Below are 72089 nucleotides of genomic sequence, written 5' to 3' on the forward strand. Positions count from 1 at the left end.
CACTCACAATTTCTCACTTAAATTTGAATGCGGATGCTAAAGCGTAAAGACTAACAAGTGAATTTTTCCCAACAGTGTTTTAAATGAAAACGCATTTGTGTGTTTTCATGTCAGAACATTTTTGAAAACTGTTTATTTACAACAAAAATGGCAGAAATGCTCAAAGCAATGTAGTTAGCAGACAAGACCACTCGTGGTTGCTGTTCTTTGTTTTCATAAAGAAACAGGCTTCGAGGCGAGTTCGATAACAACAATGTAGCAACAATGATATCTCAGCTCAACTGTCAGTGTTGTGTTATACCCACTACACTTAAGAAATTTGTTTTCATTTTTTTTTTTCTTTGAAATTTTTACAACGTGGCGGCCGGATTGGAGCATCTTGCAAGCTGCTTTTGGCCCACGGGCCTTATGTTTGACATCGACACTCTAAACGCTGAACTTTTCACACAGCAGGCTGTATTTTTAAATCAATTCTGAATACTGAATCATTTCTGAACTCCATGGGATGGTTATTTTCTATTACCTATAGTTTTTAATGTGTCCTTGTTGCACACGATGTATTACTTTTGGCTAAATACTAAACATATTTTCTGTGATCTCCTTTTAAAAATGGCACAAAAGCAAGATGTATCTTTTAATCAATTTCTTTTTTTCTTTGCAGCATTTAATCACCTCTCTTCCAGAAATGAAAAACACCTCAAATAAATGTTTCTTCACCTGTAGTCCTCTTTTTGCTCTGGGAGTTATTATTTTTTGTTTGTTTCTTAAATGATAAGCACCATTCTTTAAACGCTGAACGACCGTAATCTTGGTGGAAACAAATGCATTGTGTGTTGTTTGGCCTGTGTTATTTCAAAAGAAAAATAAATAAATAAATCACACTGAGCTGCAATCAAAAGTTGGCAGCCCTGGCGTAAGTGCTAACTTGTGCCATCAGCTGTGTAAAATACAAGCTTTTATGTTAAATAGCTACAGATTACACTTTGGCAAACTGGATACAAGAAATAGACTTTCATTCAATGTGGACACACTTTCTGTATTCCATTCCAAAGGTTCTGGGTTTGATCACCCAACTCAATCTGTTTGCAGGAGTAGACTGTACATTTTTTTCCAAAATATATCTCCCCAGTGGTAATTCTGTCTAATGTGTTAATATGGCTTGTGTATGTACACAGCTGCAATTGGGTGGTAGTTTGAATCATGAAGTATGAATCATTACCTGCTATCGGCTTCATATAAATGACTGATGTTGTCACTGTTTGCTTTTTTATGAAGTGAGTCATTGAGCCTTTACGTGCCTGTTCTTAACCACAGCAGATTAGGTCCTCTGTATGTTTACTCACAACTTTTTTATTATTTTACAACAAATACTATATGGATCAAACTCTTGGCATATCCACACTGAAATACATTTGAGATGATGAAAAGGCAACGGTGGGAGAGTCCTCTCCTAGTGTGTCCCACTGAATCGCAGAGCAAAAGAAACATGTTTTGAGATGTTGTCCGAGTTAAAAACAGCAGATCAAGCTTCAATTCTGGGTTGCATCTCTATCCCATCCAGTGTTTACCTAATCCCCCCAATCTGAAAGTCAAAGTATTTGTTCCCCAGCATTTGTTTATGAAGGCAGTAAAGTCTCTTCAGAGGTTTTTGTGCAGAAACGTGCGTGGAAAAAGGCATCGTGGTTCTTCTACAGATGAAAGAAAGGCGAATCGCTATGTGTCAAAAGTCTGTCGCTTTGAATGAGAGTTAAATCCATCAAGTCAAAGTGGAAGCGCTCATGCACTCTTTTGCCCCCCCCCCCTTTTTTTTTCTCTCTGTCTTTCACCCTCTCCCTCTCTTTCACTCCCTCTTTGATCTGATTGTTTCTCTCTCGCTGGACCAAATCAATCCGCCACCCACAGATCGTGTCATCACGGAAACGAGACAAGGACACGTGTGTTTGAGCCGTCCTGCATGAACACTGTGGGTTTCTTTCAGTCGCACATGTCCGTCTGTGTATGCGTGCGTAGTGTCCCACCACAAGCACGACAGCAGTCTTCCTGCCACGCTTATGAATAAAGATGATATTAATCCTTAAAACATGGAGGAGGGGATTACTGTGTTTACTACAGTGGCATGTCTGTGGAAATGGAGTGCTCTCACCCAGCGACGGTGGCATGTTTGGCTATCCAAGAAGCTTTATGAAACGGCATGAAACAGGAAAAGAAGAGGAAAGAAAAGGAGAAGAGTTACATATCTCTGTGAGTGGGTGCATGAATGCCATATGTTCTCGAGGTAATTTATGGAAAATAACAGACATATTGAATATTACGGCTCTATTTTTAGCCCAGACCACCGCAAATCATTGCGAGCGCTTCCATGTGTTTAAATCTGCCCCAGCGACTTGCCAATATTTCCTCTGTCTTCTCAAAATCCCCATCACGATAAGGGAGAATGTGGGAGAGAGAAAGAAGAAAAAAAAAAATAAGAGGAGAGGAATTCAGAGAAGCCAAGCAACCAATCTCCCAAAATAGGTCAGTTTGAAAGCATGATGAATTTTCATACAGCCTTTTAAAAGGGGCTTTTTAGGACTGAGGATTGTGGAGGAGAAGATGCTGCTGAGGAGATCACACACACACACACACACACACACACACACATACACACACACACACACACACACACACACACACACACACACACACACACACACACACACACACACACACACACACACACGGGTCGAGGTTCATTGCAGGGCCTTGAAGCCTACTACTGCCCCCTGGTGTTTTCCACTGGAACATGTGTATTTTCTTTTTTTCCCCACTCAGAGGGCCACAAAGGCACAAAACGTGTGGGTTCAGGCTCCTCAAACAGGCATCATGAGCTGAAGTGGAGGAGTGGTTTGTCGGAGATTGAAATAGATGTCCGTTCACACCATCCTCCCCCTCCCCCACACATCTTCACATTCTCTTGGTTTTGTTGTTGCAGAGCCTACATCATCCTTAAAAAAAAAAAAAAAAGAAAGAAAGGGAAAAAAGGAGGGAGAAATCAATGAAGATGTGCCGGATTTGGCTCCCCCTTATCCAGAAAAATCATCGCTCTCGTAAGGCTTGCCACCTCACGTTCAGCCCGGGGTTGTGTAAGAATAGGAGGGGGGGGGCGCGGTGGGTCATCTCTGACTCATCATCCTGAAATAAAACAGGCAATTATTCACATCCTGTTTGGAGAGGGATCAAATAAGTTATTACTGCTGACGCGGTTCTTCGCTGCCCTCCTTCTTAGTGCTTTTCTTTTGAGTTTCACTCAGTGTATTTACTGTACGCTCTGCGTCGACTACATCTACTCACAATGAGCTGCTGGACGTAATTTGGAATGCACTCTGTTAAATTAGCTACGTTCACTCAAGAAGCCGATTTAATTTGTCCATCTCTTCATTGTGTTCTTCAGAGAATTGCTCAATTTAATTGTATTTACCCAAGCAATCCATTTTTAATCTTCAACACGTCTGTCTAATTAAGTCTTAAGTATGCTTCACCCATGAAGAGGGAATGCAAGAAAATGAGAGGTAAAAAAGTTTTTTCCTCACTTCTGAGTATATTTTGGTTTTTTTTTTATTTTATGAACAAAGTTTAAATGGAGATCAGAGTGTAGAACTCCAAGCTTTTTCTTTTTTGGAGCTGACCAAATTATACCCATAAAAATCTGAGGATCTTTCATTGATCTGTGATTTGCCAAAACATTGCAGTGAAGGCAAACAACTCAATGTCTTCGTCAATAATAAATGGCATTTATTAAAAGAAAAAAAACCAAAAAGTCCCACCGACAAGAATGTGGACCAATTTTTATGCAGCATCAATAACCCTCAACACATCTGGTTTCCCTCATTTAAACCAGCCTTGAAATTAAAGCATGCACTGTCATGGACTTGGTTTGGTGACATTTGTTGACATTTCACCGCCAGGGAAACTCCCGAACTTTCCCGCAGTATTGTGAAGACAAGATCCCGTTTGCACACTTGAGCTCGTGAGATCTTGATTTGCACTATAAAAACTATTGATCAGTTTCATATCGTTTAAGACTATTCTTCGATTATTCGATAGACCATAGTGAGCCTCTGGTTCATATCATCACACAGCCACTGAAAATAAGAAATATTGGTCTTCCCTTCATGACGTATTTGGAAGCAGACCTCCAGATGAATAAAAAGCCCTGTGGTGGACTGATGACGTGTCCAAAATGTAATCTGCCATTCTCCATAGTCAAATGGGAGTAGTTCCAGCACCCTGTGACCTTAAGTTGGAAAAAAACTGTGTAAAAGACGGATTTCAAAAGGTCTAAAAGAGTGGCACTAAATTACACCAACATAAGATAAGAAAACAAAAAAGTATATGTTTTTATAGAATAGATAAATCAAGATTTCTCATATTTGTCTGCAGATGCATGAAGCCATTTGTCACCAGTGAAAAGGCTCAAATCTGGATATAGCGAGATGGAACCTGATCCAATTTCTACATTTCAAAATGAATTACCTAGAAAACTATATTTCTTTCAAACCCTACCAATAGAAATAAGACAACACCAATTTAATGAATGGGGAAAGAAAATATCCACCTATATATGGCAAAGTAAAAGAATCCAAGAATCTTATTTAAAAGTACAGTTGGACAAAGAAAACGTGAATGGTGCTTTCCCTCTCCTATAGACTAAGACAGACTTAGAATTAAGAAATGGCTGATACGTTACACAGCTGATATCCACTTAATTCAGTACTATTGTTAGTGTCAGTCCCTGAGATACATTCTACCTTCTACTTCGTTGTACTGGTAAGCCATAATGATTCAGCTATTACAAGCAGAGATAATACACAAAATACATAGACTACTTCTCCATTGCCTTTGTAGAAGTAAAGGTTTTGTGCAGTAATTCCGACTTCCCTCAAACCAGAACGGTCACATTGTAAATGTCATTGCCTTCCTGACTATGTACATAGTTCTCCCCATAATTACTTGAACTGACAAAGGTCAGCCTGAATCTTATCTTTTAGCCGCTGTATCTTCCTCTATCTTGGCCATTGGGTGGACATTTGGTCATTCAACACCATTTAAATTGTACATGGAAGATAAAATCCACAGCTGCCACACATTGCTGGAAAGTGTTCAGTTGCCTTTTGGATCTCCAACAGGATACAAGGGTCTGTTGTTGTTAAACTGCACATTTTTCTGATATAAAAACAGATTGCCCTTCTGGCCTAATGATGTGAATGCAGGACTCCAGGATAAAAACTCGTATCACTCTCTCTGGCAACCCTGACGCATGGATCAGAGAAATGTTGCTGAGCTTCACTTGTCCAGACAATATCTTTGATGTTTTCCCCATTCTTTTTTTTTTTTTCTTTCCTTTTCAGAGCGAATACAAAGTGTCAAAACCTGACTTGTAGCTGATCATTAGGAATCATCGCACATTTATTCCCAAAAAGCTGAAAATTCGAGATACACAGAAAACTGAAAATATTTTAGGAGGGACAAATTTGACAGAAATTCTAAATGATTGTTGGGGGAACATATGGGAGTTTATGTGATCGGCTACACTTTTTGAAGACTTATCCGGATTCATTCACACGTGTTGTGTCTACCCGGCCAGGCTTGATATTTGAATATAAACTCTCTAAAGAAATTAAAAAAAAGATGTCAATTTTCCCAACTGGTCAGACCTGTAAGGTTCCCTTTAACATGCTCTACTTTGGTTTAGCTCTGCAGCCTTCACAAAATCACCCCCCTATTACCTCCAACAAATCCAAACACCAGTCGATCGCTGTTTGTCTGCTCACTGCGGAGCTGCAGGGAAACCAGCCATGCTGATTCTCTCTCTCTTTCTCTCTCTCTCACAACTCCGCATCACCGGCTGCGTAAATGTTCTTCCTACTGTTCTGGCATGACAATTGGATCCCTAAATCGAGGCGAACCATGCTGCGTTTGCCTGGTTACATGCTGCTCTCTAAAGGCACACATACACACACACATATCTATTCATAAATGTACAAAAGCACAATGGGGGCACATGTGAGATAAATATCAAATATGCACATGTGGGGCCACACTATATTCGTGGAGTCCAACCAAATGAATCCGTAATTTATGTTGAAGCAATGTGGTCCAGGGTCATTTATAGCTTACAAGATTATTGTGTATATAATAATTAGAACCCATCAACTTTGTTGTTGTTGTTAAGGTCATTGATAAACGGCACCTTTGGATTTGTGAGAGGTTCTAAATTTGCAAACAAACAGACAGGTATTCATTAAGAAAACCAAATTAAAAGGTAATAAAACGGATTATTTTACTCATATTGAGGTGCCACTTATAGTTCAGAACTTACAGTAATAATGCTTCTGTAGAAGACCACTGATAACTGTACTGTATAACTAGTAGCGTGCAGTGGTGTTTCAGCCAGGGCCAGCAGCCCCAACGCCTTGCGGCCGCACATTATATCCAACAATAAATACACAATCCGAATCCAATGTAAGGCCAACCACTATGCATCAGTACTTAATCCACACCAACATGACAGCTGTTCAACAACCACAACACATCAAGACGCCACTGTGCAACTTTGTCATCAGATGATTTTCCAGTGTTTCCAACAGGTTTGCATAAAGGGGAGGGGGGGGGGGGGGGTGCAAGTCTCGCGCACTCCTGTCATGCACGCGTGCTTGTCTGTCTGTGTGCACGTGGGCAACACCACTTTACAATTAAAAAAAAAAAAAAAAAAAGCACCAAATGCCAAAGCAGCGCCAATCTAATCCAAAGAAAGTAAAAAATAAATAAAAAATAGCACTCACCCGACACGAAGATCAAATCCGTCCTGCTGTAAAATGCTGCACAAAGCCTTTGTTGGTCTGAGTTAGCTCGTCCATTTCCGATGTCGGTCACAACTGAAAAAAAGTCCCCGAAGCAGGTCCGCTACAGCGTCATCCGATCTTGCTGTTAAATTAGCCGCCATCACTCCAGAGAAGCAGGTAATAACAGTGCGTGACCACGCGCCTGGCCGTGGGCCAATCAGTCAAGCTCTTTTCAATGACGACAGCAAGACCAACGCTCGAAACTTTACTGGCCCTCAGGCGCTCCGTCAGTAACACATCAAAATTTGATTGGCTGATGACACTGTCACTCAACATTTTAACCCAATAGCAGCGTCCAGCTTCCATCAGAGAGTAGCAATGAAGTTACTGCTGGCCCCCAGCAGAGGAAAAGAAGTTGTGATGCGTTTCGAGGACATAGGAGATTTGACATCCACAAAATATAACCAGTCGCCATCTGGATAAAGTTGCTAAAGTCACTAATTGATTCCAGACACAGATTTCAGAATCACTTTCTAATTATTAAAAAAATAAATAAAAAATCATTTTTGATACGGCTAACAGTTGCTAGCCCTGCTGCCTCTGACTCATTATGTGCAATTACAGTAACATTCATCATGACGTTACAATAGAACAGTAAATTATAAAACGTAATATTAGAAATCACAGTAAAAGTGTAAAGGGGGAGGCGTATGTAAAAATGACAGTAATATTCCTTGATTAACAATATAGTACTGTAGAAACTAATACTAGGAATACTGCAGTAACAGTAACGTAGAAAATCAGTGAGGACCGCAATACTATATACCAATGACCCCCCCCCCCCCCAAAAAAAAACAACCTCACATTGAATTCAAGAGCATTCTGAAAATATCATGGTAATATTGCTGTGGAAAAAAACAAGATAATCAATAGTGTTGAAATATCACTATGAGACTTGCTACTGTCAAAAACAAGAAATTTCATGCTACTGCAATGATCATCTTGCAGTAAACAATAAATTACAACCCAATTAAATTGATAAGTGAGTGCCATGCGTGTATCATGTCTATCACAGCTGTTGTGGGTGTTACAAATCTTCACAACTATATTCAGATGCATGTAAGCAAAAATAAACAAGGTGCATGGTGTTTTTTCTCATTTTTCCCCTCTTCTCCATCTCCTTTTTCCTGTTTTGTTTTCCTGTCCCCAGGCATCAGGTCCAATCCATCCTGTGATTGAGATTTGTTCTTTTTCTTATTAAAGAACAGGTGGCCATGAGATAGCAGTCTCATTTTTCACTGCTGCTGCACTCCATGAGTCCAAACTAATGATCAAAACATTGAGCCGCTCCAAATCATCTCTCAACCCACACTGATAGATATGGGAACTGATGGGAGGAGGAGTGTATTTGTCTGTGAGCAACTGCAGGTGTGTGTGTGTGTGTGTGTGTGTGTGTGTGTGTGTGTGTGTGTGTGTGTGTGTGTGTGTGTGTGTGTGTGTGTGTGTGTGTGTGTGTGTGTGTGTGTGTGTGTGTGTGTGTGTGTGTGTGTGTGTGTGTGTCAGAGCATAATTGTGACACTGTGTATGCATACTAAGCTCCACATCTATGTGTTTTCAGTGTATTTGTATACACACATCAGTCCACATTGGTGTTTGCATATGTATGTTGCATGCAATGGTTTAGAGATCTTAACCTTTATCTTTGTTTGTGCACAATTGTGGTACATTTTTTTTAACATATTCGAAGAGAAAAACAGCATCCAAAAAAGAGAGATAGGATCAAAGTGGTGTAATGAATCTATAATATATGGGTGTCATTCTTTTCCAGAAAATAAAATAAATAAGTTGAAGGTGTTACAGAAGAAACGGTACACAGAGAAATCAAGCCATCCCTGTTAAATGGGACTCGGTTAATTGGCTGCTGTCAGGGTTTTTGTGTTCTTAATTGTTCCTGAGCAGCTTCATTCACTAATTAATATGATCAGTGAAAACACAAACCAACAAGTAATGACAAACTCACTGAAGTTGAAACAATAGCTCAATGAATGGGATGGATAGGGCTGGAATGAGGAGTCAGGAGAGGCTCCGATCATCATGAATAATAATTTCAAAAAGATTTATATATGAGTGAATCAGAACTCAAACCCTTTATAGTGTCATCTGGGGTTCAGCCAATCCCAATCTAGATAGGCTCTCCCGTTGACCCTCCCACAATTAGGCAGCTCTGCTCTGGCACATATATATCTTACATTGCAGACTTATTTTAAACTTCAGTCACTTCCACATAGGCATTAAAGGTACTTCACCAGCAGACCACACAAAGCACATCTAATAAATGCGCTTGAATGGAAATTGAGTTCAACACTCTTCAAATGTAAAAATACATTTGAAGACCGATTGTTTAACATTTGTGACATTTATCAATCAGTTCTGAAAATACAGAATCTGATGGAAAGTGTACAACTGCCTGTTTTTCATAATCCTGAATTAGTATGAAATTCTCACTGGAAATTTTTCAAAAGCCTTTCATAATGCTGCCATCTCATCCCAATCTCTACAAATATTACTCTGCAAAATGTGTGTTTTCATCAAGCTATGCGTTCTTAACTGAACCAGTAAATTTCTTCTAGCAACACAAACTTCTGTCATTTATCACTTTTTTTGACCAGACTGTGAAAGCATGTTTTCTTTAAAAATACAATTTACATGGTTTCACCCTTTATCTATACAGTGGGTTTTGTTCTGATTCACATTTTTTTTTTAAATATATATTTAAACCCCGCTTCGGCAGGAATCACCCTCCCTTCTGCATTAATGAGAAATCATAGCCTTGTTATAATTTAGGTTTTTTTTTTTTTACTTTCCCCAGCCCTCCTTGTCACAAACACTGAGATATGCCAACACTCTGTCATGCAAATCCACTCCAGAGACTGTGCAGATGATTTCTGCGCGTTCTGTCTGATAGTGCACCGATGACACAGACACAGGATGTGATGCTTTGGTGTGTGAAATAAAAGCACTTTCTGTTGTGCAAACTTGACAGGACAGAAAAGTTTCCCTCTCTCTCTGCCCTCTTTCCTGCTCTTGTGATCATTCGTGTTACGTGCTGCCGCTCTGTACAGCCCAATGAGATTAGTCATTGCAGGTCCCATCTGTTGCCTTCACGACTCATTTGTTTACTCTCCGGTTCACATCAGAGCTCACCCCTGCTAATAACCCCCCCCCCCCCCCCCCCCCCGGGGGGGGGGGGGGGGGGGGGGGGGGTTCCTTCGGCGTTGGGTTGGGTCTGGACTGGTCAATTTAGCTCAATGATTCCTCACACGTCTAACTAATCACACAGATTACTTTCATTTCTGAATGTAATAAATGACGGAGGAGGACCATCAGAGCCAAATGGATTAAAAAGACATTATTGAACATTTAAGATTCAACAGTTTGGTCACGTCAACAAACTAACACCGCTGCGTCTGTGTTTTAAGGCGACGTAAACAAGTGTGCCTTTACAACAGTTTGACACGCCGGATTGTTTGCTGTCTGCAGGGAAATAGCTGCTAACACGAGCACGACTTGACAGGACAGGTGGTGATGTGAAGCAAGCCCGCTATAGTTTCACATTATGCAGATGACACAGCTGGAGACATTCATAGACAAATAAAACTCCTCGGAAACCAAAAGCTGTCCACCATGATGCTTAAATGTACACCAGATTGGAAATTAGCGATTTGAATGAGTGGATTTTTACAGTCTAATACTTCCACATCCATCCCCCACTAACTTTTATACTTAGTCGTGCTAATTCTGGATCACAGGAGAATTATGATGTTCACATATTTTATTATATAACTTAGTCATGAACTTCTTTTACTACTGTTGTTGGTAAAGAAGAGCTGAACTCCGAATTCAGATTCTTTAAATGTGTAAGAGTCAAGCTCACCCTGCTTCAGGCTGCAGTTGCTAATTTAGTCCTTGGCCTCTTCCACATGACTGAGCGTAACCAACACATGAATATATTATGGTATGGAAATGTATAAACAGCCCTGTGAGATGTACAGCAAGTGAACTATTGTGGTTATGTGCAATTTTGGGTTAGGCTACGGTGATCACATTCAACATTTGCCCGAACCTTGATGATGACCTTGTTGATGTAAAATAAAAATCTCAAAGTAAAAGGCTTTGTGAAGATTGATTCTGACAATAAGCTGTTAGTTTCACTTTTTATGAAGAATAGAGACTGAAAATATTTCATCTTCAATGTTTGTATTGACTTCTTGGCTCGGTTAACAAGGAGTTACTTTCCAATTCTTCTTCATATTTATTATCGAGCACGTTTTCCAAATCACCTCTGAAACTCTCTCTAACTGCCTGCGTGCGGTAGAACATGGACTTTTTAGTATTTCCAATTATCCAGCGACTGTTTGTGGGATATTCATTAATTAGTCGTGGCCAGCAAAGTTTCTGGTTTGTTATTTAGCCGCTCTTCTGTAATTACTCCAGCTTCTCTGTGCACCTTCTTGTTAAGCATTGCCAATTATTTTACAGGAAAATGTCAGTGTCTTGCAGAAAGCTAACAACCCGTACTCCTTGTTAGATTTTTGAGCCAAGCTAGCCTCAGACGCTGTTATAAAATATTGACAAGATGTCATGCAGCATTTTCGCTTCTGCTGACTTGTACCGTGCTTGTCATTCTGACCGGCCATGTAGAAATGATCTTGTGATTATGGTGCAATGTCAGGAAACACAGTACTGACTATTCTTGGAGGTCTCCTTTCTGTATTTTTTCCCCCACTGCATCCCCTCTGTATTAAGCTATCGTTGCGGTGAGGTCAGAAAGTGTCTGAAGCATCTCGGGCAACTCGTTGAATCATCCTTGTGGCTGCGAAAGCAGAAAACTAGTTTTTCTGCGTTGCTGTTAAAGTGAAATGGCAGCCAAAGGTCAGTCGGCAGGCAGGTAACGAGGGAGTACTGCGGCCATTACTGCCATCGTACATAGGTGGCCACTGATGGCCCCTCTGATTATTTGTGCTTCTGCCTGAAATGTTGGTGCACAGAGAGGATTAATGCTTCGATCTACTTATCTTGGAAGTCAAAGTGGGGTCACTTCCTTCAGAAAAGCCTGGTTGCATCGTTTGGTTGCTTGCAACAGTGAAAGTTAGAAAACAACATGAGCAAGACGATCATATTAACTCTTTCTGACTATGAATTTAAATAGTGTTTCATTTAAAAAACACTATTCATACTTACATCGAAAAATGCACAATGTCAATACCATATTTCCTGGACTATAGCACCTAATAGTCTCATCTTCAATAAAATGAAGAGCAAAAACTATTTTTAAAAATAGCAATGGTGTGTGAGTGTTTACTTTTCCAGAATTTATTATACACAAAACTAACTTGCAAATAACCTTTTTAAATAATCTGTTTAGACTATTCACTTGCCTGGATTAAGGAAGAGTATTAGGGCCACTGAAAAAAAAATTAATTCGGAAGCTAAAAAAAACCCCTCATGCCCTTCAAAAAAAGGTAAAAAATCAATGTTGAGATAATTTTTTTCCAGTCTGTCCACCCCTCATCATTTGCCCGTAGATGTGAAATCACATTAAATCACTTAATTCTGACTATATAGGGTTGCTTACTGCTTGTGGACATGTGATTTTACACAGCATGTTCTTGATTAATAACAACACATTTTATAAGCACCCTGGATCTGTGCCTTTGTCCTTCGTACTTGATGAACATCAGCAACAGAACAAAACTGCAGGCTGCAATGTGTCTGCAAAGTCCTTATACTGACAATTGCACTGTGTTTATGAGCTACAGCCTGTTCTGAAGCATCTTTTCACCACTTCCTTAAACCGCCTGCAATGCATGCATTTTGGAGCAGTCACACACTGGCATGTGGATGGATGCACTTTGTTTAAAATTTTTAGCCTTCAAATGTTTTTTTTCTTCAGTGGCCCTAATACTCTTCCGTACTTCCATCAGTGCCTCTGTGAAAAGTGAGGATTTAAAAAAAAAGAGCTACAAAACATTGGGTGGCATGGCTAGGTTTGCAGAGCAGTCATCTCCCAATCGAAAGGTTGCAGGTTTGATTCCCATATCTTCATGTCAGCGTGTCCTTAGGCTCCCATTGGAGTAACAGTGCCTTGCATTGCTGCAGCCTCCAATGGTGCCTGAATATGATGAGCTATGTAAAGTGCTTTGGGGCTGCTCACATAACTGAAATGTGCTATATAAGTGAAGTCCATTTACCATTTGCATTCCATTTGTAACAAACTGTGAGAATGCTGAATATAAAGTGATTTCCCAATCTGAAATAAAGCTCAGCTTCAGCTGCCTCAACATGTGATTAAAAATGATTGGATTTATAACCCATAACAGAATGCATGTATCATTTGACCTATATTTTAACAGGCGGTTGTTTGAGATCAAATAATCTCTATAGCAAGCAAGGCCTGGCCAAATATTATAGTATTATATTCAAATATTCAAATATGACTATTCATTTGCTCATTATTTACAAAATGGATCACCATTACTGTTATGACAAAACGGTTATGACAAAACGGCCAGGGAGAGGGCCTGTTTGTTTACTCTGCCTCTGGCCTGGCCTCGACTTGTTCTGCCTGTTATTCCGCTCCTGACGTGGCTTGTGATCTGAAATTCACAGAACATCTGAAACACACAGTACCTTCACACAAATGCAACATTGTGCTGACTAATGAGACTTCACTTGAGCGTGATGAGTCATTCTCTTCCTGCATTTGCTGAAATTCACTCACCTTTCTTCAATTCTTCTGGATTCAACAACATTAACACTCGTGCCACCATTGAGGGTATAATTACAGCCTATCCATTGGAAGTGCTCAGACCCAGTTTCATATTCCGTGTGCTGTGTGCCAGTAATCCCTCAGTTTGCAGTCAAAAGATAAAAAATACATAATACTCCTGGGCGGCTGAAAGCCAACAAACGCCTCCCTGTCAGTTCATCTATTGGCACACAAACCCTGATTAGAGCTTAAGTGGCGGCTGGAATGCAGCGGCAAGCATATCCATCCATTGTGCTGCAGAAAATACCAAAATCTTTTCAAAAGTTTTATTCCTGAAAAATAAGGCTGTACATTTATTCAAGTCCAGGCCTGTCACAGAGTGATGTGTGACCGTGCTGCACGGTTGTGCCGTTGCATTTGGAAATGGCTCAGCCATGGGCAGGGAAGGGCAACCAGAGAATGTAAAATCATGACGAGAGACGCCCAGTAACTGGTTGCATATGCTCCGCTTCTCATCTGGCATTACACAATGCCAACATTCATTATGGGAAGCACATTACCTTGTGATAACTTTATTACAATCCTGTGTGCTTTCAAGAGGGAGAAGAGTTATGAGATAATGTGCTGGGTTCATTCTGCTTTTGAAAAAAATAAAATAAAAAATGTATCTCAGAAATCAACTGAATCTCACCAGGAAAAGTTAGAAAAAAGAAGCTCCACTATGTAAGAAGGGATTTGTTGGCAAATGTATACCCAAAGGCATCAGAAGTGGGCTTGATCCTTAATTAAACGGATAGAATACAGCGGTGGTGACAGCTCTGTGGCGCTTTGCCTCTGTGGAGAAAGCTCAACAGCAGCTAAAGTTTCTTCTGAGCAATGATTTATGCATCCAATTTTCTGTGATCTATATTGAGCGTAGCATCATGGGTAATTAAATGATGGTTCTGTGGAGTTCCAGCTCTCGTAAAATGACAGGGCCATAATTATCATGAAGCTTGGTTACCCTCTGACTCAAATACTAATTGTCTATCAATAACCAAACAGAATATGTCGCCAAATTAAACTCCCCCTGAAGCAAACCGCTCAGAGCTACACAGTAGTGTTAGTGTGGTCGCCGGCCTTGGACTTGAAAAAGGACACGACTTGCACAGTTTGTGTTGATTTATTAAGCAACTCACAGATTTGACACATTTACATGACCAGATATCAGAATTGCACAATAACACACACACACACACACAACAAAATCTCTAGCTTATTTATTATTCCCAATAAAAAAATAAAATAAAACCTACCAAGGTTTCAAGCCCTTGCATTTAAAGTGAGATTCGCTCCCTGAGTAGATAATACAATTTTGTTTCCCCTTGCAACACCTCGATGACCAAGAATATGGCCTCTTCTGGTAAATATAATAACAAAGGCACTCTGAGAACAAGAGGGATTTGCTGTGTGAACTCCATCACTCGCCCATTACACACACAGATTTAAATCCAGCAGTACACAACTCCACAGCCCAAAAAAAACCTGTTTAAAAAAAACATATAGCATAGCTAAATATGGAGTGTTGTTCTTTGCTAAAATTTGAATCCATCCTGTTATTTTTTGCATTTTTTCTGCCTCTTATTCATGACAAATCGGACAGTAAGGAAAAGGATGCCAACAAAGGTTTTGTTGACATTTCAGGGAGTCCTTTTGGGGCAGTAAAGATGTCCAATTGATGGATCCCAGGCACTCTATAGAAAACGGGAAGACAGAAATGAGGAATGCTTATGGATCCAGAGGCGGATAAGGGAAGATATAGAGAGAACACGAGGTTGTACACAGATACAGACAAAGCGGAGGGAAAAGGGAGGAGGAACCTCAGTGACAATGGAGAATAACAACAGCGGTGAGACAGGAAAAAAAAAAAAGAAGAAAAAAAAGAGAATGGCATGAAGAAGCAGTCCATCAGTAAGAAAAATCCAGGACGAGTTGAAAAAAAAAAAACAGGACACATTCGAAAATGGGGAAAGATGGAACAGACAGCCACACATCAGCCACAAGAAAAAAGACAAACTATTTTGTTGTCTGTCTTCTCCTCCACTGTGGGTTCAGTATATTCAGTACACAGGTCTGTAGAGGAAGTCCCCGGTGGCAAGTCTGCGTTTCAGCTCTTTCCACAGCAGCTCCCTCTCTTTCTGGACACCCTTCATGAAGCCGCGGTTCTCCTGCGCCCGCCGAGACAGATATGGCATGACCTCATTCACTGGCCCGTACGGGACGTACTTGTAGACGGGGAAGCCGGCCTGGCCTGGGGGTTGAGACAACAGAAGAGCATAATGAGAGTTGCACCCACAGATGTAAAACTAGAAAATGAATGTATCTCTTAGGCCCTGTTTACACAACAATGTATTCTAGTGAAAATTGAAAAGTTTTGTTGTGTTATGGGTGTCCGTTTCCATGACAACAGTGCTCGGAGTCAATGAAAATGCAACTTTTTTAAAACGCTCTGACTGTCTCCATGTAGATGTAAATCAATGCTACTTTTTAAAAGAAAAAAAAACTGCTCGGGCATATTCGCACCAGGGCTGTAGTAAATAGTTCTCCTGCAAATGCACAAGTAGATAGACAATAACAACAATGACGGCCTCCAGAGTGGTATTACTCTCAGTCCATGTAGTCGCCATTGTTATTGTTTATAGCGTAGCATAACAACTTCTGGCCCAACATTGTAATGGCATAATTTTCAACATTTTTGTCAGTTCTGTGTGAATTAACATGAATGAATGAATGAAATCTATTTTTTGAACATGAACATGATTATTAGCAACAAAACATATTTTAGCAGAAAATAAGAAAATTAAAAGTCTCAGCATGTTCAATAAAACATCGTTTCTGAACAAAAGACGATGCATTGTCACTTGAGAGATTGAAAATGTTAAACTATGGCCCACATTTCAACGGAGGTATGATAGGTTTATGCATCCTAAAAGGGTCATGATCAAGAGAATCCGACATTCATATGGACTGATGATGAATCAGATCCTATCAGGGGTGACTCTCAACTGTAAAAGTACTGATATAGACGATAAAACTAGAATACAGACCGCGAGTCATACCACTACGGGTCCGCCATGTTTGTTTACAGGCGCATGAGCAGAAAGAACTATTTTTAATGGGAAGGGAGCAGGAGAGGTGCGCAGTAAGAGGCTCCATAGCCTCGGGCAGTCTCTGCCGGAGGAAATCACGTTCGTGAAAGAATCATACCACCTTGGGAGCCGGTATAAAAACTGGTGTCGTATAAACGGACCCCCCAAAAGTGAAGAAAGCTTTGCGGATACACTTGTATTTGTTGTTGTGTAAACAGGGCCTGAGGAAGAGGAGGAAGTGCTTCCTGTCCTGGTGCCATGTGCCAGAGCAGAGCTGCCTAATTGTGGGAGGGTCATAGGAGGGCATAGAGTACCTTGATTGGGATTGGCTAAGTCCCCAATGTCACCATGAAAGGTTTGATTTCTGATTCGCTTGTTGGAGTCAACCCACTGTGACAGCTTCCATTTTTAGGTAGATGACCTATTTAGTTGTTTTGGGATTAGAGATATTGTGTCTGTTTGACCGGTTAAGTGATGAGAGTTTGGTTTAGTTTCTGTCATTCTCTGTGAACTGATTAGATTAGTAGTTATGACTGTTGTGTCACTTTTCAATTGTAAATAAACAATTCCATATTTTATGAAGAAAATGTAAATGTTGGAGAAATCCTGTACATTTACTGGATATACGTTTTGCACCTGCCCTTCTAGACCCGTCCAAACATTTATGGATTTATGGGTTGTAATTCACAAGTAGGTTTTACCAGTGACACATTAGAGGATGATGTGATGACTGTGTTTGCCCACAGAGTGACAGCTTCAGTCGCTCTGATCACTACAACATGCGCACACACTTCCCCAGCAGCTGCGTCTCAATTTGAAGAGCTGCCGCCGTCAGCTGGTTGTGCTCACACGGTCTTATGCTGTTTTGCAGAGGCTTACTCCTCAGATTTGAAGGGAATAAACATTGTTTCAACTCGTTGGCAACATCCAAACACGATACAATAAAAACAAAGTCCCGAGGTGCAGACAATATCGAGGACAAAATCATAAGACAACTATATATACAGCACATTTGGTGCAGTAAGTGAAAGACAAATAACCCAGATCTCTGCTCCGGGCTGGCTTATTTCATAAAGCAACCTTTTTTCTTATTTATTTTTTCTTATTTGGGGGGATTTAAGCACTGAGTGTCCTTCGAGAACACAACAAAGAAACATGTGTCTGTCTATTTATGTGAATGCAGGTCAAGGCCATTTCAGCTTGAGCCTCACACTGACAGACAGCTGCCTGATGCCGTGTGTCTCTCTGAATAACAGAAAAAGTAGTGGAAAGCAGCAGTGGGTCAATACCGAGCTGTCTCGGTTCATACGTCAGCGTCCCGGCTACGTATGTGGAGAAAAGTGTGTGTGAGGGACGTGTGTGTGTGAGGACGAGCCGACGTGGATGCTGTGGATACTGCCAAATGGTCTTTCTACAGAGATAGGGTGAGAGACGGTGTTTGTCTTCTCCTCACCCAGGGGGAAGCTGATTTGATCACACATGCCCAGCAGTTGACCGAAGAACACCTTGTTCTCTGTTGGTAAGAGGCCAAGCTGTTTCATCCTGAGTCAGAGGGATAAAAGGATGTTGCCAAGTTAATTCATCCAGTTGAAACAAAAGAAAACAACTTATTACAAGTTGAATCAACTTTACCTCATCAATGTGTGTTTAACTGTGTCCTCGTTATGGGAAGCCACCATCACATTGGCATTTCGGTTGAGGGCAATCTCATCCAAAACATAGTCCAGGCACCTTAGACACACACACACACACACACACACACACACACACACACACACACACACACACACACACACACACACACACACACACACACACACACACACACACACACACACACACACACACACACACACACACACACGAGAGGTCATGCCGCTGCTTTGTCATTCACTTTACAGTATGATCTCATCATACTGGATGCTCCAAAACTCTTACAAATGGGTCTTTCTCATTAGCATATGAGATTTATTGCCTATTGCCAATAAACAGTACAAACACCCATAAGCACAGTGCATGCATATATACATATATACACACGCACACGCACACACACAAACACCTAAAATCTTCAGAAAGAGATTATTTGTTTTAGAAAGAGAGTAGTTGAAATGGCCACTGCATGCCGTCCACCTTGTTACTGTGTTGTGCAGCGTCTCACGCTGTGCTGACGCCTATTAGCAACGACTTTGTCTCATGTTGTTTAGCTCTGAATCTTACTGATGTTTAATAAAAAAAAATGTTTTTCTAATAAGTTTTGGAGCATCAAATTTTCTCTGCGATCCTCAATCATTCACGGAGGAACTACTGCATTTCTTTGTGTTTCTTTTGAAGTTATTAATTGCAGAATCATATAAATACATTGTTAAACCAAGAAGCTGAATTTGTAGATTGAAGCTGCTTGTTTTGGCCTTTTGATGAGTCACATGTAGTGCACTTTAGTGCAAATAATACATTATATACAAGGACAGTGGTGTAAAATAGCATGTAGCCAATCTTGAACAGAAGTTTAACCGTTTTCAAAATGTTGTTAACATGTAAAACATGTAACATTTAACAGGAAACATTGTCGCGTGAACTTGGCTTAATTCAATGTGTTCTAAAGTGAATCTAAAAGAATAGAAAGATAAGATAAGAAAAGATAAGAAAGTAATTAAGTAATAAAAATGAAAACAAAGGGAAAAATATTTGAAAAGGTATTCTCAGATTATCAGAAATATTAATACAAATATTTACATATAGATCTATCTATCTATATGTAAATATAATTTTGTACAGCTACACTATCTGACAGCAGATATTACTTGTACCTTTATGATTTTAAGGCCTAATGTTATGCCAGCAGTATAATCTTTTTGAACTTGGCTGTGTGGTTTTTGATCCAATCTGTGCTGTAAGTGAGAACACCACTTTGTTCCTGTCTCATAGACCTGCAGCGCCGCAGCGAGTCAGTCCGGAGCGGGAACATTTCTGTGCGGTTTCTCACAGGTGAACACAACAGGAGGGTTAACAAAGTGGTTGCTTTGAGCCGGCCTTAATCTCGATCTGTCAGAAAATTGCAACAGGACAGCCCCCCTGGAGCTGACTGGTATTCTCCAAGCTGCATGGAGAAAACTCAACAGGGTGGAAGCCTGCTGACACTGTGTTAAACCACCCCCCCAAAAATAGTCCAAATGAAGGTCCACTTTCCTCTAAAACTAAGAAAGAAATCCCTGTGCTGTCCATTACTGAACACTTCTACACAAGTTAAGTTTTCGAGAAAAAAAAACCCCAAAACTTTAACTAGTGCTGAGCTGTTCATAAACCAAATAACAAGCCATACGTCTCACCTGTCATACATCCAGTTGGTGGTCTCATAGTCGGGGTTAATGGGGTCCTCGTATCCAAACTCTTCTGCCCGGTCACGCTCCTGATACATGTAGGCCCCGCGCACCAGCTTGGCCGCGAACTGCCAGCCCTCCCGTCGAGAAAGTTCCACATCCATCGTTACATTGTCGTAAGCTTCCTGCAGGGCGATGGGAAAGAGACACTCAGATCCAGTCGGTCAGGTGCAAACACACTATCACTACCATCCACATAGTGCAAGAAATTACTGCGTGTATTTTGATAAGCACAAGGAAGCTCATCTTGTGAATGACAATTATTCGTTCCTGGACATGGAAATATCCCTGACCTTTAGGTAGCACTGATAGGTGTTGAAGATGACGGGCTTCTCGCGGTTGTAGATTCTCTGCATTTCCAACGTGAGCCTGCTGATGGCTGGCTGGAAATAGGTCTGCTCTGCATCCACCATCAGACGGACACCGTTCTCCTGAGCAAGCTGCAACATGAAGGAGTTAGTTTGTTCAATGTAAGAACGCAATACATTATTGGCTTTGCTACATTTAACAGACTCATATTTATTCCACTATTGGTCTTGGAACTACTCCATTTCCTTTTGATTATGCCTGTTGTTTGATTCTTTGTTCATCGCTTTAAAACATGCATCACATGCTGTAAATTTAATAGAGAAACTAGAATAGCTAAAACAGCCAGGAACAGCTCAACGGCCCCGGTCCTAAGCATGCAAACCCTCATTTAAACACTTCTGTTCGCATGTGAAGTCACTCCTGGTGTTACTCTTAGTAAATCACCGGTAAAATCCAAACTGAAAGCGCAATCTATTCCAAGCTATTGTGCAATTCAGCAGGATCTTAGTAAACCAGGCCCACGGTGCTGGAGCAAAAGATTCCCCTGTTGTACATTATTCCACACATTTGTATTCCCTGAATGAAATCTATTTATGTGTGTACGTGTGCTGGAGGATGATTAAAACAAGATGTCCGACGTGACACTTTCACAGAATAGTTAGACAAACAGCCCAGCGGTTGCATGTTGGATCATAAACATGTCGGCAATGTTCACAAACATGCCACATGTGGTAAAGCTCCTGTGTAAAGACTTCTTCAATGCAGATGAAAAGCTCAGTGTTGGTGGGTACACTCACTCGGTTGATGTGAGATTACCTTTGCCAAGACATCTATGCGCTGTAACACCCTCTTCATTTGTTCCTCCTCCTCCACGGTGAACTTCTTGAGCAGAGGCTCCAGCTCACCGAGCTGGAAAAACAAAAACAAAAAAACAACACGGCAGAGAGAACAGCATGAGATGATAATTAACCAAATATCCCACAGCCTGACACCTATCAGAGCTTCCTGCTCAGCCCACCCATCATCTGTCCCGAGTTCAGGATCAACAGATACGTAGCTGCTCCAGATCACGGGGCATGCTGGAAGCTTATTCAATTGTGACACAAGTTTTAATCAAAAATCTGCACTGTGTGAAAACTTCCATCAGTTTCAGTGTTTCTGTAAACAGCCATCATTTTCAAAAGCTGCTTTTTCATTTTCTGAAACAAAGACGCAAAGACGACGCATATTCACATGAAACATTATCGTGTAAGCGGGGGCCTATAGAACTGACATAACAATTTAAATGCGATGAAGGAAAACCCTCATTATAGGCAGTTTTAAATAAAATACTTACACTTTGAATCATAGAAACTGAACTCAAACAATCGGCTGAATGCAAATAGAAGCAGCATAACGGAAAGTGACATCAAGTGAGTTTATGTTGAATATTTATTCGTTGTTGTGTATTATTTCAACTGTATTGCATTTCCCATTAATACTCTCTCCTTCATTGTCATATTACCGCTGACCTCGGTGTTTGGAACAACGAGCAGATCCGATATCTTTGTTCTGTCATCTATCAGGCTGTTCCAGTCGAGCATGTCAATGCATCTGTGAGGGGGGGGAAAGGAAAGGAAGGTAATAAAGGAAGCAGTGCTTTAAATCTCGCTCGGTGCAGCGGAGCGTGCCATCAGAGGGGCAACTTAAAGATCAACTTCTGAGGTTTTTCCTCAATGTTTTTGACTTCAAAAGAAAAGCTCTGACAGCTATCTGCATTGTTATTGAGGTTATTCATGAGAAAAATGCTTAGAAGTGACTGCACAGGCAGTGTGAGTGTTTAAAAAAAAATTTTTTTTTAATAAATTATTGTGATTGTTGCTTTAATAAATGGCACATAATAGTTGCTTACTCCACAGATTCTTCACTCTTTCCAGTAAACCAGCCATGGAAATCTCCTTTCCCGCCCAGTTTGGCCACAAACTCCTGAAATCAAGACGAAAAATCCAAAGCGCCGCACTGTTAACGCCGCAGCATGCTCGGGCTGTATGCACTTTGTGAGTGCACAGACAGAGGTGATGTTTGGATGACATATCGCTGTAATGAAACCCGAGCGGAATGAGAAGCAGAAGAGGAGATAACAGGACCTGCAGTTGTGTGAGCTCCAGTCTCTGGTCTAAGGTCTCCGTGCCATCTTTCCCCTGCTGTGCTGCCAGAAAGATGAAAAATCGCTGCCATTTCACCAGCACCTCTGAGAACTGGAGCTTTCAAAAAAAAAAACAGCAAAGAAAAAAAAAGACATAATTGTAACTCTCTTCACCTCCGCAGCAACACCATCAGATGAATTGATACAGCGACCTTTTAATCACCCATTAGCTGCATACCAGAAACTGTGGTCGTCCCAGCGCAGTCAGTTTGATGGCAGCGAAACCGTCCACTGAAGTCCCACCTGCAGGCCGCACACACTTTGTATATAATCACAGTACGTTTATATTAAAGCATCATATAGTGATTGATGTGAAAAATACAACATGATTACAAGAAAGAATACATTTATGATGTGCTGTATCAGGCTGACCACCTGCTGCAGGTCATTCCAGCAGGAGAAGCGAACACTGGTCACAGCTGACCAACAGTAATAAGTCACTCGGGGGATGAGTCAGTTTAACTTGTTGAGGAAGTACAGTCTCTGATGGGACATTTTCACCTCATGAATTGTACCGAGGATGCTCGGGAGCCAAAGTTATTTGTGTTTCATGATATGGCAAAACGTTTTCAGTCAGTCGGCATGTGAACTCTTTTTTTTTTTTTCTACAAAGCCATGTTGTTTTAACATGCATGGTTTTGAACCCATGAAGCCAGATCATGAATCTGTCAACATTTGTTACAACATGCAAACACTTGCAAAAGTTGAGAAGACTTCACCGTGGCCCCGAGGCAACACAGGTTGTTTTTTGGGAGACTTTCCACTTCACCGCAGTCTATTTTAAAAGAGCTCTTGTCTTTTGTCGCCACTGTTACAAGGTACCATCAAATTCAGAAAGGCCACATTATATGATTGAATTGATCCATTTTAACCAATATGTTCACCTCTTCTTAATAAACATTGATTTAAACTGATTCCCTCGAATTTTCCCTTTATGAATTCTCCACATTTTACACAACAACTCAATGTTTCTGGAGACTGACGATGAACCTGAGGCCTTTGCACACTGTGCCAAAACAAACTGAGTTTTTTTTTGGAGGGGGGGGGGATTTAATGAGAGTTTTTGTTTACCAACCAGATGCTTTGATGCATTTGATAAAGGTTTCCATGTGCCGGTCACATTTGGCCTCATCTGAGTGGAAATACGTGCGAGGTGCAGTCGCGCCGCCACCTTGGTCCCCGAATTGTTTGTGCACTTTATGTTTTCCATCTCTGTGGCTCATGCCTGGGGGTAAAAACAAATTTGCATGCTTATTGCTGCTAATTACATCATACACTGCGTGGGCAAATGAGATGAAACACGGCAGCCTACCTATGTGCTCGTTCTCTGCAGAGGAAACACTCAAGCTGAAACGGGGGGGGGGAGTATAATGTTAATTTGCCACATCAAAAATGGATATTCAGCCACAGGTCAGTGTAGGAACAAGTCCTTTTTTTTCTGTGAACAGTTTGACCTCGTGGTCACAGCACGATAGAGGCTGTATCCTGCTCACCCTCCACACAGGGGAGGTGTAGCATCACTCCACGTTTGACCTGTTCGCCTCTCTCGTCGTAAAGCATGAGGGAATTCATGTAACCAAACACACGATTGCACAGTGAGCATCTGACATTTCCTCTCACACATTCACAGATTTCTGAGCAACCAGCCACAGCTGGCTGGTGATTTGAAACACCACTAAATGATAGAGACGTGAATTAGTATACTTTACTATTAGTTTCAGGAAAAGTATCAAGTTCACACACTTGTTGATTAAATGTTAAACACAGTCCAAGTTACTAGTACAATTTAAATGGGTTAACAACATAATTCGCTACAGTTCAGTCTATTGTGATGTGCATATTATAAATGTTGATATTGGGATTGTGATAAATTTGCATTATATCATGCAGCCCTATCAGCAATACAATCGGATGTGAGTGTGAATGCATGAAGAAATTGTCTTTCGCTTCAAAACTGTAGGCGCTAACACTTATATAAACAATAACACAACAAGAACTGAAAGGCTTTCTCAACTATTACTAACAGTAAACTCCCAAGAGCAGGAATGAGGGCTGACTGAACACCAGTGACTCACCAAATTTACTCAATAAGTTAAATGGGATCACAAGACCTTTCATCATCAAAAAGATTAGGATTATTAGTTATCTTTTTTTCCCTCAAGAGTTTGATTTGTGAAAGATCGGATCTCATCTATGTGTTTCTCATAGAGATTACACATCTACAGGTTGTCATTCTTTGTGCATTCTGCTGTTTGCCAGCAATTGACTAATATTGTTGTTTGCTACCTTGGCACACCATCGGAGAGCTTGTCAAACCCTGCCATGTCAGATCAGGCTGCCTCAACGTGCCCTGTCCTTCAGCCTTGACGGTTTGAAGGCGCACGTTGGCCAAACAAAAACACCTTCTCGCCTCCAGATTTGATATCCCGTTTGATGTTTTCCGAGCGGCCCTCTCCAAGACAGAGTGTATCAAAGCTGTGCCGTGACATCTTGTCACAAGTGATGGGCTGTTAAACACATACACAGAGGGGTCGTGGCAAAGGACTCGCCCCAGAGCTTAACGGAGAGTGATAGCACGATGAAACAAGAACAGAGGAGATTCTGTCTGCCCTAAGCTGACGGCGCGGTTCACTGTCGCTCAATGTCAGCACACATAATAACCGGATGCTTCAATAACCTGCATAACAGCTTTGTATATTGCTACTTCTGACCTCTAGGGCGTGATAGTTGATGTGCGAAAAGCTGTTTTGGATAGTTACATTCATGCAGAATAACTAAAGTGTTCCGAGAATTAACAGATTTAGATGTGAAGCAGATTTAAAAGTTGTCAAAAGGACTTCTGTGTTCATAATGCATGAGTGCTGCAGCTCAAGTAACCCCGCTGCTGCTCAGACAGACTGTTTGCACAAGGTTGACTCTTTCATTTCAAGTGTGCATCGGCTCGTGTATCGAATGACTTCTGCCGTGTGCTGCTCATGTGACAGGATTCCTAGTACTGTTCAGCCAGCCAATCCAGGACTGGGGGGGGGCTAGGAACATGCCGACAAATCACGTTGTAAGAGAGGAGGGAGTAACTTCATGGTGACAATATGGGGTAAACTTATATTTAGCACGGACCCAGAGGAAAACACAAACATGTGCTGTGGTTGTTCGGCCACAGAGCAATATGTGTCGACTCACAATTTCCTCTTCCATTTGACAGCTATTGTTAAATAAATAACCCCCCCAACACCCATCTATGATAACAAAGCAGCGTTCATACTCCATCTCTTTCTGCTCTGCTGTCTCTTCACTGATGTCTTCCTCCACGCTGTAGTCCAGGACGGAGCCCACACCGAACGCCTGGTTCTTCTGGATCAGTGGTTTGATGGTCCTGTGGTCTTCCCCGGCCACGAACTGCCCGTAAAATGTCATCTTCATGAACTGGTTGAAAGCTTTCTGGCCGAGGACCTTCTTTCCAAGATCCATTATCTGAACAGGGAGATTAAAAAAAAAAAAAGACACAAGACCATACATTACACACATAATGCTGAATGTATTTGAGCTATAATGTCCCCTGCAGGGTATGTCGAGGAGACCAGAGAGGGATCGGGTGTTACTTAACAGACGGAAAGTACAGTATGTTATGCATTAGAAGAGGTATTTAGGTTGGGGCCCACGCCCTCGGGCTGCAACATACAAACTGCACCAACACTGCAGAACAAACTGAAAGTACGCTCCAACAATAGATTGAAAGTTTTGAAATCAAGTCGAGGATTTCCACCATACCCATTAATGACGTGAGGATGTGCTTTGCATTAAAGACTGTACCTATAGAGGCCTGCCTATAACGTTAAGTAAGGTTGCGTAACACAGTTTGTATGCTTTGAGGGGCAGACAGGTTGTAATCTGAGAGATGGGTGATGAACAGAATGCCTGGAGTGTAAACCGCTCTGCAGAAAACAACCTGATTGCTTTTCAACTTGAGTTCTGTTCACTTTGAGTATAACGTCTGTCTCACACTTGATAGAGATTGCTCTTTTAAACTCATTTACAGTCATTTGTCAGGAAAAAACAAAAACAAAAACAAGTATAAGATCATCCACGCTAACCGCACGCAGAGCTGAAATGTACAGTAGTTACCTCTTTATTCTTGTCAACCAGGAAGTCATAGGAACAAAGTTTGAAAACCACCAAACTTCTGAGTAGCTCTAAGGAGTCTTTGCTCTTATAAGCCTCCCGGGTCTGCTCGAAGTCCACGGAGATCTCATTAGTGGTGCTGGAGGTGTCGGTGCCGGGGTGTCCGTGAGGCTGTGTCCGCCCCGACACCCCCCAAGCACCGCCGCGGATTCCCCCATCGTCCTGCCGCTCAGTCCCGGTCGTCGCCGGTGAGGCGGAGGAGGTCGAGCGGAGCCGCCGGGTGGAGAGCAGCCGTCTCAGGTGAATGTCCGCCCCTGATCGCGTCAGGGCCGAAGCGCCTCGGACCTGAAACATGAGCGGGAGGTGAGCGGCGGTAGAAGCGACAACAGGTCCTGGTGGAGGAGCGAGCTGCAGCGCGAGGAGTGTAAACAAACAGGATGCCACGCGCCTGCGGCATCACTGCCGTGACGCACACCCTGCGCAGGTTTCCGCCTTATCAGAAGCGTTGAACCAGGGAGGCGTTGAACCAGGGAGGAGATCCTGGAAGGGCCCCAACTGGATCGTTTGATCTGTGTACGCAATAGACTAAACTAAAACAGGAATGATTTGTTTACATGTTATTTACCCCCCCACCCAGCTTTTTTTAATTTTTTTTTTAATTTTTAATTTTTTCACCGCATTTCCCATCTTTGTGGTGGGCAGTCACATATACATCTATAAAAGTCATAAATAGTGTTCAGCTCATTTTAAAGGTTAAGCATGATTTGTGGCTTCAGATAAAGTTTATTTGGGATAAATGAACAAAAATGGTCATAAAGATGGCAGACTACTGGTCTACATCAATAACAGTATGATGGAAGCTCTTTAGGTATATACTGTCTGCTTCAACAATGGATGAATAAATGAATGAATGGTAAATGGATTTAATTTCCATAGCACTTTTCCACCGTGTAAGCAGTCCCCAAAGCGCGTCACACTGTTAATCACACTCACCTATTCACACTCACATTCACACACCAATGGAGGCGACCATGCAAAGCATTCAGTCAATTGACTCGGCGCATTCCGGGGTTCAGTGTCTTGCATGAATGCTGTCGTGTAAAGGATGAGTCACTAATTAACCAAACAGGAAAGTGTGCAGCGTGTGCAAAGAGGCATGAGAACACAAAGTGAACACTGAAGGCTCAGGAAGAAAGAGTACGTAAATTCCAAAGTAAGACTATTTTTTGGCCGGCAGGTTCAAATCTGAACTATCCAACCACATGTTATCCATTATACTTAATATGCTCCTGAGTTCAGAAACAAGATATCACCTCCTCAGAAAGAAAAAAAAACACTGGTATAAAACCACTCTCTGCATTTTGGTTTAATTTTCAAGTCAAATAATCTCATGAGGTATTTTACATACAATTCACACTAAACATTGTTTTCAGGCATTGCACTGGGACAAAAACAGCTGTATTGATTCTTTGTGGATCTAGAGAATGCATGATAGTGTCCACAGAGAAGACTTTTGCCTCTAAACAATGAAGTCAGAGTGGCTGAAAAGGTTGGTGTGAAGATTGGGCATGCAAGACACTTGTGAGGTGTTCAGTCAGAGTGAGAAATGGGTTCACGGTATCGGGGTGGGATTACATATTGATCAACCCCTTCTCATTTGCAATGCATGGTGATGGACAGGATGACAGACGAGGTCACGAGAGAGCCTCTGTGTACCATGAAGTGCGTAGACGACATTGTAATCTGTGATGAGAGTAGAGAGCAGGTGGAGGTAGATGTCTATATTGAATGGAGGAACAATGAAGGTCAGTGGAGACAAGACAGAACACTTGTGTTTAGATAGAAGGCTGAACATGGAGGAGAGATGGTGAAAATGGATGACTTTGAGTACCCGGGGTCGAACATCAGACCTGAGAGATTTTTCATGGATGGGCTGAAGGAAGACATGCTGATTTGTGTACCAGTGGTGGAGAGAGGGCACAGGGTGATATGGAGGAAGATAATGACCACCAACGACAAACAACAAATTGACATACAGTAAATAACTAAATCAAATGATCTTATCCACGTACTTGTATTTTAAACTGTCACCAGGAGTGGTCACTCACTAACTTAGTGGTATGATATATATTTACTATAGTTAGTTACGTGAGAAAATTCCGATTAGATAAGAATGTTTCTGTGAGTGCTGATATTAAATAGAGCATCTCCAGGACACATCACACATCTATGTTAATGGTCTTTAAAAACACTATAACATGGATGAATATTTTTCCATTGGTTGCAATTAATAAATGTGCATGAACAGGAATATAGAGACGCAAAACAATTTGTAGGTGAGTAGTGGCACCATTGCTGTTGCCACTAATTAATTTATAATTAAAGCAATATAAATGTATATCTTAATTACTGCCAACTACTTGGACTAGTATAACTGACATATAAAATGATATAAAACCAATTTATCATCAGAGGTCATACATTAATGTAACATCGTGTCTACGACAAAATCAGACTGAAATAACTTTACTATAGTGACTTCTATTCTTAATTTCTTTAATCAAAAGCAATTTCGCGTGAACTTGTTCATGGGTTGTGGCGCATATCCAGCGCAAAGCTTGTGCCAAGTCAAATAGGGATCCTGGAAGGCAGCAGTCGTAAGAGGATCCTTATCTGTGTGTCCAGGGCTACTGCTTCACAGCATTAAAAGTTGTTTGGCGTCTTGTGTCCGCGTCACTTCGTTGGTGCAAACAGATGGGGGAGCTATTGTCTCACATGTGGGCTTTCACACAGCTGGACAATTCGGCCTCGTACAAAGGTTTCCACATTCTTTCAATTAATTACAAACCACATTCAATTAGATTTTTTTTTAAAACGACAGTTCACATTAAAAAAATAAACCGAAACTGTACTATATAATGACAAAGCCAAGATACTTCAAACTGCTAAACATTTAAGTTTGTTTGTGTTACATAGGTATACATTTGTATGTATTGAATAGCGGTGTTTTCTTTTTTCTTTTAATATATAAAGTTGGATAGATTTTTTTTAAACTAAAAGTGAGGCCACACACATTTCCTTACTTTTAGAACTTTTTTAACCCCGTCCCTTCCAGCGGACCCTGTTGCGCACAGGCCTATGCAAATGCGGTGGCGCACGCATGGCGCACGAAGCCAAAGATAGAGTAACAAATCAGGAATTTCCCTCTTGCCACTCCTGAGAGCGCTGGAGAGGACCAAAGTTACAGAATAAGCGCTTCTCTTCGGAGAGGAAAAGAGGCACATAGGAGATATTAACCTACTTTCTTTCATTTTATTCTAAAGATTTCCTGACGCCTTACGGACTTTTTTTAATTTTTAATTTTTATTTTGGCTCCAGTTACTTAGTTTTAATTCATTACGAGTGCGTAGACATTCGTGTTATGGGCTCTGATGGAGCTGTTCATGGAGTAAACAGCGCACTACAGGAAAACAACCATCATCTGTGATTTGCAAGTTTGGGGTTTTATTAGCCTACTTTTTTTTTCCTTTTTTCAGGCGTGTGGTCGGGATCTGCGTCTCTGGTCAGTTTGTCTGCTGCGTTTGTCGATGGCGTAGGTGGTGGCAGGACTTCTTTTTTTTTTTTCTTTTAAGGAAAACAAACTAAGGAAGAAGGATTTAACAGCCTGTTTACCGAGCACATGCGTCTGGATTATGTGCGTGGATAAATTTGGAGTGCGTAAAGTTGAGTGAGACCACGCCACCGTTACTTGTGGAGACGGGAAATGCGGAGTAAATACGGCGTCTAGAAGGATGCTGCCTCTTGTACAATGGAAGTGAAGAACTCTTTTCCTGTGGTCGCGGTGGTTTGTGTCTTCTTTTGCTCCGTTTTCAGTCAAGAACTCAACCCCAAAGGAAGAAATGTGTGCAAAACACTTGGGTAAGCACGAGTGCTGAGGGAAGAATCTTAGAAATTAGGATTTGTAACTTTTCTTTCTTGCAATCTCTGTCTCATTAGGCATGGGGATTTGTTTTAAAATGCCCGATGTGTACGACTTGCTTGCGGTAAACGTGTTAAAACTGAACAAGAGCCTTTCATAACTTGATTGGACTGACTTTTTGTTTTAGTGTGCACAAACAGCGCTTCTCACTATAATGGATTAAAATTTTTTTTTGTAAATCGTCCTGTTCTCCATTAATATTACATCGAGTGGCAGGAATCCTGGTAACATTATTTTTTATGTATTTCTCCGTATTCATATTTTTTTTTTCTAAATGCATATTACGCGTCTCCTGTAGTTGGAGCAGCAGGAGGAGGAGCTCATTGAAAAGAAAGCAGCCATACAGATGTGTACATCTGGAACAGGAGTGCTGTCCTTGTTCTGCAGGGGGCGCTCTCACTGACTTTTACAGCAGTCGTGGCACCGTTTGATAACGCACAACCAGCTGAGAAAGCGCTTAAAAAAGTTTTGGAAAGTGTGCGTAATGTATAAACAAACTGAATTTGGTCAATGGTTTAACAAATTCTAATAAAATCACACACGATTAGGGACTTTAAAAAAGACTTCAGCAGACTGTGGATGTTTTGTAAAAGTAAAAGCATCCAAGTGTACTATTGATGACTGCTACATCAATTATACTGTATTTGAAGCTGTAGCAGGGGCAGAAAACAGCAAATATATGTTCCTATATCATCTAAACAAGGGGTTTGGTCATCTGTCACACCTTTTTGTCTTACAATAATCTTTTTTTTCTCCATTGGCTGGTAGATGTGCTCATGTTTCTGTTCATGGCTGTTGGGATCCATGATTAATAACTATCCACATGTAACTTGGACACATTCAAGTTGATCAACGCCATTTAATTTTTTAATACTTATTTAGCTTGCAGTGTTCAAGAATGTTTAGTTTTGCACTGAACCTTAACTTATTTCATCATCTTATATGGCATTTAAATTACACTCATAATGAATTAGAAAATTCTGAGTTAAGGTATTGTGGCTGTTAGCAACATGTTGGGATGAATCGTTCCCCTGACCCATGCATGTTTCTGCTGCTCTCCGTTAGCACCATTAGTTCTTTCTACACATAAAGACCTTCTTCGCTGAATTTTGGAAGGATTTGCATACAACTGAGCTAAAAGTGAATACTTCCTGTGTGGCAAATGTTCTCAGAGCAAACTAAAAATATATAATCTGAAACAGCCAAATGCTGTATTTTCCTGTGCTTTCAGAGTGAATATAATGAGGACCTTCTCTAAAAAAAAGCTGTATTTGTGCTGTCATCTCATAGATTTGTCTTTGCTTCACAAGGCAACAAAGAGTCATTTACAAGAAAAAGGAAAAAAAATATTTTCCACATTATTCTAGTGCATTGTGAGCTTTTCAGTGTGCTTTAAATACACAGCACTGACCTGCAGAGCTGTACAAGTTTCACTTCCCTTCTTGCAGCAATCATGGCAATGAACTCTGTACTCCTCTTTTCCCTTTATACACATTATGATTTTTATATTCTTGGTGTTGAATCAATTGAATAGAGGGAAGTGGCATGGCATTCATCACCGCTTGTCAACATTTTCAATATGTGTCCTCACATTTACGAAATCAGCCACTGAATCTGGATAGAAATGCATTGGAACTCAACTGTTCGATGATGTATTCAGGGCTTATTGTTTAAAAAAAAATTTATATGAAGTGTTTATAACATGTTTGGGAATAAAAAAGAGCTGCACAGATGTAGAAAATGTATTTTGCGATGAGTAATACATTCTTAATGTGACAGTACAAAGTTACATGCAACCAAAACACTGATTTAAACTCAATTCATTAAACACCTTTTTCCAACCAAGGATAGTAGAAATTAAAACATAATTATCGAAACCACTTTGTTGCTAATCATTTATTAGCAATGCTCTGGAAGCAATTAAAATGTAAGAGGTCATCTGCTATGACCTTAAAAGTATAAAGTCATAATGTTCTCCCATTTTCAGCTGCGTAACAGTCCAAACTCACTCTGCTATGTCCCATTATATGTCAAATGTGCTCAGTTATTATTTGTGTTGACTGCAAATAGATCAGTTTAGCACCATTTTTTGTCCTGCATAGTGTTGCTATTTGAATGCGAGCACAGTTTGCATGCAGTGGATGAAACTTTGTCCTTTCTGCCCCAATACAACTTTTTTTTCTTTTTTTTAAAAATTTTGCTTGCATCCCTTTGCCTTCAACCCATTTCCATCTAATACAGGGTCAGATGACTACAGATGAAGGCAGGGTATACCTTGGGCAGGTCCAGTCCATCACAGGACAAACACACCGAGGCAATCACATTAACACTAACACCTATAGGAAATTTTGTGTCATCAATTAAGTTCAAATAGATTTATATGGAAACTGAAGTACACACACAGAACATGAAAAAGCTTAAACTCATGACCACTATGACGTGTAAGTGCTAAACACTACACCACCATGTGGCACAATTTCATTCAATTTTCATTTGTATTTACATTTTTACAATTGTCGAGTCCAAACCTTTTTTTCTTTTTTAAATGCACTGGGTTGTAGTAAAAAGAAAGAAAAACATGTACAAAATCATTTCCCTCTCATACTCTGTCAAATAATCCAGTGTTTCGACCTGTGATCTCAACCACGTGCTGGTTCTAACTGGATAAAAAACAGCTCAGCTCCCTTCATGATAACTGAAAGCAAACTGCCATCATCAAACAATTTAGGGGAAGCTGACGTGTTGCAGGGGCCCCATAGAGGTCACATGCATGGGAGGAAGAGTAGCCTCATCCCTTGTTTCCTGTCAGGCCTCAAACATGTCTGCAAAACGTTGTCCCTGAATAATCTCCCTCCCCAAAGGCGGAGGAAAGCTAAAGAACCCGATACGCTACATACATTCTTGGGTTTAGGGCTTTTCAGTGCATGCATTGCGCACAGATTGAAATGAGCCATACTGAGATAATTATACAACAATGTGCTGAGCGTGTGCGTCATATACAATGGCCCTGTGTACGTTTACAGTACTGAGCATCAGCCACATCAGTGGGATCAGTGAGATCAAAGAGACATACGTCGGGTGTGGATGCTGCTGCTTTGATATGTGTTTGTTTGACAGTATTATAGTTAAGACATTTATTTTTCTTCTCTAATTCTGTGATTCCTATATATTTTTTTCCAGATCATCAGGATTGGTCTGCTGCAGTGGATGGGGGCAGTTAGGGGATGAATGCCTGACACGTACGTATACTGCACAAAGCGCTATCGTTTGTCATAACACGTCGTGTGGCTCATTGTTCCTGCCGGTTGAATAATGTGGGCTATTCTTTCTCACACCAGCTCTCTGTGAAGGAAACTTCACCTGCAAGGAAAATGAGGTGTGTGTCAGGCCAAATGAATGCCGCTGCCGCCATGGATACTTCGGAGCGAGCTGTGACACAAGTAAGGCCCTTTAAAAGCTCTCTTAATTCAGCATTTCTGTATTTTCCTCCTTGACTGTGAAGTTTCAAGGTCAAATAAATGGTAACCGTAAAACAGAAGTACACCTTAAAAATGTACATATCTAACATACTTCCTACAAAAGCTGTTGCGAACAAATTGACATTTAATTTTCTGCAATCTTTAGCATGCATGTTTACATGAACTCACCCTCATGGTATGGTATTTATGTCAATACAGTTTGGCTACGCTACTAAAATAGCGAACTCTCGCTGCTCTCTTGGCTATGAACATTGTTGCATTTTGTTCTTCAGCTTCGGGTCTCATTGCAGTGTTATCACCTGTCATCTTTCTAAAACATTTCAGCACCCTGAAGAAAATAAAAAAGAACAGTGGATATATTTATTGAAATGTATACTCGCTCTCTTTTAATCCACCAGTTGAAGTACCCTTGTAACGTAGAAGCCTGCCTGTAAGATACATGTTACAACACATACTCAAATGATTGCCATAAATATTGATGAAGGCATTCAGGTTTCATAAGAAATAAATTGGAGCAATAACTAGTGATCCCATTTTTTCAGTGTTATGTATCTAATTGAATACCCACAGGATGGGTGTGTTAAATGGCTTTAAACTAAAGAGCGCATTTGTACTACTCTATCAGTCACATTTATCCATACACATATCAACGCACACACTCAAACTTCATTTTGGCAGCCATTAGGAATAGTTTGGTATTTATTGTCTTACCAAAGGACACTCGGACACATGGAGGGGTGGAGATTGGAATTGAAGCACCAGTCATATGGTTAGAAGGTGGCAGGCTATACCAACTAAGAAATAGCCAGCCCATTCCTTAGTTTTCCCAGTCACTCCAGCTGTCTCCAATAGTCGGGTTGTCTCCAAATACACACATTGGTGCATTTCCTATTATGACTTCAGCTGGCATGCTGCTCTTGCACTGACATTGTGTGACCCTCAAGCACCTTCCTGTTCACTTTCCCCGACATGTTCCTATTGCAAATATTGGAGCAAATCTTATTCTACCAGTGTGCTTAGTGAAACAAATGGTCATTTAAGCTTTTAAAACATTAATGTTTAATAAAACCATAAATTCTTGATTCTGACTGGACTGTCTTTTCACAGAGTGTCCAGCCCAGTTCTGGGGCCCTGACTGCAAAGGAAAATGTAATTGCTACCCCAATGGCCAGTGCGATGACTTGACTGGCAAGTGTACCTGCAACCACAATCGCTGGGGACCTAACTGTGAGAATGCATGTCTGTGCCAAAAAGGCAAGTGTGACCAGGACAGCGGGAAATGCACGTGTCACCCCGGCGTCTGGGGTCCGCAGTGCAACAACAACTGCTACTGCAGCATCAACTCCATCTGCGACGCCATGACGGGACGGTGTCTGTGCAATCCGGGCTGGACTGGGAGAAACTGTGCAATCCAGTGTAACTGTAACAATTCCCCATGCGACCAGTTCACCGGACGCTGCCAGTGCCGGGACAGGCTCTGGGGTCCGCGGTGTGAGCGGTACTGCCAGTGCGTACATGGCAAGTGCAACCCGGCCGACGGGTCGTGTACCTGCACGCCAGGCTACCGTGGGAAGTTCTGCAGGGAACCATGTCCTGCTGGATTTTACGGTCAAAACTGCAGGAACAGGTGGGAGGGAAAACTTGGCAGAGAGTAAATGTACCATTTCAAACACACAGGAACTGTGCAGATTTACAGATGGCAAATGTTCAGTTGGCTTGTTTGATCCATAATTTAGTGCTATTTTGTGGTTTTGATAGGAAATACGATTTGATATATGCTGCAGCTGATAACCCTTAAAGTATCTTAACATGGACTAAATGGAGCAATGATGAAGTGAGATTGGAGAATTGGTATTCGCATTATCCTATAATCATCAACCAACATGTAAAAGCAATTCAGGTTAAGTGTTTTACCTTCCACAGACTGCGCTGTTCTCACAAGATACTGTTGCCATGAACCAAAAGGAAACTTGACTGACTTCGGAGTTAACCTTCCTTCTTAAACCATTATAGATGACTACAAGGGTGACATTGTTTAGTAACCTTGCAAAAAACTCCACTCTTATCAATCCACTTGTCAGAAAGTTAATTCTAAAAGTGCACAAGTGAAACACAAGCTGCTTTAAAGGCAGTGTTGTGACTTCTTGATGTGATCACACACCGCTCTGGTGTTATTAGTCTTCCTGTTAGCAACTACCATTTAAATTACATATAAAACTTTGACAAACAACTAAAATACATTCACTGATGATTTTATAGTGGAAAAAAGAAACCTACGTCTGAGGTAACCACAAACCATATTAGAGGAATTTAGTTTTGGGGGTCCGTTTATATGACAACAGTGCTCAGAGCCAATGAAAATGCAACTTTTTGAAAACAACTTGGAAGGTGGAACCTTTTGAAAATGCTTCAGGGAGAAAAGCCCAACATGCTCACATATTTGTTTTCAGCAGCGTCGCTGTGTAAACGTGAAATTTATTTAAAGCAAAAATGACAAGACGATGCATTTTCACCTGAAACGCTGTGGCTTAAATGGGCCCTAACTGAATTTTGTCAGCGCACTTTTATTTAATCCACAAAGATGTTTGACAGGGTTTTGATCCTCAATAGATCTTAATGATTGCAATAAGAACATAAATCACTGTGAAGCACCAATTAAAAGCCTACATTCATGAACACTTTCCTTTAGTTTAGCCCATTGCATTTAATTTAGAAGGAAAAGTTCTTGTGAGAACAATATAAACAAGAGTAGTGAGCCTGATTTTTTTTTTTTTTTTTGTCTTGGCCACAAACACCAGGTGTGGCCACTGCAAAGGCCAGCAGCCCTGTAAGGTGACGGAGGGACGCTGCATCACCTGTGATCGGGGCTGGAATGGGACTCGGTGCGATCAGCTCTGCTCCAAGGGCTTCTTTGGGGAGAACTGCCAGGAAATTTGTCCCACCTGTAAAGATGGTCACCACTGTGACCCCATCCATGGCAAATGCTCGCACTGCAACCCCGGCTGGATTGGGGACAGGTAAGAAAACACACGCTCTATGAAAGAATGCTACTTCTGACCTCTTACCTAAACTTAAACGTAAGAATTATGGGTCTCACACCAACCTTTGCGCATTTAACCTTGCTTTCTTTTTTCATTTTTGAAATCCAAACGTTTCCCAGCCCACCTGAATTCAGCTCCCGGGCATAGCGATCATACCGATGCAGCAGACATATCAGACAACAAACCCCCATGTGTAAAGTGGTTAAGAACTGTAGCAGACTAACGAATGTGATGCAAGAAACAGATGAGGGCGGCTTTCTTGGCCCGGTGGATGGAAAGTTATTTAAAAACAGTAACACCGAAGGTTGGATCGGAGCAAGAAAAATATGCAAGAAAGAAGTGACATGTTAACGAAGTAGCAACCCAAGTGCTTTGTGTAGCATGTTAACATTGTTTGTTGTGGTATATTTCAATGATAAACAGGCTTAAATTCTATGGCAAACTGTCAAAGTGAATTCAAAGAATTTCTTCTTGAGATGCAATCAAATATACTGGCATGCGATTAAATGTGATTATTGAAATTAATGAATTACACAACGAGTAATGTCACATTGCACTGACATTCATTAGTTTCCTGTTAACTCAGTCACTATCAGGTCCTCTCATCATCATTAATGTGAAAAAATGTCTTCACCGAAACATTTGGTTGTGTTTCCGTGTACAGCCAGTTTTTGTACCACAGTCACCAGAAACTAGTCAGTAAAGTATTGAATATGCACACACAAATCAACATTTTTTATACCCTCTGGGCTCAACACATTAATTTACATTAATTTATCTTCAGACTCAAAACTATTAAAATACTGATTTTAACATTGACCTAATATTAAGCGGACAATGATGGAGTAATATTATTGTAACCTTAAAATATGTCTTAACCTTAAAACATGTCTTAGTCTTAAAACGGTTGTCTGTATAGCAAAAACAGGTCCCAAAAAGGCACAATATGAGCATGTTAACAAGTTTAAGAAGTAATACAAACAAACATGGAGGTATTTTGTTGTTCTGTCAGTCCCTTTGTTGTTTCTTCAAAATAGACCTTTAAAATAAAGTTGCGTATGTTTAAGTCGTAGCTCCAACAATGTAATTTCCCCCTCTGTGATAATGCCCGTGACTCATGCTGCTGGAGCCTGAAGATGACAGTAATCGCGTTGTTTCTTCTGTGTGCATTAGGTGCGAGGTACGATGTCCCAACGGCACATACGGTGAGAACTGCGAAAACAACTGCAGTCACTGTTTCAACGGCATCTGTCATGTTGTCACCGGAGAGTGCCTCTGTGACCCGGGGTTTTACGGCACATAGTAAGTCATGAGACACCTCATAGCCTAGAAGAATTCATGTTTATGCTCTGCACTTTATTCAATACCTTACCAGGTGAAAATGTTTGATGGCTTTTATATTGCACTTGTCACATTCTGGGAGATGAAGCTTTGGGGTATTTTTTTAATTTAATCGAATAAAGCACATCCTTGGAAAAGAAAAATTCTAGGTAACTTTCACCCATCAGAGGAAAATGCTCAGAACAAAGAACAAATCCCACATCCCCCTTTTTTTGCCCTATTTTACACATGTGTCACTTGGAATCAACATATAACAGATGTTGTTTTTGTCTCTGCTCTGCACTCAAGCTGCAACATGACCTGCCAACCTGGCCAGTATGGAGTCAACTGCAACCAAACCTGCTCTTGCCATGACAAGAACTGTGATCCCGTCTCGGGTGCCTGCCATCTCCGTAAGAAAAAAAAAAAAACCTTCATTTTGTTTAAGAGCAACCACATGCTTTGCGGTCAGTTACCAGTCCAAAAACGCGTGTTTTTCCTAATAATGTGCCTTTTCCTGAGACTAAACAGATATTTCTTACAGCACAAACCAGAATTCTTACACTCCGGACTGTTTATCCAGACTTCAGATGCCTGTTATTTGCTGCCTGTGTATTAAATGTCCTAATAATTGGCTGTACACATGGAGTAGCAACAAACACGTCTATTCAGGTCAATGTGTGTAGTGGGAGGCTTCGGAGCCTTGATAGCATTTCCAGACATAGACTGGTGTCCTTTTTATGGCTGTTTTTGTTGGCTCAGTTCCCGTCCAGTCAGAGAGAGAGAGAGAGAGAGAGAGAGAGAGAGAGAGAGAGAGAGAGAGAGAGAGGGAGGGAGGAAAGAAGTCTTAAAAGAGGACGATGAAAAAAGAAAGAGAAAAAGAAAACTTAGAATGAAGAAAGAAACTAAAAAAATAGTCCCATTTGGACAGCAGGCATGGATAGCATCACTCTACAACACATAGAGATTGCAGGGATTTCTGCCAGGAGGCATAATAGGTGGTGGCATATTGGTCAGTGATATCATAAGACCATGTCGTTTTTATCTCACCAGAAATGACAGCATGCCACACCCAGGCTGGCCAACAATTCATCTCAGTCTTATGTGACAGCTTAAAGGCCTGTAGGTCACTGCTAGTTATCCCTTTACTGATAATTTGCTTCTCTTTTGGTGTCGTCTGTCCTCACAGCTGCCAACCGCCATCCACACAATGCTCACGCAACACGGCACCTATTATCTTTGGGGTGAAACCTACTTAAAAAGGGAGGAGTGCCAGTAAATCAGCAGTGATTTATAGCGAGGGCTGCGCAGTAAAAATGTGGTTAGAGGAGGAAATTGATTGTGGAAGATCAACACTGAAATTGTAATTTGTCCTGTTTTGTTTTCAGTGAGGTCGTTTTAACTATGAATTATGAATTTCAGTCTGTTGCAGTGTGTTTTTTGCAGAGATACTTTACATGTCAAGCAGCTCATTGAATTCAGTTGTGGCGAAAGATTCAGTACTCAAGCTTCAAAACAGCAATTGAAAAACACTCCATTTGAAGCAAAAGTATTTTTTGCTACTGGTTGAATTTTTCTCATTCTGACATTTTCATGCAATCAGCATTCTATGGTTCAGAATTTAGTGATAACATTTAAATCAAATGCATCAAATATCCAAAATATTATTGCGTCAAACTATAAAAGCATGGATTCAACAGAAAGTTGCTACTCTTATTCTCCAGCATTTCATTTACAAACTATCTCCTCAAAAAGTTGTGGATTAACCCAGCTTTACTATATCTACCATACCTGGTATGATCAAGCTATTTTGGGGTATTTTTTTTGAGTCATATTTTATTGTCTCTTGTGCAGCTAATTAATGGCTGTTAATTAGCTAAATATAGGTTGCTGTAAAGTAATTAGTAAATTAAAAAAAAGCAGTTTAATTGCAATGCATAAAGCTATGTGCGATTGCAAATATAACTGTAATATTTGATTTTTAGGGAGATTTCTGGTCTTTTTACATTGTTTTGGAATTGCTGGTGTTGTCAAGACCACTGGAACTGAGACAAAGACCAGACCAAAACTTTTGGGGGGCGAGATCAAGTCCAGATCAAGTTCTTGAAAATCTCGAGTACTAAACACTTGACATCTGAAATGTACACCTGAAAGTATATTGATGTTTGTTTGGCATCAGAACCAATAATGTTACAAACCATTGGTTTAATCTTCGCCTATATTTGTTTTGCAAAGTGTTTATCTGAACAGTTTCTCAAATAAATCTGTAAAATATTTTGAAGCAAAAGTCGCACAAATGGAATGTGAACACTTCAAAATGGTACTTACGCACACGTGACATGAGCCAGCCCAGAAACTAGCCTCACCCCAGTTTCCTCAAAAGCTGAATTTCCTCATTTCCTTGATCTCTGTTCTAAAATAACTCTTTATTTGGATGCTGTTGTGTGGAGATGGATATCTGTCACTGTAAATCTGATTAGTGGCCTGGACAGTAAAACACTAACTGACGAAGGTCTCATTTTTAATTGAAAACTGAAAACGATGTTTAAACGATAACGGTGCTCAAAACCACTGAAAACTTAACTGTTTGAAAATGGCTTCAGTGGTGGCACTTTTTAAAAAGTCCCGACTCTGTCTCTGCAGAAACAGGAAAAGACACATTTTTGAAACTTTTTGATGTTACTGTGTAAACGCAAAAAACGCTCTCGTACGAAAATGCAAAGACAATGTGTTGTCACTTGCGTTCACGGCATTGATGTAAAAACAGGGTCTAATATTCCCGTTTGTATTCGTTTAGCAGAGCACTCATCTTTTGGAATTGGAGTATTTGGTAGTATTTTTTTGGTAATGAAAGGATAATGATTGAATTTGATACTATAATTTTTAGATAGTTATTGGTGGTGTTCAAAGCTGCTCCAATGTGTATATTTTGTCTTCCAGAACCAAACCAACGGATGGGTGTGATTGCAGCTGGGACGCTGGTCTCTTTCTTGCTGATCATCCTCCTCTCGCTGCTGTGCTGCTGCTGCCTCTGTCGACACAAAGACGACCACAAGTGAGTGACAGCTGGCTGTCTTAACATCAGCGCTCCACGCCGGCTGGAGGTGGGGAGGGGGGGGGGGTTGTTTCAGATTTCTCATCGGGGGCTTGTGGCAGTTAGCAAAATAAATGGGAATATTTTCTTTTCACGTTTTCTCACAGGTACCAGGTTGTTAAATCAATAAATGCACATAATTTGTATTTTAAGCACGTTTATGTATTGACCTTACAGTGTAAGTCGCAATGTGAGCGGCCCTGGAGAGCTCTCAGAAGAGGCCAGCGGCCAGCTTTTAAAATGCCTGTTTTTGAATGATTCATTTGGATTTCCATGGCGTCATCGCTTTTCAATCCTAACCAAGATGTCTCTACCGACAGCAAAAAAGCCAAGCGGATCCTGTGTGGACGATTCAGCCGAATCAGCACTAAACTTCCCCGTATTCCACTGAGGCGACAGAAACTGCCCAAAGTAGTCGGTAAGCTCCAAAACCGTTTCTCATATCCCTCCGCAGTGCTGCCACGGTATCCGTCTGAGTTCGAAGCTGCAGAGGGATTAGGACAGACATCACACCTGAGATGTCAGGGAGTTTAAAACCTGTCTGAGAGTTATTGTTGCTTCTCAATGCATACAGTGTGGTACTGTGGAGACGGCGATGGAAGTGAATGGCAGCGAGTGTGAGCGGTGTGTTCTCCTTCATTGCTACCTTCAGTGTTGGATGATGAATAGGGTTGAAAAGTGTACGGTGGCTGCCAGGCGAGTGTGGGGTTTCATTTTAAAGGAATGCGCTGGTTTTAGAGCCCATTATTATTCTTGGCTCTCTAAAATGCCATGTGTTCATATTATTACAACCCTAAACTCTGGCTTCTTTTTTTCCCTTCACGTTTTCTTTACTCGTTTCCATCGTCTTCTTCCCGAAGAATATGTTTCTGGTGCTGAGGAGGGGGCTGTGTTATTAAAAGAAAGGCCAGTGGTGTGGGGGGTGGGGGGGGGCGTCTGGTGGTGAGTGACGTGCTATCAAAGACTGCACTGTTTGGGTGGACGCTGTAGCCCGGCTGCACCATGCGGAGGTCTCGTGGTGTGTGACAGATCTGTCTGTGACCCCAGTCTCTTTCTTTTTTTTTTTAAACTATGGACAGAGGAGCTGTGGGTTTCACAGGTACTTTGCTTTCCTTCCCAAGTCCAAAGACGTGTGAATGTGTGTGTGACTGTTTGTTCTGTGATGAACTGGTGGCTTGTGCAGGGAGGAGATAAGCTACAGCTTAATGTTAGAGCCTGGGCGTTTTCTGTGATATTCAGTGTTTTCATAATCAGTTTTCCATCTTGGTTCATCATGTTTCATTTCTTGTTTATTTGTCCTGATTTAGGATGCACCTGAGTTTTGGATCTCTCTGCATGGAGAGAGACTTTTTCCATTTACAAAATGCTTTGACTACAGACAAAATCCCACCAAGAACTATATTTGTTCCAACCCAGATGAAAGATAACAATCGTGAGAGAATGTTGGCGATATCTTACCTGTGTCGGACTGTGAGGCCGGTTCAAGGACAACTGCTGTCCTGGCTGCAATCAAAGACAATCGACAATACTCACGCTAATGGTTTAGTTCGTTTATTTTTGTTTTTCACCACTCACATCATAACTTTGTAGTTTTAATCGTAGTTTCTCCACACCAAGCAAAAACACACGTAAACCTGCATGTTGGCAGCAAAATGAGTCTTTCCACATTGAGGCAAACTATGCTTTTCTGAGATGTTGAAAGGTGTGGTTGGAAACACTGAGACTTTAGTTGACCAACTTCTGAACTTTGTCATATCGACCTACAAGGTTGCAGTCCCCTTCAACAGAAATCGAAAAACGAATAATAACAAGGGAAAATTTTTTTTTTTTAAATATTGTGTTGTGAAAGCTTCAAGGAGTCACTACAACACAGCTAAAGACCCACAACCGCCTGCTGCACATGATTGTCTGTGTCATAAAAATGACAATAAAATCCGGAACCATTGAGTTAAAATGTTAGTTGGTCTATAACATACACTTGCTCTTTACACAGCATGCTTGATGGACAGTAAAATGTTGGAACTTTGTTTTTAAAGTCCCCCATACTGGTTGTATCTGCTTTGTGCCTCTCGTGCGTCAGTCTCCGTATCTAAGTTTACAGTGGCACAGTTTAAGCATTTAAAAGCTGATGATATCAATGGGATCTTTTAAAGTTTGTATGTCACAGAAGGAGTTAAAACATGATGACCTGCTTTCTTCTCCATGCATGAGCAGCATGTGCTTTTTCGGTTGTGCAGCTGATTACTTAAGCCACAGTCCGTCTCCATTAGACCCCAGGTCATTATGCCACACGGGGACAAAGCTGCCTTTGTCATCATCTTGGTGTGGGGCACTGCTGCTTGTTTGTTGAGGGCCTCCTTGAACAATTTACTGTATCTCGCATGAAGATGTGAGAATGTGTTCAGTCTGGTAGGAAAGCTACAAAACTAACGTTTAAGTTGTTTAATATTTCAACATACTGGAACCCAAAAAAAAATGACAGGGTCATGCTACCAGTTATAAATGGTCAAAGTCTTTCCTCTTTTTCCTCGTTTAGCTCATTCAAATTTTAACCCTCACACTAACTCTGCTTTCTTTGGGGCTACCCACACAATTGTGGTCTGCCAACATTTAGAAACTCTAACTGTGATGGGACACACACACACACACACACACACACACACACACACACACACACACACACACACACACACACACACACACACACACACACACACACACACACACACACACACACACACACACACACACACATTCCAGAGGGGCCCGATGGGGCTGGAAACAGGAAGTGGTCAAATTTACCCCAGCTAGTGTCAGAACTGTGATTTATCCACGCCGGGGTCACAGTGGCAGCAGATGTGGCAAGACAAAGGCAAGAGAGAGATGGTTGACAGAAGAGAGCATTGTAAGCCTTTAGAGAAATAACCACATAAACACACTTTCACCTCTTCCCCTCTTGGTCAAACTTGTGTGTTTGTTTGTAGTTGAGCATTCCTTCCTGAGCGTATTTACTGTACGCCCTCTGCGTCTTGGAGGAATTCCTCCCATCTTCTGCCCAAGTGCTTCCTCGCAGAGGAGAACTGAGAGTAACTCCACCTGCTTTTTTCATCTTTATCCAAAGGGAGTTGGCTGGGTTTGCAAACGTGTAAGTAGCTATTCTTACAATGCAGCCATGAGCTGCCTCGTAAAATGGCCAGAAAAAGTTTCTCGCAGCCTAAAGCCGCTCAGAAGTGCATCATCTGATGATGGAAAACAGCAGCTCCCCTTTTAATGGCATGAGCCAATCTGTGTAAAGCTGAAGTTAAGTGTATTTGGTCATAAAAATGCTCCAGCAGTGACCCACATGCTGTAAGTTGGATGACATTCAGTGTTCTATATTTGTAAGCTTTGCTCAACATATTACCATACAACGAGAAAAACCCCCCAAAAAACTATTGCTTGAACTCATTTTTACTAAGATAAATAACCTTAAAAGCGTAAAGTAATATCTGTGCTTGACAAATATGGTAATATAGAGATAAAGTAACATATCAGGTTACTACATGATAAGTAGTAGTAGAAGTAGGATGACCTCTCAATAGTATTGTAGTACAGGATAACAGCTGAAGAGCAGTTGTCTCTCATCTCCTGTTTGATTAGTTGACTTTAGTATTATTCAAAGGTTATTACTGTACTAAACTTTTGTCTACGGGAGAAGAGGTGCCTCATTCATGCTTGGTAGTTGCAGTGGTTCATGTTGAGATCAGTGAATGAACAGCGTCTGCTCATCATATAGGCTACACCACAACGCAATAGCAAGAACTCAGCCAGTTTTATGTGACCTATTCCTATTGCTGCTTCTTTGAGTAACTCATTACACCATGGTGTGGTGCAAGTAGGTTGAGCTAAGTTGGATCACTTTTTAACTTAAAATTTTTATCTTGTTCTGCTGATTAGTTTAGGTTGTATGTATTTTGGATTAAAAAGGAAGATTAAGCTTGTACATTCAACCCAAGCTTTTAGAAATACGTTGCTCTTTTGTTGCTAAATCTCTTCGCATTGTCGCAACATTTTAAGTTAATCAAGTTCCATTTTAGATCTGCGTTAAACTACTGTGGTGATTGTGATGGTATGCTATAGGTATGTCTGAGCTTTGCAATATCCTTGAACTGGCTGCTTTCTTGCTCTTGAGACAACCAATGCCCCACCAGGCAACTGTGGTGGTGTAGCTGTGCAGCTGTGACGTGTCAATAATGCCATGTTGTGTGTTGGCCCCTGCATCGGGGGGGGATCACAGTGGCGTCAGGTCTGCAGGGCAATCTGCACCACTAGACCAGCAACAGTCTGGAGGAAGCAGCTTTTCAGGGCAGCAGTTGTTCATCACTGCGTACAAGTAATCTCGCAAAATGCCCATGTGTTATCTTGTTGACTAACACGACAGAAGTCTTCGCATAGGTTGGCTGCTCTGCATTCCTCAGTCCCTCGTCGTCTCGGACTGCATTGCTTTGCATCGGACAAAAGTGTGGAGGCAGCTCCCACCAGGTCTGATTTACTGAGATCCTGCTTAAACCATGCAACATTGCACGCTCATGCAAATAGCTTTTAGTTTGCATGTGTTCTGTGGGTAATTTAATTATAAGAGTGACATAACATGGTGTTTCTACTTTAGAACTGATCTAAATAAAGATGTAGTCTGAGAAGTACCAATAATTTGGTAGCAATCTTTACACAAATTCCAGTGCTGAGAAATTCGATTTCTGATTTTGATGATGACCTCGTAAATCATTTCCTACATGCATTATCGATGTCACGCAACAGCATTAGTCATTATCAGTGTTGCCACAGTTACCTTGAAAAAGCAATCAGATTACTGATTACAAGTTAGTACTTTAAAAAGTAACTTCACTGATTACTTGTTTTTAAAAGTAACTAAGAAAGATTACAACTACCTTTTAAGTTACTTTCAGCAGCTGCCGACAGCATGCCCCTCAATCTCAACATAAAAATGACAACCGGTTTTACCAAAAACTCAGTTCTGATCCCGGCCTGGCCTCCTGCTGATACATATGTAACCTTTGACCTTCATTGTTTGTTGTACTTATGGTTTCATTTTCATTTTCAGATTTTTACTATTACTGCTATTTCTTAGTACGTAGTGATAATCTGTTGTTGCACTAATTATTTATTTGAATGTGCCACCTTTTAATGAGGTTGTGATTTCTCTCCCTATCTGGTGAACAAAATGATGCAGGAGAAGGGGATGCATACATAGAGGCTGAGGGAAGCTCCTACTCTCCACAGCAAAATGCCCTCGGAATATACCACACAATTGATTTCACTTCATTTAGTTATCAATTATTACAATCAAGTTAGTAATGCTTCAAGTTGAAGCAACATCAGCCTCACACTCACTGTAGACAGAGTAGGTTGGTAGCTTTGGGGTAAACAGGATATCCTCCAGTGAACACATTAGTGGGTGTCCAAGGAAGGAAGTCCCCTCCATATTTCAAAACATTTGTTATTTCTGCTGCGTTGTGACCCGTTTACACACATCTGGGTTTGCTTAGACATGTTGCACCTGTGTTGACATTATCTACTCTCTGAGTGCCAGTGAAACGATAGACTGCTACACTCAAAACATGGAATTCAGATGATTTGCCAAAGATTAACCTAATCTTAACAGTTACACTTTTAAGACAGATCCTACCAGTCAGACAAAGACTTTTTTCCAATCCAGCTCCCCGGTACAGTTTGGGTGGGGGGTGTTGGAGGTTCCTTCCATAGAGTTTATCTGAAAGCTAAACAAACGGTTGGACCCATATGTCATCGGGCATGTAAACAGAAGCATCTGATGTGGTCGGTCATGTCAAGTTAACGCCCAGCAGTTTAACCCACAACTGTGCTCTTCACGCCAGATGGGAAGATTAAAGCAAAGTATCCCTCGGAAAAGCACAGCTGTCCTGAGAGTGAAGGGTCAACAGAGTGCTGCACTGTCTGGAAGGGAGGAAGGAAGACAGAGCAGAGAGGAGAGAGAGAGAGCGAGAGCGAGAGAGAGAGAGAGAGAGAGAAACATGATTTGACCTACATATTGTTGTGAGGGACTATTTGCTGGAAGATGATGAAAGAAGCCACTTGGGGCCACATTTAGCTGAGAATCACAACAGTAGAAAAGAGCAATAGCGATGGCTGAACATCACATAAAACTCATGCTTCAATTCATGGTCCAGCTCATCAGTTGTCTGTAAAAAATAAATTCTAGTAATAGACCTTGTTTCTCAGCTATGTGTGCTAATACTGGGAGCAATGCCCAGCTTGACTTCCTGTCCCACTTCTTCACCAACAGAAATGGCTGAGGTTAGTTTAAACACTGTTAGCTAGTGGTCAAAGTGCCTGATGTATTTTCTTTGATTAAAATCAGCTGCTTTCCTTCAGAAATCCACTAAAAATTATGCTGGTCGACGTGTGGGGAGTATTATGAAACAAAAACTTGCATTTTATATTTGTAATTCGTGCATTCATGCAAAAAAAAAAAGAAATTGCAAAAGAGTATATTTTCATTTAATTCAGACCTGTCTACATACATTGATAAAGTCTTCTCTTGCTACTTAGACCCCCATTTAAACAACAGCTTTTTCAAGTGAAAATGGAAGTTGTCCATTTCTTTTTGAAAACAACTCCCAGGTGCTATATGAAAATGCCTGGGGGAGCATACATACATGTATGCTTTAACTATGTCGGTCCTAGTTTTACCCATCACTAATTCCTTTTTAACCATGATTTCTTCTCAAAAAATCAAACGGGACCAGGAACACCCAACACCCGATTTCTCGACCCATCCTTCACCGAGTGGTGATCTTGGAAAATGTACTATTCTTTAGCAATCCAGGCAATAGCAAGCAGTTAAAGTGTTTTTTTAGGAATGTTATATTATCGCAATCAACACAGGCTCCTGCAGCTTCACACATTCATTATCCATATGCTCACACTCTTTTAAACTGTACATCACTCAGAACTTTCCACCTTTGAAATTTATTGATGGATTTTATGTAAGACATGTAAAACATTTCACTTGTACTTATTGTTTGGTGCTTCAATAAGTGAATTGACATATTTCAAGTTGTATAGCACTTGTTCTTCTGCACAAAATTATCAGGTTTCCAACTCAGCTCAACTCAACTCAACTTTATTTCTGCAGTACAGTAACAATAACCGCAGCTAAAACAAAGTGCTGTCCATAAATTATCCCCCAAAACAAGATAGAGTTAAACACAAATTGCTTCACAATAATGATCGTAAAAAAGAAAGAAACACAGACTCAGAGTCATGCTGGGTCAAAAGCCAAAGATTAATAATGTTTAAAACTTTTTTATTCTATATTTTAAAACTTCATTATTTTTCCACGTTCCTACATCCCTCTATAGTTATTTTGTACTCATAGGCAGATACCTGTTTTCCTTGTTTTTCACATATAAGATATTTTGGTCCTTTCATTTTAACAAGACAAATACATAGAGACAACACAGCTGCAGACTCGCTAAAGTAATATTATGTTCATTTTGTTGCCGTTTCACATACATTGCTTGAAATGTCTTGAATTGAACGGAACTGGGAAAAAACGAAACCGAATAAACACTCGACATGGGGAATATACTGAAAACAATATTCATATTCACATCTAACAATCTGTGACGGTGAGTGTTTCTCAGCATGTAAAGCCAATAAAATTTAGATTTTTCTCCAGACTCACTTCAACCATTGCTTTCAACAACCATGTCAGTGGGGCTGAATGAGAGCAGACTGTTGATCTTGTAACACGGTACAATACCCCCAGACTGACCTTTTGGCTTCTGCATTTGTTTTTTGTTCTCAGTAGCTCACCACGACCCAGAAAACACCTTCAACTGCAGCTTCATCGAGCCGCCCTCCGTAGTTGAGCAGCCCTCCCCCACCTCCTGGTCATCCCAGGAGTCCTTCTCTTCCTTCGAGAGCGGAGACGAGGGACCCGTTTACTGCGTTCCTCATGAAGGTGAGTCATTCTATGAATAAATAAACAGTTTAGTTACAAACAATGATGCTCATAAATCTGCAATTTGTCTTCGGCTAACCGGCCTTCTCACACACACACACACACACACACACACACACATTGACGTCATGTGACTATGATTCACACACTTCTGTAAATCTTATTATGGAGACAATTTTAATCCTGTGCCATCTCGGTGCAGGGAGAGTATAAACAGGAAATGGAACGGTCATGTCAGCATGTGGCGCAAATCCAAACAGTGACTAACTCCTTGAAGTTTGGTGGAAAACACCCATTCCATCAGTTTCTATTCTGGAAGTATGACTCTGCAAATTAGACTTGAAGTGGTTTTGCGTGCATGTGTGATTGATGGATTTTTACCACTCACGTATCGCAGTTGTTTGGGTTTAGTTAATTTTCTACCCTTGAGCAGTTCAAGGGCTGCCAAACAATGCATTCTCAGTGAAAAGCTTCAGGCACATAATGATATCTGTAAACAATGAGAGCGGTTTTTTGATTTAGAGGCTCTGCTTCACTGAAGTCACCCCAGCTCACAGAATAAAAATACAACAAAAACATTTAAATAACTGGTGCGAAAGTGCCTTCCTGTTGGGAAATGAAATCTAGAAAAATGGCTTCCTTACGGAGAAAACAATTGAATCCTATGAGTCAAGGTCACAGATTCAGAATGCACATACATTCTCATACATGAAAATTCTTAAATACTGAAGCAGACACTGGCAAACTAACTCAGTCCACTTAGTAACCTGGCAAAGAAATTGCCATGTGGACAATTAAGAACGCCCTGAGAAAATTGTTGGTAGTGTTCCTGTTTTATATCGTCAATCATTCTTTAAAAGTGGGTTTTATTCAGGATACCATCAATGTATTACATACAGGAGACTTTGAATTACATTTCATTTCTTATATCTAATTTGAATTATATTGCACAGACCTACATTTATTACATTACTATATCTTGCAAGTTAAGAAATAATGTAATATAATGAGAAGTTACAGATTTGTTGAACAGTATAACCAGTGAATTCAGAACTAAGTGTGTTTTTCACCTTTAAGTGAAATCATCTACATGTAGATTATATACATTTGTTTAGGACTGATGATTTAAAAAATCCAACCTCACAGGTGAGTTTTTGATATGTCCAAGAGCATCCAATAGTCAAATGGTGTAATTATAACAACAAAATCTGTTGCCTTTCAGCCCACATAACTATTCTCAAGACAGTGTCTTACCAAAACTATGTAAGGTTGTAAACACCAAATGCCAAAAGATATCCCATGAACAGGGTTTTTGACTAATATCATGTAATCTGCTTATGGTCCACAGAATCTGTGAGCGAAAGCAAAGAGAAGCGGACCCCCAGTCCAGCCACAGAGAAGCCAGAAGCTGTCCCTAATGAAGAGGATGCAGGGGAGTACACGTCCCTCAAAGACACAAGTGTCACCAAACCAGAAGGTAGCGAGCAGCCCCTACTCAAGTCCTCTGACAGCGAAGGCTCCACCAGCGGCTCTGAGTCCACCACTGCAGCCCTCTACGCCCGCATTGCTCGCCTCTCCAAGCAGTCTAAGGAGGACGAGGGCAGTGGCAAGGATGGGGACGGCACGCCTACACCAGAGGCCAAGCGGAATGGGAAGCCCCCACCATCACCTGGCAAGCTTAAGCCACGCCCACCAGACCCTTCCACCAAGCCCAAGGTGTCATGGATTCACGGAAATACCACGGGGACTCCACTGCCAGAGCAGCAGGGTGGGATCAAGGCACTTGCAGTGCCCAAGGAGAAAAAGAGGAGTTCCAGCGATGGCTCGTCCAAGAGCGAAGAACGACAGAAAATGAAGGAAACAGTGAAGGAGGCTGACGCCAATGGGTCACCCAGCAAACACAAGCCTCTGCGAGGTAAGAAGTCTGGGGACGAGCATAGCAGTCCAAGTCACATGGAGCATATCAACGGTGTTGTTCAGAATGCTCTAAAGAAGATTAGTAACTTCCACAGCTCCTCGTCTGAGAAGAAGAGCGCTGACAGTCCAAAGCAGACCATTAAAGAGGCACCAAAAAGCCCAAAAGTCATTCATCCTCATATGAACTCGGAGGCTGCCACGCTGCTGGCAGCTCAGCTAAAGGAGAAAACCCAAAGCATCAACAGGAATGAGGGAACAGGACTGATGAAGACCAATGGTCTCTCCACCCCCAAGTCGAACCGGGAGAAGCCCACACCTCCACAGAAAGCCAAGAGGACCGCTTCCGGTGGATTGAGCCAGCAAGGCTCCACTAAACCTCTACTGCCCACCACGAGCAGTCTCCAGAAGATGGTGGCGCCTGTCGCCACCAACCTCGGGACCCCTGAATCCAAGAGCCCGGAGAAGCAGGACTTGAACGGCTCCAGGGTGGGGGACTCGTCAGATCCAACGCCAAAGAAGACTCCCATGAAAAAGCCACCTAGGAAGAAAGGCAAGGAAGGTACATTGGATACACCTGAAAGTAAGACCCCCCAGCAAAAGACAGCCATTATGCCACCGCAGGTTGTGAAATAAGTGTTTTTATTGACGCACCGCACAAAGATTGAAATGGATTTTGAGAAGAATAAAAATGGTGGACAGCAATATCAGTTTCCAATCAAGGAGTTTAATCTTTTTGTGCAATTGTGCTCCGACACAAGAACAAGTCAAGATTGAGAATTGCTTCCAAATCTAAGGGTGGATTTGAGTTGTACTGGAGAGGTGTACTATATAAACCTCTATACACCATTATAATCACATTTCAAGAATACAACAAACATGTATCAGCCTCACACCACAGCCTGCGGCCAAGCTTATTACAACCATGGGGACGATGGCACGAAGATCTGATCCAAAGTTCATTCATCTCTATTTTTCTGCAGTACGTCCACCACTATATTTATATATGGATCGCTTAACTGTTTTTTTTTGTTTTGTTTTGTTTTGTTTTTTCAAATAAAAAACAACCAAACAGCTATTTTTATGCATGTACTTTCCAGATACAAAAGGTACAAATGTAATAACTTTTAGGATTGCAAGCTTTCCCTATTGGCTTTCTCATTAGGCCAATTTAAGAAATATAGTTCTACACCTAAGCCAGATAAAGAGCTACATTTTTAATGTCAAAGATTTGCTTTGCATGTCAAAATCTACAACTATTACAGTGTCATTGACATATACTGGAGTACTTGGCCCTTCAATCAGGAAGGTTATCCACAAATAGACTCAGTTTGATGTCCTGAGGTATACAAGTATTGTATACCTCAGGACATCAACAAACATGTATCAGCCTCACACAATATAAAATACTTGTATACCTCAGGACAGATACCTGTCCTGAGGTATGTCCTGAATACAAGTATTGTTTTCAGTTCATGGATATCTTTTTATTTTTCACATAGCACAATTGTTGGTTTCAGTAAAACTTTGCTTTTTATCTGTCAAAACAACATGTTAAATCTCCTTGATCTTTTGACCAAAAACTCTTATCTTAAATGCCTTTCATACATTTGCTAGCACTCTATCACCAGAATGTGCTCTTAATCTACGTATAATAGTGAACCACTAAACCAAAGATGAAACCCAAAGCTATCGCTTACAGGATCATATCCTCCTTGTGCAATCAACCATTTTGTCAAAATATTTGCATTTATCAACATCCTCACCAGATCGGAAAGAGTCTGCCATGTGTCTTTGTGTTCTTTTAGTTTCATGAAGAAACTAGGTTGATATTACCATTTGAGCTATTCATGTTTCATGTAAGTTTGTCTATGCTGTTGGGGTACTTCATGGAAAATAAAAATCAAAGGATGTTTTGTTCCTTTGACGATTGTGTTATCTTAAGCACGCTGAAGTTAAAAGGCGCTTTGACTTCATTGTTGTGGGCTGAGACTCTTGGACTGAATGGTACTCTGTATTACAGTGTTAAAAATGTGCCTCAACTGTGGATCAGTTTAAGCAAAAAGTGATGTTTGCCTTACGCTGTTGTGAATGTGTACTTCAGATGTTTGATCCAAATTAAGTAAAACCAGAAAAGGATGTTTAAATTCAAGATATTGTACCATTATATTTTCAACAAATGACAGGTTTTGGCCGAAATAATCTTTTACATTTACAGCTAGTTTGCAGAATAAAAAAAAAAAAAGTCTTTGTTTTTTGTGTTTTTGATAAAGGTACAACTTATTTCTTTGGTAACTTTTTTTCTACTTTTTACTTGTATACATTGTGTACTTTTTATTATCTTTGTAAGCTGTGCTTATATGACCTGTTTAGGTTCTTCTGTTTTTCTCGGTGTGAATGAACTGGCTTTCATGTTGCTTCTCTTTTGTGTTGCTCTTTAGTCAGCAGGATTGTCCCAAAACAGACCTGCAATATGAGTACTTTCCTTCTGTAAAGTTTACATTGGCTTGGTAATTGTTCTCTGTTGATGTTATTGTTTGTGTAACACTTAACTGCATGACGCAGAGTGTAATTATATGGCATTAATAGCTGCTGAGGAAACCAGTAACCTTCTTGTTCCTTCCATTTGTTATTATTGCCTCCTATAAAAAAAAAAAACCCAAAACCAAACTTGTACAGAAAGGATTGTACAATACTACTATAATACCACTGTTGAAATAATTGCATACTCCTGAAGTCATAATATTGTGTAATTTTGAAGTGGCAATTTCTTTTTTTCTCTCTCTCTCTGTCTCCGACTGGCCCATGCCTGTTTTTATAGGCATACAGTGCAGTTTTGTAAAGAAAGGGCCTGAAAAGCTGCAAAAACATTACCAACTGTAAAGGAATATTTTGTCTTTTTGTGGTTTGTTTATAGCAACTTTCTTGTGTATTAAGTGGGTGTTTCTTCATTTACTTCTATGGAATAATAATAAAAAAAGACTCCACTATATGTGACTATAGTCATATCAGAATTTTAAAAAGGACCCTCATTGAATCAGTCTTCAGTGACAGCCATCATCTGCTGCCCCCGCCTGTTCCCAGGGGGTCATGAACTCTCCATGGCTTCTCCTTTCCAGCATCCAGTCCACTAAAACAACAATAAGGTGGCAAAGCATACACACCACATAAATCCTCTATTGTGTCCTCAAAAGAGCTTAATTTGCTGATTGATATTTGAGCCTTTCCTGCGACTCGGTGCTACCGGGCCGCAGGAGTCCTGCCGGGTTGCTCAGCCAGAGCGGTTCTTCAAAGAGCCTGGGGGGGAAACCAGGGGACTGTTGATTTGGCTCCTTCAGGATGAGGTGGAGTGGGGTTGGGTATGGGGGGGGGTGGGGGGGACAAGAGCTCCTTTCATGGGGAAATAACAGTGGAAAGTCTGTGCTAAGGAGTTAATCACGCGCTGCATATGTGTCCTCTTTCGGAGGAGCAAAACGAGGGATATAGCTAAAACTGGGGCCACAAGGCAGTGAAGGAGGATGAATGGATGCAATATAAGCATGGATGGACAGGTCATGTGATGGGTAATTGGAACCAGAAGGGAAAATGGCTCTGTTTTCTCCCTTGACATGGTGTGTTACTTACTCTACGCATGTGTGCAATGCATATAAAAAGTGCTGACCTGTATTTCCATGGTTGTAAAACCTGAGACTCATTTACAATCCACTTATTGAACCGTTGGGGGAACAGCTATTTTGATCAACGTTTCTCTTGACCCTGAGTACAAGTAGATGTTGAACTGACCTTTGTAGATCATTCGGAAAAAGATGCTCTGCCTTTTCTTGCCTAAAGCCTCATGAACACTGCTTGTTTCTTGTTTTAGCCACAATAGAAACAATGCTCCAAGTTCTGTTATATACTTTCCTATCTATGACAATCGTGGTCATTCTTAGCTCAAGCATATTTGATTGAACTGAATGCATCATTACCAAGCCTCTGAAAAGCCTGCTGACTCAGCTTCATGAAGCTTCTAAACTGGATGGTGGCCCTTTACTACAGCTCTGCATTAAATAATAATAAAAATATATATAAATAGAAGGGGGGTGTCATAAATGAGAACTTATTGTTGTACAAACAGCAAATGAAGTGACCAACAGTAACAAAAGATGAGTGAAGAAAAATACAGTTTGCCAACATATTTGGAAAATCGTTGAACTATTTAGATAACCAACACACTGAAATATTTAAAGGTTTATTCTCATGTGACCCAAATTAACCATCAGAACTTCAAAAAGCAGGTTTCTTTCTTCTGGTTTGTTTTACACAACATTTTATGCAACAGGAGCACCAGGAATGCCTTCATCAACCATACTACTTCCGACAAGGTGATTAGTTCAACTGTGTGTGATGACAGTCATAAAACTTTCAGAGGTTTCCTGCGCACTTGAAAAGAAACTCTAAAGGTCGGTACAATTTATTGAAAAAAAACATCACACAGGACATGTGAATTGCTGCAGGCGGTGCTGGAGCAATGTGGAGTGCTGCTTTCAGCATTTCGACTAATCCAAATAGTGCTACATGGTTCGAAGCCAAAAAACCAGCCACAACCAGTCAAATGACACAAAAAAACCAAAACACTTTTCCAGAATCACAGATCAGTCACAGATCAGCAACAATCTTTTGGGATCAAATTCCATATCTTTGCTGGCAACAAAAATGATTCCAATAAAGAATAGTATAGCCTCTCCAGTGGAAGACATGGTGGAGGTACTGTCATGCTTGGTGACTGCTTTTCTAAAACTTCAGGACATCTAAAGATCACAGAAAAATTTTAGAGAGACAGATGTGTTATGTTAGCCAGAGTCATGAAGCCTGGTTTAAGCCAAAGCACACATCCAGTGTCATCAAAAATGGTAGGTAAGATGAACTGTTTTGAGGTAGCCAGCAATGAGTTCTGACCTACTTGCTGTTTGGAGAGAGGTCAAATCCAATACTGATGGGTAAGCTTTGCAAGGGAAGTGTCAGAAACTGGAAAAAACAGAAGCTGTGCAAATAGGCTAATCTTTATTTGAAAAAAAAAAAAGTATTATTATTATTAGGAAAATAAACAACATTGAGGAGCCTCTGGGTATATTACGGCTACATGTTGCCATTAGTGGTCCCTGACTGGCCCTAAGAGGACAATTAAATATATGATATTAGATTTTTTTTTTACCTTCACTTCATGTTCATAAGTATATATTCTTGGTATAGCTTCCTTTTTTTGTTAATTTTATGGAATATTGAAATAATAATATTGGGGCTATGCACAGGGACAACACACAGCAAACACAACCTGGACTCAGTGTGGGACATTTTCTTGATGAGGCCAGGGTGTTAACCAATGCCACACATGGCTTTTGTATCTGGTTTTCATTTCATTCAATAAGACAAACCTCGATTTCCCAAAACCAATTTTAATTTCACATCCTCTTCGTGGTTGGTGGCCAAAGCTCCTAACACAATGAAATCCAGCCCCGAACCTCCAAATCAAGTGACGGCAGCTCATAGTGAGATTTATTACTAGAATGGAGAAGAATGTTGACACAACTGCCTCCATCTGCCCATCCTTAGCTCGCAGATGGAGCAAGTTCTCAGCTGAGCATACCACCACATGGCTTCTCATCCCAGACATGTTGTGGGAAAGTCACAGATTGGAGAGGCACATCGTGTGTCACCACTGCACAGCAGTTCAGGATAAGCTGTGTTGACTGAGCATTTGTACAAGTCTTGATGGATTCCCAGCGCCTGCTGCTCTTGAATGGACTCGGAAGGGGAGAGGCTTCTGATTGTGATTATGAAACTTGGTCTTTGCATGTTCCCTGTGCAGCGAGCTCAGGGTAATATTTCGCTCCTCAATACTGAAGGCTGACAGGCGAGACATAAAATCACTTTGGTGCTGCAATTACAAAAGACACACAAGTGGGACACTCACGAACTGTGTGAGAGTGGTCAAAAAGTCAAAGATAACACTGGGAACGGGTGACTGATCATTGTTCAGGCCACACAAATGTAACTTCTTCAACCAGAGGGACACATTTGAACTATTCAATAATGCCAACAACAATGTGTCCCTCTACCTTCTATACTTGCTTTGTTCAGATTAAGGTGTGACATCCATACATCCATCCATACATACAAACCAATAAATAAATAGACAAAAAATAAATAGATATGCAGGAAATTAATGAAAGTCAGTGCGACGTGTGTGTGTGTGTGTGTGTGTGTGTGTGTGTGTGTGTGTGTGTGTGTGTGTGTGTGTGTGTGTGTGTGTGTGTGTGTGTGTGTGTGTGTGTGTGTGTGTGTGTGTTCGTTAAGTGGCTGTCAGTCTAAACACTGAGCTGGAGTTGGGGCACCCTCAATGTCCCATGTCTCCAGAAACAGTGAGGCTTTAAAACTTGGGCTCTATGAGTCAGCCAAAAAACTCTGGACTCACAAGAAAAAAAAAAGACCAACAGCAGTCCCCGAGTTTCCATGGAAACAAGAACAGATTGGAACCACATCTGGTAACCATTTCAGTCTTTGCAAGCAGAGGAAGAAAGAAATTTATGAGCAAGGGGGAAAAAGACAAATATTTTCTGCAATGCAAAGCAGAAAGAAAGCGGAGTCAGGTTACACTTGAAAGTGGGTGAAAATATTAATTTTATGGCGGGCCAAGTCAAGAGTTTTTCAGTGTGAGCTTGGGCGGGTGGATTAAGCTTGTAGAGAATCACTGGCTGGGGAGTTGTGTACATTAGCCACATGCATAAACTGGCTCCAGAAACAAAGACGAGCCAATCTATTGCAATGTCCACAAATCTACGCACAGGTTCCTTCTTGAAAAACCGCAATGTCAAAGTCAGTGTGAGATTTGATGTTTATAAAGAGGAAAGCAACTTTTTGAATCAATGTTTGATATCAACATGTATCTATTTGCAGCACAGTTTCTGAAAATGCTTACACTTTTATGCTTCCGAATTGGCCAGGGGAGAGCTAAAGGAAAAGAAAGTTGTGTGTCTCTTCACCCTGCCGGCTGTCTGTCTGTGAGAAACGCTGTCTAATTGCAGTCCTTCTTACGCATTAAACGTTGTTTCTCAGCCCTGTGGAAATGCAGTAACTATGAAATGACATTTACTGGAAATGGAGCTGGTGCCTCGCTTGAGCCAAAACCACTGAGAACTGAGGTCAACCTGCAAGCAGAATGGAAGAGTGATGAGAGAGAGAAAAAAGAGGGTTAAATAGTGAAGTTGGGGCAGCACCAGCATCAAATGTACATTTATAGATTTCCAGTGACATGTACACACTCTGCGATTTAAGACTGTCATTATAAGAGACCTGAAGACTTCCCTCTGTGTTGGCACTGAGCTAAAATAGACCCCCACTTCATAATGCACAAATTAAGACCAACCGCACAACAAGCCGACCTCCCAAATAGATGCTCAGACAAGCTGCTGAGAAGCTGTAACTGGGTCAAAAGAGCAGAAACTCAAGCTGCCCCAGTTTGAGATGGATGGAAACATAGGGCCAAGTCTGGGGGGTTCACAGGGTCCATGACCCGCCATAGCTAAAGCTGGGGCTGCAAAACCCCGAAAATGAAACACCATGTGGTTTTCCTTGAAGGGGGCTGAAAGGAAAATGTAAAAAAAAGCCCTGTTTCCTGGAGCTTCTGTTGTGTCGCGTTTGCCTCCATCCCTGTCATATTTGCCATTATGGACGCTTTGAGATCAAATGATGCAGACCACATAAGACATTGGTGTTTTCTAACTAAAGCATGTGAAATCCAGACATGTTAAACTCACCTTGGTCCAAAAAGAGAGAATCTAGTTCTTAGCAGCTCCAAATCATGTATCCCCTCTTTACAAATAAATAAATTAGGCTGGGACTTATTTTTTTAACATTTGGGAATTACATTGTGAATTTCTGATCCTTTCACTTTATTTCTGGATGTGTTTGAATCAAATGCTTCAAAATCGGGGAGGAATGGAGGTGTAGAATTATAGAATACAGCTCTACAGCCATTTTCAATAGCAACCAACGTAAACAAATGCTGATCAAGTTCTCTTTCACATGAAGCGCCATTAAAAGGCACATTTTATGGCAAAAGAAAAAGTCCAAGCTTTCATTTACAGTAGAATGTAGTTTGTTTTTTAGTTACACTGCTCTGCCGTCCACCACAATGTTGTTTTCAGTAACCGGAACTGAACGGAGACTTGGAGATGGAGACTGGGGGGAGCAGCATCAGGGACGCTAAACAGTGTTGTTAGCCACTGTTAACTTTGAGGGCGACGTTAACTAACAGGACGACTACGGTAACCATGTTTTAAACAATGCATATTTGACAGTCAGTTTGCTAACAGCAGGTTAAGAATTTAACTGGTGGTTCGGGCTTAACTAGTGGTTAAAATAACTGCGTTTTGAACAACCGGGCCTTGGTGTATTGTTATTGTAGCTGTGTTAACGGACGAGGTTGAGTTTTCTTCATACTTCAGACTACTTCTGTAAATATGGTAATACAAATGAGAAGGCTTTGCCAAAAATGTGAATAAACCACAACCTTTTTTTTCTCCATCCAGATGGAGTTTTGTCTTTCTTTCTCTTCCCCCTCACATGCAGGGGTGTGCAAACAGTTGTCTGGGACATCAAGTTGGCCTGGATTTTTCCCCCTTTGTCAGCATAATTTCAAGAATGAGTGTATTAGTGGAGAAGATTTGGATGGCTAATAGAAAGCAGATCAGTCTCATGTTTTCTTTTCTTTTTCTTTCTTTTCTTTTCAAATCATCTCTCTCCATTTGTCTCACAGCTTTTTTTTTTCTGTCCCCCTTTACTCCTCCTTCTGTCCTTTATTACCTTGCACACCCATCCATCCACTATCTGTGCAGCATAGTGAGAGACTACAGACTTCATAATGTGGCTTGAGGTTTCAGCTTACATATAATTCCACATACTGACCCAAAGTTCCTCTTCTCTTCTCTCTCTCCCCTTTGCTCCATCTTGGAAGAACGTGAAATGGAAATACTGGGACGGAAAATGATCACAAGACCTGATGTGTCTGCCCTAAACTCAAAGGGAAATAAGTAGACGCCAGTCTTTTATGCGACGAACCCCAGATGTCCCAACAACCGATACCTGTCTGCTACCGAACAGCTGGAGCTTACAGGAGCTTTGTTGTTTGAGGTACAAACCGAAACTACAGTTTTGTGTTTTCTTTACTAAAACTACTTACATGAACGACTGCAAGTTGTAAGACAATTTGTACTTGATTATGTCGCATTGAGTCACATTGCAACTGACTGAAAATATCAAAACTATCTTTACTGTCTCTTTCAAGTAAGATGTACACATAACTGTGTTATTGAAGTGTTGCAGTGGCACATTAGCTGTCCAGTGCCTTGTCGGTATAGTCTAATGTTTAATTTGTTCATTAAGTTCAGCTTCAGATACATTAATTGGAGGAAGATGCTCTATAAACTTATTCATTATTGAAAGAATCCATGAAGTAATAACGAGAAGCAGCAGCAATGAAAAAGCTGAGATAAACTACTAACAAACAGACTGCACATTTGTTAAATAATTCTGTTAGTGCTAAAGCTGCTGTGCATTTAACAATTTGACTTTATAGGCGGAGCTTTTTTCATGTTCAGAAAGACAGAGTTACTTCAGAAATACAAAAGTAATTCTCAGGTAAACGGGAGTATCATGAAAGCTAACAATTACCAAGTTTTATGAAAAGGAAGCAGCGATAAGATAGCTGAGGTGCGGATGCTACAGACTAATGTTTGCACAAAGTGAAGTGGAAAGCTTTGGTTGCGTTTTGGATTTGGATTTAAACTTTAAATGCAACTTTTTAAAAACACTATGACTCTGGCTCCGTGACAAAAAAAAACCAATTTTTTGAAAATGCTCCAACTCCATCAAAATGGAGAAAAACGTGACTTGATTTCATTAGGAATACAACCAACAGTGCCAACTTGCGGCCTGGAAAGCCAGCTACGTACATTGTTTCATTATTTGTGCCATTTCTGTGTAAACAGATATTGTTTTTAAAACATTGCAGTGTAAATGTGAAATGTTATTGTGTAAAGGGGGCCGAAGTTCTCCTGCTCAAGCATAAAAAGGTTAAATAGTCACATGTGTTTTACTGGATACTACAGGTTCAGGTAATGCTGATTCTAATGCTAGCTGTCATCTAAGTGAGCAAGTCTGTTTCTTTAACAGTGATTGATAAAAACTGTGAAAGCTTAGCTTCATCAGATTAGCTGTATTGTCATTTTGCAAGTCAGGGTCTAGTTTAGAATTGTCAACACTTTCTTTTCTGCAGCATCATTGAATATACAATTGTATGGATGCATGTAGATGAACGTATGACCTGTACTATATTGTTGTTGTGGTACCTCTATATACGAGGACCTGGTTGACACTTTACCTCACAGTGAATGTGAGCGCCTCGTGCCAGTGATACACATATATATGTATACATGATCCTCACAGCCTCATTCTACTCCACAGGACGCAACAGTGGAGTCATTATGGCGAGCCATGTGTTTCTGATTACCCCGGGTGCGGATTATGAGGAGGGGAGCAGCGCGAGCTGTCTGCTTGTCCACTGGCTTCTCTGATGTGGCCAGAAACTGGACATCCATCAGTACATATCCCCTCCACAGTTTGAACCCAGTGGTGCCACCTTCACGGCAACACTTTGCACCATTGCTGTTGCCACCTCTCAAAGTGTGTTAAAATTGAGTTATATCTTCAATACATTAAACAACAAAATACAGTTCTATGTATGAGTTCATACAAACTTTATCATCAACTTTTTTTTTTTTAATCATGATATATTCTTGGAAACATTGCCCTCTGTGAGTGTTTTTTCTGTTTGTTTCAGTACATTTTCTGTTAGCCTGGATTTGTTGCTGTTCTTTAGTCCTGGCTTCGTTGAACGATCTGAAAACGATCTCTTTGTTTTTAATTAGATAATTTTAGTTTACGGAAAATAGGATTTGCTTTACAATATATTCAAGCAAGAACCATGAGAGTTATGATTGAACAGGAAATCAATATGCTTTATCTTTATTTTATTTAATTAGCTAAGGAAAAATAAGTTACTATGGTCCCGTTTACATGACCCAAGACCCAAGGCCTATTTTTCAAATGAAAATGGAAAGCTTTTATTGTGTTTTCGTTGTCTGTTGATATGACAGTGTTGCTCGGGACCACTGCAAACACAACTTTTTGAAAATGCTGCTACTGTGCATGCGCACCACGGATCGAGTAAATAGTTCTTCTGCACATGCACATGCTGATGACTGTGTTTTTTGATTATTCATCTTCACACTGTTTCATACTGTCAACCTCTACATGTGAGAAGCGGTTAGACCTGCCCCTGAAAAACATGGAGCGACTTCTGACTGAGCAGTGCCGATTTACTTGACGCTAAGTTTCAGCCATAAGCTTGGACGAATATAGCTGAGCAGCAGTCATAATATCACTGAAAATCAGCTGACCTGTAGCACCTTCAATGTTAATATACAGAGATAAATGGAGAAAAATCAAACAAGGTCAGTCTCAGCAGTTTGCTGGTCATCAGTCAAGCCTGTACAAGACAAATGCACCAAGACCAGCAGAGATACGCAGCCTCCCGTGGCCTCCTGTCATGGAGAAAATTTGTAACTGCTTATTTCAGGCCAAAGGTTCAAGTTAACCACAAGCTAAATCACCTTCAATGACTTTCTCATTTACTCCGCGAGTTGTAAATTTGATACAATTACTGCCACACAATGATCCCCCACTTCCCTCCTTTTGTATTTTTACTCCTTTAATAACTCATGTAGAAAAAGAGCATTATGAGTAGTGTGGATGATGTAATTGCTGATGTAATAGTAACACTAGTCCTTACGATGCTAAAGCAGATAAACAAGATGGGAAATTATTAAAATGAATATTGTACATAAATCCTGTATATAGAAGATTGAATAAAAAACAGTTTATTTATCATTGACACCAGCTGATGTTAACTTGCTAATGCTAATTCACTCATGTTACACTCTGATGGTGGCTTAAATTTAAATCGACAAAGGGAATCTATTGTCGACTATAAAGCAATGTCCTTTTTAAAATGTGAAAAAATATAAATTCGCATTGATGATTGTAATCATTTCTGGTTTACGAAAGAAAAAACCCCCCAAGATTTTTAGACATTTAACATCTTTAAAATAATTTACCCTCCAGTGAGCTGCTGCTTCTTTTCATCGCCTAAATCTGTTTCTAGCATGATCTAAACTAGGGATCTATTTGCACAGCAAGGTTTTTAAGTGAAAACAGAACCCTTGTGTTGTTTTATTTTTTTGGTGTCTGCTTTACACAACAACTGCGCTCAGAGCCACCGAAAACGCAACTTTCCAAAAACTTTTAAACACCATATCCATTTTAACAGGAGCTCTGTTATAATTACTCTGAAGGTGGCTTCAGACAGATTTAATGTGTTGTAAAGTGGCACAAGCAGGATGCAGATCTCTGATTTAGACCACTTGTAACGTTGAGATGCACTTCTGCTCCTTCTCTCCTCTTTATGAGCACAGCAGGCGGACAGGCAACAGGGTTCCAACCCCCCAGTTACCCCGAGGCTGCAGACAGTCACAGATAAAGCTGATAACTGACTGGAACCGTCTTTTCATGCATCATCCTGAAAACATACACACCTCAGCATCAGACCAGCAGAATGTCGTCCCGCTGGCCGACGGGCAGCATCCGGTGCTTTGGAGAAACAGGAAGTGAGTGTGTCCCTATAACAAGCTCTGTGAAAGAGGCAGCGAGGTGTTTTTCACTGTTTGATCTTTTGCCAGCTGCAAGCACTGCAATTTACACAGCTCCTACTGGAAAAAGTGGCGGCGAGTGTTTTCATCATCGCCCGCCTCGACTGCACGGCCCCATGGTTAGAGACGACTGACTTTCCCCTTTGTCAGCACATTATTAATAACAACCCCCCCCCCCATTTTATTTTGGCACTCTCCTCGTGATGTAAGCCGAAACACGCTGATCGTGAACACATATGGCACGCACATATAGAGCAAGGACCCCACCCCCACTCCCCTCTCTCATAAGAGCAACTCAGCTTTTTTTCTCCCCCCTTCTTTCCTGCAGCTTAAGTCTGTGAGAAAACAGGACGACAACTTCAAGATGCAAGAGAAGCCTGCAAATTTACTGCCTGTTAAAAGAGAGGGGGCAGTTTTTAACTGCCATTTGACACATAATCTCAACCAGTGCAGGCGGGCCGTCTGCAAAACACACAGACAACAAGATGGTTCAGCTTCAGCCTTCCAGGCAGGGATGGTTTATTTTTGTTGGAAACATAATTGTCTGTGGCAAGGATTTCGGGATGACATTTTTCTTTTACCCCAAAGTGCCAGGGCAGTGTGCGTGTGTGCCCTCTTGTGGTGACCTGATGAAATTTTCTTCTCGCAGGGTACTGGTGTCAAACCCTGCTTCTGACATGATGCAGTGATTCAGAAAGTGGGCAAGAGGAGGGGAAAGTGAAGAGAAAAAGGTGCTGGATCTTTGTCACGGTGTCCAAATAATGCTAATGTTTAAGCTTCAAGATCCACGGGGTGCAATACATACTCAACAAAGGCTCTGAAGATAAATGTTAAGAGTAACATTTTAAACCAGAGTGATATATAATAAAACATGCCTCTTTCAAGACTTCCAACCAATTTTAGTTGCCAGAAGAAATTGTATTCACAATTACTAAGGTCGGAGAGCTCCGGCATTTTAGCTGCCACCTTAAACATTAAACAAGTCAAACACTGTTGGAGCCACACATTCTCACTAACATACAAGAGCAGAGCCTTAAAAAAATCTGTGGGTAGTTTCTCATGTCTGCTTTGTATTTTATTTCAGCATGTGCAACTCTACTTATGGCATCCTCTGATCTCTGAATTACTGAGACTTGGTTGGAAACCACTATCGAAATTTATGAAAGATGCCTGTACTTTTTGACATTTGGCTGACAATCTGGGTCAATCCGGTGTGATAAAGACATTCCATTGAATTGTATTGCAGGAGTAGGACAAATGAACTTCCTCTGTCTGCACAAAATCTGATTCCTTCTATTTTGAGCATGCAGACAAAACTGTGAGTTCAAGATTGTGTTTACACAGGTGATATGGAAATCACCTTTTATTCTTATTACATGGAGGGGGGAAGCAGTTTATCCAAAAGTATTTAGCAAACGCTAAAGTTTTCCTGTTGAATCGACCTTGTCTGAGTTTATGTCTGATGGGAGAAAGCGCTGGACTTGGTGTGACAATCGGCCACCTGCGAGTGTTCTGCCTGGGAAAAAGTGATAAGAGCGCAGATGTGCTGGGACTTCTGCTGACCCTCAACAGCATTTCGATGTGGAAGAAACTATAAACCATGAAGCCAGGGGGGCCTCTTTAAGGACCTCTGGAATATCAAACATAACCCATCAACCAAGTGCGATGGAGGACGGATTGGTGAACCGGTGATCGGTTCTCCGATTGTGAGGAATCAATGAGGCGAACGTGATTGCCAGAGAGAGAAAGGCACTCCGGCTCAGGTGGGGCACTGCTTCCCATGTGGGAATGTGTCATGGTCTTGCCCACCTTGAGAAGCCATGTGATGGACTAAAAGGTTATACATTGATGGTTTGAGTTTGGGAAAACACACAAAGTCATGAACATGTGGGCCTTCTTGGTGCTCACGCTAGCTTTGATTGCCGGGGCGTCTGAGACGAACAATGAAACAGCGAATGAAGAGGAGCCTGTGATAGCCAGAGCGAAAATACTGGTAAGTACCCAGTGGATCCCTCCAAAAGGTCTAATAATAAACTGACTCGTGACTTGTGTTGTTTTTTTTATCAGTCTGTGTCTGAGACGACTGGATAAGTCATGTGCTGTTATGCCAGTTTGTATTCTGCTGAGATATGAAACCTATTTCTGGAAGCTTTGATCACGCAGAGAAACGGCGCTGTTCGTCATGCTGTTTTAACAACTGTCTGTCGTCGTCCCCGCAGGCTCCCAGTGTGGTCGGATGAGGCATAAAGAAAATGCCCGAGCTCCATCATTTTCTCATGGAGCAATCGGCTTTATAGTATCCTTCTGCTCCGTTTCATCGTGCTCTTTATTTCTTCAGAGATGTGACCTTTGAACATGTTTTTTTTTAAACAAATATCTGAGATTTTTCTCATGACATCTGTCTTTATAAGCCAAAGACAGAGCTTCCAGCCAAGTTGACATGTTTGGTGCCAGCTCTGCGAGCGTTCCAAAAACTCTCAAATCCTGCTAAGTGTGTCTAAAAATAGTGAAAAGCAGACAGATGCGCCATCTCCTCAAACCTACCTGTTGTTTCCCCCTTGATCTGCTTTTCTCCTGCGCAGCCACAACTTGGAATACGACTCATCCGAGGAGAAGAATCCCCGTCTGATCTTTTATAATGAAAAAGACGAGGTTGTAAAGGTGAGACTTGCACTCGCGGGGGGAAGATGTTTTTACTCCTCTGCCCTCTGATGGAGCTTATCTACAGAGTGCCAGAACGTGGAAGACAGACTCGGTCGGGGAAGTTTAAAGACTGCTCGATCTGATATCGAGATCTTCTATCGGATACCGAGACGTGCCGAGGGGGCGCGCTTGAAAGAGCGAGACAGTAAAAACAGATAAAAAGCACATAAATTGGGCTTTCTGAGAGATGAGCAATACTTTTTTTTTTTGCACTGAAGAGAGATATTTGATATGAATGATGTTATGAATTTGAATGTAAAGCTTCCAATCCTTTCCCACAGATGGATTTTTGCCATTGTGTTCCAGTTATAGTGGTAGTATGAAGCACTAAATCCCCCATCCACGGAAATAATATTGATAAATTGCCTCTGCGCCGGCCTGATTTAAAGTTTGAGTCCTTTCATGCATTACAGTCACCTTTATGGTTTTTATCCTATATTTTCCGCACTCAATCTTTTGTGGGAGTTCTTCCTTCGTCAGAATCGGTGTTGAACATTTGTTGTGCTTTTACAACGTGTGTTGCCCCAAGAGGCTGTAAATTGGCTATAAATGAATAAAGGCTGAGTTATTGAAGAAATTAATGTTCAGGAACTTCTGCAGTAGAAGCAGCTGCATGATTTAGCTATAAACAAACCAAAAGGAAATACAGTTTTCAGTACAACACATCATGCAAACTCAGAAAAAACCCTGCTTATTGTACATATAATTTATACTGCATTGCTTCTTTTAGGCCTTTAACCACATGCCCTCATGTAAACATGGCTGTCGCATGCACGTGTGGGTGTGTGTGTGTGTTTGTGTGCGTGTGTCAGACGGTTCCTGTGAAGAAAATGAAGGCAGACGAGATCAGCAGCCTGCTGGAGTCTCTGGGCTTCTACAAGAGGTCCAAGAAAGGGGAAGAGGTGCCAGAGGAGTTCCAGCACTTCCCCCTCAGAGCCCCCAGGGACGAGCTCTGATGACCCCTGGTGGCCAAACTCTGCTTCTGCACCCAGGACGCATCCATGACGAGTGGGGCCTCAAGGCTGGAGCCACAAGGCCAGGCTGCACTCTGAAGACCCGCATGTTTGGGGGGCAGAGAGTGGAGAAGGAGGAGGGGTGTTAGTAATAAAATAAAATTGATAAAATTGTTTGATAAAATTGATTAATTAAAAAAAAAAAACTTTTAAATCAGTGCATTCCCTTTCCTGGCTCGTGAGAGTTGCTCTTCTTATTTTCTCTCCTTCCTTTTCTTCTTCTTCTTCAAAAAAAAAACGTCAATATCCTGGCAGCATAAAATTTAAGTGGCAACTTAGCTCTAAATAAAATGTGACTGAAGTAAAAAATTAAATAAAGATTCACATGAGATTTAAGATCTATATATAATATATTATATATTTTTTTTTTTTTGGGGGGGGGGGTGTGAAGAGCAAATGAACTGCTGTACAATTAAAAAAGGAGAGGACATTTTTTTTTACCTTTGTTAAAAATTGTTTTTATTGTTGTTATTATTCCTTGATATTGCATTTCAGTTGCTCCATAGTTGTGGTATAGCAGTGGTGTGTTTTATCTCTCTCTCTTGATTTTCATTTACACCGTACAGTTATATATAGTTTATACCAACTTTATCCAAGGTAGTGTAGCAGAGGATTTAACTTATTACGAGGTAAAATGGGATAAAGCACAGAGCACATTGTGAACATTTGTCCCCATAATTATTGTTGGGCAGAGAGAAAGAATGGGTGTTTTGGGATATTGAATCACAGAAATAACATTGACTTGTAGACAATTAGGCAAAATATTTGTGAGTCAATGCAGACAATGCAGTGTTTTCAGCTCACTCCACCTTCCCCTCACTATCCAAAAAATTGGATCGAGATTCATTAGTGACTCTAAATTGCAAGTAGGTGTGAATGTGAGTGTGTGGTTGTCTGTCTCTCACTATTTTCCCTGTGTTTGGCCTGGTGGCCAGTCCATAGTGTACCCTGTCTAGTCCCATAGCTATTTGCGACCATAAGTTGGATAAAGCTGAATCACAGATCGGTGGATAGAAGAACTGAGCCATTCCACTGGCTGATGCTCTTCAAAAAAACACCACTTTCTTAGTTTTTTTTTGTTTCCTTTATCCCAAACCTGTTGAGATGTGCACATTTTCTTGCTCAGTTAAATTTTAATTTAGATTGTGGGCGGCAGCAGGTCAGCACATTACTTGTGTGTGCATCACCTATCAAGTCTTAACAGAGCTGAAAGATCGAGTTCCATAATTGGATGAACCAAATTCAGTAAGCGTCATAGATGGCCACTAAGTAAGTGACAAACTGCCATGCCGCTTTTTCAGCCTAATCCTCCGCCCGCCTCCTGCACAATAATCTGATTAGCAGGAGCGTCTGCCAGCACGCGTCCATTTGTGCCTACAGATCGGCGTTTGTGTGACTTTAAACAATGGGGGATTAGCCGGTGACACTGAACCACGGACACAGTTCTGGACCGCCACACTTCCTAGCTTCTTGGCTCGGCCATCAGTTCTTCCCACAATGCCTGTGTTCTACTCGCCGGTTCCTGAGAATCTGCAGATGGGCCTGGCCTACATGGGAGGCTCTGTGTTCACCAACAACAGGACAGCAGACAGTGACTTCACGCGGGAACAGAAAGACGCCTCTGGTTAGTTTCTGGCATCAGTGGTGGTTTGTGAAGTAAATGTAATGGAGATCTGAAGCATTCATTGGAACTTAAAGCAACATACACTACGTACGCATGTAAAAGGCAGACACACCAGTATGTAATGACAGGGTTCAGACAAAATGAGAAGAACACACCTACAGTGTATTTTCTCAAGTAAATCAACAAAGTGCATGATAAGATCACCTTTAAAAGGACTTGTTTGTGTCAAATTATGTATTTCTACAACTTTGAAATAAATACTGTGCTCAGAAAAAAGCTTTTTACTTGTGATTTGTATTGTTTTATGTCAAAGAAGTTTCTCATATAAGCTCAATTTTGTTCTGTTTGTCTCAGACCTTCTGAAAGTGATGCTTGGTGCTAATTACTGTGATTTAAGTTTCCAAGGCCAATGTTAAGTAGATGCATGGTTCCCAATTGTCTCCATGTGGGTTTACAGTTTGCATGAGAGTTACCATCACCCTTTTCAAATTGTTATCTACATTTTTTATATTATATCCATTTTATGGTGGATCTTAAAGAATAAAACATTCTGAGACCCTGAGTACCGGTAGTTCTTTGAAAAAAGTATTTTATATGCATCCCTTTTCTTTGATGTAAGGGGCTGTCCTGAATATTTCAACAAAATTGTCCTGTTTCAGTGGTCAACCAACTGGTTTCCCACCTTCCTCTTCAAATGCTCCTCTACTTCAACATGTTTTACTTCCCCTGTTGGTGGTTCTCCGCTGTGTTCATGCTGGAAGTGAAGGTAAGATGAAGTGCCGCATTTTGCCCAAATAACATAATAGAACCAAAAAAAAAAAAAAAAATACAGATTTTTAAATCATACGCATAATAAAACAAGCGCCAAATTAACAGATGGAGGTGAAAGTTATCTATGTTCAGGGGCAAAAAACAGATCAATAAAACACAACAACAGCAATGTATCTTGTACCTTGTTTTAGTGCACAGTATAGATTGAAAATGTTCACAGTAATACTCATTTCATAAAATCTAGTGTGAATAGCCACAATCATCAAATTGGGAAATACAAGATTTGTGTGGTCTTTATCCTTCCATCCTTGTTTCCATTAAACACACCATAGATGCTAATGTGCTTTTTTACAGTGAATTCGATACTTAATTGTGTTTCTGTCAATGTTGCTTTTTCTGATCTCTGTGACTCAGATGGTGGAGCTGGTTGTCTCCCATCCTATGGTTGATAGTTCAATCCTTCATCTTGTCCCGCCCATATTTTGAAGCATCACAGTGCCCGATAATGAGGCTCTGCCTTTTTTATGGATGTGATCACCATTGGTGCAATGGTTGTTAGTATATCCATTATTCAGCACCACAAGGGAGGAATTTGATTGCCTCCAATAGTATTCCACATAAGACAAGAACAAATTCAAGCATGCAGTATCATGAACTATCTTGTGCATAAAAAAAAACAAGGAGCCCTGATTTGATAGTTTGGCCTCCACAGAGGTCCTATTTCAACATCATGTAGTCGAGATTACATAAAGTGACAGAAGGATTTAAGCTAACTGACTTCCACTTAAGAGTTATTCTCAGCTCTCAAAGACTATTGCAAATAACCTCCCAGCACAGTTCCTAAAAAAGCGTTCAAGTCAAGATAATATTCCTAAGCACAATTTTAATAATGCTGCACAGTGGTGTAGCCCTGAACAGTCTTGCCCCAGAGCGAGAGTGCCCCAGTTTGATTCTGGGTAGGAATTTGACGCCGTTCTGTGTAAAGTTTAAATGTTCTCCTTGTGTTTGCATTGGTTTCCTTCCTGTGCTCTGATTTCCTCCCATGTGTATTTGAGATTAACAGGTAATTGTAAATCAGCCTGTCACTATGAGAGTGTGATTGTCCTTGATTGTAACCCGTTCAGGGTGTTTCCAGCCTCCACCCATTTTCAGCCAAGTTGAATAAATCTGTAAAAAATATATCATACATCAACATTAAAGTCTTCGTGCACACACACACACACACACACACACACACACACACACACACACACACACACACACACACACACACACACACACACACACACACACACACACACAGACACACACACACACACACACACACACACAAAGAGAAAATCGTCTGTTAAGCTGTCACTCAATTCATTCAATTCGTGAAAACCCTCGACTTCAAACACTGCAACTTTGGCACCGCCTAGTGGTAAAAACAAAGGCTCAACTCCCCAAAATCGTGTTTCTTTTGTTGAGAGTGACATAAAAGTGAAATAAAAGCCTTTAAAACAAATAGTTTCACATATATAAAACACAATCCGATTATATCTCTCCTTTGTTTTCACAAGATGAATGTGATGTTTTTAGATATATTAAATGTCCAACCTCTTCTTTGTTTCCAGTACGCTTATCTTC

The 72089-nt window shown here is 40.9% G+C and overlaps 4 protein-coding genes across 4 annotated transcripts in view; 3 read left to right on the forward strand and 1 right to left on the reverse strand.

The window, feature by feature from the left end:
- Nucleotides 1-14733: 14733 nt before the first annotated feature.
- Nucleotides 14734-27158, reverse strand: prodhb (proline dehydrogenase (oxidase) 1b). The gene is made up of 14 exons (XM_080498955.1): nucleotides 26715-27158; nucleotides 25855-26063; nucleotides 23905-23939; nucleotides 23668-23817; nucleotides 22771-22835; nucleotides 22534-22650; nucleotides 22299-22372; nucleotides 21919-22000; nucleotides 21224-21316; nucleotides 20392-20538; nucleotides 20048-20223; nucleotides 18351-18449; nucleotides 18172-18260; nucleotides 14734-15880 (listed from the first exon to the last, which is right to left on the reverse strand). Exons 1-14 carry the CDS (start codon nucleotides 27063-27065, stop codon nucleotides 15690-15692), a joined length of 1878 nt encoding a protein of 625 aa, XP_080355081.1. The 5' UTR covers nucleotides 27066-27158; the 3' UTR covers nucleotides 14734-15689.
- A 2791-nt stretch (nucleotides 27159-29949) lies between these two features.
- On the forward strand, nucleotides 29950-54535 carry scarf2 (scavenger receptor class F, member 2). Its single transcript, XM_080499065.1, has 11 exons — nucleotides 29950-30629; nucleotides 33871-33929; nucleotides 34029-34130; nucleotides 35277-35796; nucleotides 36968-37186; nucleotides 38384-38512; nucleotides 38840-38943; nucleotides 41471-41585; nucleotides 41945-42042; nucleotides 49474-49629; nucleotides 50978-54535. The coding sequence occupies exons 1-11, from the start codon at nucleotides 30520-30522 to the stop codon at nucleotides 52177-52179; spliced, it is 2814 nt and encodes a 937-aa protein (XP_080355191.1). The 5' UTR covers nucleotides 29950-30519; the 3' UTR covers nucleotides 52180-54535.
- An 11699-nt stretch (nucleotides 54536-66234) lies between these two features.
- selenoe (selenoprotein e) lies at nucleotides 66235-68008 on the forward strand (the record flags this gene model as incomplete). Its single annotated transcript, XM_080499641.1, has 4 exons — nucleotides 66235-66342; nucleotides 66569-66645; nucleotides 66932-67010; nucleotides 67865-68008. The coding sequence occupies 4 exons, from the start codon at nucleotides 66235-66237 to the stop codon at nucleotides 68006-68008; spliced, it is 408 nt and encodes a 135-aa protein (XP_080355767.1).
- Nucleotides 68009-69562: 1554 nt separating this feature from the next.
- The window catches only part of LOC308132975 (transmembrane protein 17A), a gene marked incomplete at both ends in the record, with an annotated part of 3156 nt that continues 629 nt past the window's right edge, over nucleotides 69563-72089 (forward strand). Inside the window, 3 exons of the mRNA XM_080500209.1 lie at nucleotides 69563-69689; nucleotides 70349-70455; nucleotides 72077-72089. The exon at nucleotides 72077-72089 is cut by the window's right edge and continues 101 nt beyond it. Of these exons, the coding sequence (XP_080356335.1) occupies nucleotides 69563-69689; nucleotides 70349-70455; nucleotides 72077-72089 (247 nt within the window). The remainder of the gene's footprint in view (nucleotides 69690-70348; nucleotides 70456-72076) is intronic.

Source organism: Blennius ocellaris (assembly GCF_963422515.1).
Source record: "Blennius ocellaris genome assembly, chromosome: 7".
NCBI lineage: Eukaryota > Metazoa > Chordata > Actinopteri > Blenniiformes > Blenniidae > Blennius > Blennius ocellaris.

Coding starts and splice junctions, on each gene's coding strand:
- prodhb (XM_080498955.1), bottom strand. CDS start 27,065: ATGTTTCAGGTCCGAGGCGCTTCGGCCCTGACGCGATCAGGGGCGGAC. Junction 22,651..22,770: donor TGGGACGACCACAGTTTCTG/GTATGCAGCTAA, acceptor TTTTTTTGAAAG/CTCCAGTTCTCAGAGGTGCT. Junction 20,224..20,391: donor CCTATCAGTGCTACCTAAAG/GTCAGGGATATT, acceptor ATCGCCCTGCAG/GAAGCTTACGACAATGTAAC.
- scarf2 (XM_080499065.1), top strand. CDS start 30,520: ATGGAAGTGAAGAACTCTTTTCCTGTGGTCGCGGTGGTTTGTGTCTTC. Junction 35,797..36,967: donor GGTCAAAACTGCAGGAACAG/GTGGGAGGGAAA, acceptor CACAAACACCAG/GTGTGGCCACTGCAAAGGCC. Junction 42,043..49,473: donor GAAACTGCCCAAAGTAGTCG/GTAAGCTCCAAA, acceptor TTTTGTTCTCAG/TAGCTCACCACGACCCAGAA.